The sequence below is a fragment of the Leptodactylus fuscus genome, chromosome 5, assembly GCF_031893055.1.
Source record: "Leptodactylus fuscus isolate aLepFus1 chromosome 5, aLepFus1.hap2, whole genome shotgun sequence".
Taxonomy (NCBI): Eukaryota; Metazoa; Chordata; class Amphibia; order Anura; family Leptodactylidae; genus Leptodactylus; species Leptodactylus fuscus.
In genome coordinates this window covers 4,214,587-4,286,675 of record NC_134269.1, presented here as the reverse complement: position 1 = coordinate 4,286,675, position 72,089 = coordinate 4,214,587, and the positions used below count along the sequence as shown (strand labels likewise).

The 72,089-nt window shown below is 43.3% G+C and overlaps 3 protein-coding genes across 3 annotated transcripts; all 3 read right to left on the bottom strand.

Moving 5' to 3' along the window:
- Positions 1-15,990: 15,990 nt before the first annotated feature.
- LOC142202277 (olfactory receptor 5G9-like) lies at positions 15,991-16,993 on the bottom strand. The gene is made up of 2 exons (XM_075272337.1): positions 16,183-16,993; positions 15,991-16,013 (listed from the first exon to the last, which is right to left on the bottom strand). Exons 1-2 carry the CDS (start codon positions 16,991-16,993, stop codon positions 15,991-15,993), a joined length of 834 nt encoding a protein of 277 aa, XP_075128438.1.
- Positions 16,994-33,164: 16,171 nt separating this feature from the next.
- On the bottom strand, positions 33,165-34,100 carry LOC142202276 (olfactory receptor 11L1-like). The gene has a single exon (XM_075272335.1). The coding sequence runs from the start codon at positions 34,098-34,100 to the stop codon at positions 33,165-33,167; it is 936 nt and encodes a 311-aa protein (XP_075128436.1).
- Positions 34,101-45,316: 11,216 nt separating this feature from the next.
- On the bottom strand, positions 45,317-46,252 carry LOC142202275 (olfactory receptor 11L1-like). The gene has a single exon (XM_075272334.1). It carries the CDS (start codon positions 46,250-46,252, stop codon positions 45,317-45,319), a length of 936 nt encoding a protein of 311 aa, XP_075128435.1.
- Positions 46,253-72,089: the final 25,837 nt, after the last annotated feature.

Genomic DNA, 72,089 nt, shown 5'->3' with positions numbered 1-72,089 from the left:
GATCTTGGCAGAAATATCAGTGTAAAAAAAAAGTTAAATATATATTATTGTCAAATTCATTGTAAGTGATCTCCGTTATTAGACAGAAATTTTCTGTTATTGCTTTTTATTGCTTAATCCATATTTTCTTGTTATAGATATTCATTATGTAAAGAAAAGTCCCGAAAGCAAAAGCAGCCGGCAGCCGAGATGTTGTGCAGTGATAAGATCCATGAATCTAGATCTTTATATACTAAATAATAGAGCAGGTGGAAGGTAAATGAGTCCTGGGAGATTTATACTCAAGAGACTTTACTTCATGGAATTGCTGATTATTAATGTAAAATTATAATTAACATTTTGTTGTGAAGAAAATCTAAATCAAATATATATATTAAATTGGATGAATTTAGTATTAGTTGGGAGATTTAAAGGAATATTTGGGAAAAAGGAGAGATGTATAAACTTCTCAAGATTAATTTTCTGTTGGGTTCAGGTGACTCGGGTCGCAGATTTGTTTTGGGTCAAACTATATTGGTACATCTAAAATTGTTTTAAAACAATTCTATCTATAAAACATAGTGTAGATCACTCTTAGGACTCCTAGGAACCTATCTATAATACATAGTGTAGAATACTCTTAGGGCTCCTAGGAACCTATCTATAAAACATAGTGTAGATCACTCTTAGGACTCCTAGGAACCTATCTATAATACATAGTGTAGAATACTCTTAGGGCTCCTAGGAACCTATCTATATAACATAGTGTAGAATACTCTTAGGCCTCCTAGGAACCTATCTATAATACATAGTGTAGAATACTCTTAGGACTCCTAGGAACCTATCTATAAAACATAGTGTAGAATACTCTTAGGGCTCCTAGGAACCTATCTATATAACATAGTGTAGAATACTCTTAGGCCTCCTAGGAACCTATCTATATAACATAGTGTAGAATACTCTTAGGGCTCCTAGGAACCTATCTATAAAACATAGTGTAGAATACTCTTAGGGCTCCTAGGAACCTATCTATAAAACATAGTGTAGAACACTCTTAGGACTCCTAGGAACCTATCTATAATGCATAGTGTAGAATACTCTTAGGGCTTCTAGGAACATATCTATAAAACATAGTGTAGAACACTCTTAGGGCTCCTAGGAATCTATCTATAATACATAGTGTAGAATACTCTTAGAACTCCTAGGAACCTATCTATAATACATAGTGTAGAATACTCTTAGGACTCCTAGGAACCTATCTATAAAACATAGTGTAGAATACTCTTAGGGCTCCTAGGAACCTATCTATAATACATAGTGTAGAATACTCTTAGGACTCCTAGGAACCTATCTATAAAACATAGTGTAGAATACTCTTAGGGCTCCTAGGAACATATCTATAAAACATAGTGTAGAATACTCTTAGGGCTCCTAGAAATCTATCTATAATACATAGTGTAGAATACTCTTAGGGCTCCTAGGAACCTATCTATAAAACATAGTGTAGAACACTCTTAGGGCTCCCAGGAACCTATCTATATAACATAGTGTAGAATACTCTCAGGGCTCCTAGGATCCTATCTATAAAACATAGTGTAGAATACTCTTAGGGCTCCTAGGAACCTATCTATAAAACATAGTGTAGAATACTCTTAGGACTCTTAGGAACCTATCTATAATACATAGTGTAGATTACTACTGCTCAGTGGCTGGCACAGACCGGAGGCATCGCTGTAGCGTCTAGCCTGATAGATGAGCCTGGCTGCTGCATTCAGAATATATTTTAGAGAGGAGAGTTTAGTGAGGGGAAGAACCATTAGTAAGGAGTTACATCAGTCAAGTCAAGAGTGAATCAGGGCGACAATAAGAGTTTTAACTGTTTCCGTGGTAAGAAAAGGCCAGATTCTGGAGATATTTTTGAGTTTGAAATTATATAACAGTATGAATGATTTGATATGGATGTTGAAGGATAGGTCTTGGTCAAGCATAGCCCTAAGGTAGCGTGCATGCTGCCTAGGAGTTATAGTAAGGCCAGAGACTGCAATGGAAATATCAGGGACAGATCTATTAGATGGTGGAAACAGTAGTCGTTCAGTCTTAGAGAGATTTATTTTCAGATAGAGCGAGGACATGATATTTCAGACAGCAAAAAGACTATCACTGGTGTTCTGTATTAGTGCAGGGGTGATTTCACTGGATGAGGTATATAGTTAGGTGTCATCAGCATAAACATGGTACAGAAAGCCAAATCTGGTAATGCTTCATCCATCCAATAGAGACTGTGTACAGAGAAAAGAGGATTAGGCCTAGGACCGAGCCCTGAGGAACCCCAACAGCAAGGGAAAGAGGGGCAGACACAGCCTGCAAGTGATACACTGAAAGTGCAATTTGAGAGATAGGAGGAGAACCAGGAGAGCGCAGTGTCCTTGAGGCCGACTGAGCGGAGCATAGTGAGGAGGAGTTGATGGTCAACAGTGTCAAATGCTGCAGAGAGGTCCAGAAGAATAAGAAGAGAGAAGTCACGAGAAGATCATTGGAGACCGTAAGGGCCTTTTTAGTAGAGTACAGAACCCAGATTTTAATGAGGTAAGAAGAGAGCGGAAATATAGCGCATTATAGTGCAAGAGAATAGACAAAGATTTCCAAGATTTTGGAGATGAAGTAAAACAGCACAGGACAATTTCTTCAGAAAAATTCCATAAGATAGAGGTTAAATATTTTAGTACTATAAGTAGTGATATCATGCAATGGAGACTGGAGAAGGTGTGAGGGGAAAGGGTGACTACTGCAGGTTGCAGGATGAGAAGAGCTGGGACATGTCTTCTGTAACTTTCTCAAATCATGAGAAAGAACTGGATGATGTGTGCTAGGTGAGAGGATCAGTACTATGGTAGGTGAGGGGCTCAATGCCTCCTGGGGATTGGGCATTTATTTCCTGGTGGGTCTTATCAATTTTGTCATGAAAATACGTGGCCAGGTCCTCTGCACAGAGGTCTGGGAAAGGTGCCTGCACCTTGGGAGGATAGTCCAAATGATGGATAGGCAGTCAAAAACCAAGTTCCAAAGAAATTTAAGCTGTCATTCAGGCTCAGGGTGCATGTGTCAGCGCCAACTATTCATCTACATTTGAATGAAATGCAACACTATGGCAGGAGACCCAGAAGGACCCCAGTGCTGACGCAGAGACATAAAAAAGCTAGACTAAAGTTTGCCAGAATGTACCTAAGTAAGCCAAAATCTTTTTGGGAAAATGTCTTGTGGACAGAGGAGATCAGGACAGAGCTTTTTGGTAAAGCCCATCATTCTACTGTTTAACAAAAACAGAACAAGGCCTCCAAAGAAAAGAACACAGGACCGACTGTCAAATATGGTGGAGGTTCAAAGATGTTTGAGGTTGTTTTTCTGTCTCTGGCACTTGGTGCCATGACTGAATGCAAGGCAACATGAAATATGAAGATCATCAAAGGATTTGGGGTCACAATGTAGCAATATAGGGCTCACTGTGAGAAAGTTGGGATTAGGTCTGAGGTCACGGGTCTTCCAGCAGGAAAATGACCCCAAACATACTTCAAAAAGCCCCCATAAATGGATGGAAACAAAGCCCTGAAGAGTTCTGATGTGGCCAACAATGACTCTGGATCTAAATCCCATTGAGCACCTGTGTAGAGATCTTAAATTTACTTTTGGGAGAAGAGAAAGCAGGTCCCAAATATGAGCGACCTGGAGCAGTATGCAAAAGAACAGGGGTCCAAAATCCCAGTTGAGAAGTGTAAGAAGCTTGTGGATAGTGATAAGAAGTGATTGATTTCAGTTTTTTTTTTCCCCAAAGCATATGTAGCCAAATATTGCACAGTGCACATACACATGCACAGTAGACAGTAGTGCAGCCTATGTTAATCTAAAACAAAGACTCCATTATTTCAGTGATTTTTCTGGTTCATAATTAAGCACTGAGCAATGTAAAAAATTGACTGAAAGAGAAACAGGATGGATGACAGACAAAAGAAAGGGGAGCAGAAAACACTTCAGGAAGTATTAACAATAAGAATGTGGGTGGCAACAGCAACACTACTTATGGTTTTGGTGGCAAAACCAGGAGATCCAAAATTTTTGTACTTTTTTTTTTACTCCAAACATTTATATTGGTTTTAAAATACAGATGGGTACAACAATAGCAATATAGACGTTGTACAGCATAACATTCATACATCAATACCTATTAGAAAATACAATGATATTTTAAGCTCAGTCCCTTAAATTCTATATAGGGATTGTCATGCACCTAGTAAGGTGAGCAGAGAAATCAGAGAAACGCCTGCCACACCAGAGGAATTCATAAAAAGAATACGCAAATAAAAAGACTCATTAGGGGGGTAAGATGATAGTAATGGGAAGAAGAAGGGAGCAGGGAGAATGAATCAGCGAGTCAGCTTCAGCCAGTGGGACCAGAACTTCAGGAAGCGGGAATGTGTTCAGTTTTTCAAAGCAATCAATTTAATTGACTTTTGTTACCCAAATTGTGTGGATGGAGTGACAGCTCGGAGCTAACATTGTGGAATCACTGGCTGCTGCTAGCATATGTCATATTAGAGGGTCTTGTAATGGTAAAGAGAGGAAGATCATCGCAGGTGTCAAGGTGAGGGTAGACAGAGTGGATTTTCTTATGAATTCTGGAACTTACGACCAGAATGATGTGATGGCTTGGTGATTCCACCAGATGTAGAGATAGGATTCTTCATGAGTCTGGCATCTCCAATGTGAGGAATTCTGGTTTGACTGTCATGCAATGGTGAATATATCTCAAATGCAATCACCGAACCTCACATCAACACCAAGCCTTGTATCTGCTTCATAGAGAAAGACATAGGAAGGAATTGGCCAAACCTGCCCATGAAACAGCCACAGAGTCAATTGTACAATTAGTTTTTGTCCCTTTAAAAGCAGATTAGAATATGTAAGGAATTGAAACTCCTAAACCATGAATGTGAATACCCTCGAATGAAAGCTGAAATCTGCACATTATATAACTATAGCCTGAATATGTTTCAGGAAGCAAGTGAAAAAAAAAAAAAAAATGTGTCAGTGTCCAAATATATATGGACCGAACTGTCTATAACACTAATGTCATTTAAACCTCATATACTGATGCTATACAAATGTCATATTGGGACAGATGGGCTCCCACTAGTTTATCTAATAATGTGCTAAGAACCTCCAATTATATCTAAATATACTGACTATAGCAATAGGGCAATATAATTTATTACATTCTACTCAGTGCTGCTGTATTTTTATGTCTATTTATCTTCTATCTATCTATCTATCTATCTATCTATCTATCTATCTATGTATCTCCTATCTATCTATCTATCTATCTATCTATCTATCTATCTATCTATCTATGTATCTCCTATCTATCTCCTATCTATCTATCTATCTATCTATCTATCTATCTATCTATCTATCTATCTGCCTATCTATCTATCTATCTATCTATCTATCTATCTACCTATTATCTATCTATCTATCTATCTATCTATCTATCTATCTATCTATCTATCTATCTATCTATCTTATATATCTTTGTCTTCCTTCTAATGTTCCAAATACAGATAATTCCAGAACACTCACTTACAAGTAATTGTAATAATTGTAAAATATTTGGATCCAACTCTGAGCACATTATCATTTTTCCGTTCTAGTAATGGACTACTGGACAGAATCCAAGACATCCTATCTCAGAAATAGAACAGAAATTTCAATTGATCAATATGCAAACAATACATCAGATAATGCCGAAATGTCCTATATCCCCCTTACTAGGCTGAGATTAGACCCACTCTAATAAGAATGATCCTACTAATATTATAAATGTGAAAGTTTGTATGTTTGTGTGTTTGTTACTAGAGATGAGCGAACACTAAAATGTTTGAGGTTCGAAATTCGAATCGAACAGCCGCTCACTGTTCGTGTGTTCGAAAGGGTTTCGAACCCCATTATAGTCTATGGGGAACATATACTCGTTAAGGGGGAAACCCAAATCCGTGTCTGGAGGGTCACCAAGTCCACTATGACACCCCAGGAAATGATGCCAACACCTCTGGAATGACACTGGGACAGCAGGGGAAGCATGTCTGGGGGCATCTAACACACCAAAGACCCTCTAGTACCCCAACATCACAGCCTAACAACTACACACTTTACACATTTCAAAAAACCTCTATCAAAGTGGGAAAATACCTGGAAACCTTCTTTACTCCCCAAATGGATGGACACAAACCCCAATTTAAGCTCAACAAACAGTAACAACCACCCCTTTAAATCACGTTCCCCATGACAACCACGGATGGAATAGACAATGGGAAATCCAAAAGCCCTCACCCTTAACTGTCATTTTGAGTGTGTGTGTGTGTGTGTGTGTGTGTGTGTGTGTGTGTGTGTGTGTGTGATGTGGTAAGACCTTCCAAAATTCACTTTTCTAGCCCTTAACATGAGCCCTTCCAAACAAAGTTGCAGGACCTTAAGCTGAGCTACCAGCAGAGATTGAGGCCCTTGGCATGAGTAGAGCCTTGCACCAGCAGTGTTTTTGGCCCTTAGGGTGAGTTGAGCCTTGTACCAGCGTGTGTCCCTTAACATCAGGCGGGCCCTAAGTTCTGCACTTTGCACAAAAGTTCAACATTAACCTTAGTAGCCTTAGTAGGCCCGAGAACCAGGAACAGGTCTTGCAATGGCTGTCGGATAACGCTTAAAGCACATTGTCCATCAGCCAGTCAGCCTCTACCTCCTCTTACCCAACAGTCTTGTCCTCCATCCACCCAAAATTCCCAATCTTCCCAGAACAATAACCCCAACTGTCCCTGCTCCCCAGAGCTGTTCTCCCTTCCTTTGACTGTACCGCAACCTTCCCCTCCATTTCGCGATTCCACGGACCTAACAGACGAGTATCTGTGTCCAGATGCTCAAACACTAGAGTCTCCTCCATCTCCGGTCGATTTGGTGGCGGATGACCAGCAACCCACCCTCATCGACGACGATGAGATGCAGTTGCTGTCAGGGCAGCCAGTTGACATGCGCATTGTGCAGGAGGAGGAGGCGAGACAGACGTTGGAAGAGGAGGTGGTGGACGACGAGGACACCGACCCCACCTGGACAAGGCGGATGTCAAGCTGGGAAAGTAGTGTGGATGTTGAGGCAGGTGCAGCACCAAAAAGGGTAGCTAGAGGCAGAGACATGTCCAGAGGCAGAGGTCAGCTGCTTTGCCGAAGCCAGGCCAGACTCGGAATGTCCGAAGATGTTGCCTTTTGTACCCAGCCCAGAAAAACTCCCCCATTGAGGGCACGTTTCTCGAAGGTGTAGAGTTTTTTCAAGGAATGCGCCGAGGACAGATATAGTGTCGTCTACACAATTTGCCTCTCGAAATCGAGTAGGGGCCCTGAGAAGAGCAACCTGTCCACCACTTCAATGCACCGTCATTTGGAATCCAAGCAATGGAATCAGTGGCAGGCAGCAACGGCAGGACAAACGTCGCCCGCCGTTCATGCCACTGCCTCTGCTCACAGTGCTGGCGATGCACTCCAGAGGACGAGCCAGGACACCACTTCATCTGCCTCCGCCACTTTGTTGACTTCTCCCTCATCCTCCCCTGTTTCTGTCTTATCTCCTTCTCCTGTACCATCAAAGGCACCATCAGGCGCTTCTTTACAACAACCCACCATCTCTCAGACATTGGAGCGCCGGCAGAAATACACCGCTAACCCCCCACCCACGCAAGCCTAGAACGCCAGCATCGCTAAACTACTGGCCCAGGAGATGTTGGCGTTCCGGCTTGTTGAAACTCCCGCCTTCCCGGACCTGATGGCAACTGTGGCTCCTCACTATGCCGTCCCTAGCCGTCACAACTTCTCCCGGTGTGGCGTCCCCGCCTTGCACCAGCACGTGTCACTCAACATCAGGTGGGCCCTTAGTTCCGCGCTTTGCTGCAAGGTCCACTTGACCACCGACACTTGGACAAGCGCCTGTGGTCAGGGATGCTGCTTATCTTTAAGGACAGGCAGGGTGAATGTGGTGGAGTCTGGTCCCGGGGTGCAAACTGAGGTACCCTATCTCCTCTCCCAGGCCAAAATTCATGGCAGGAGTAGACTGAAACCCTACGATGCTGCAACCTCCACCCCAGCTACTAGTGGCAAACGCTAAAACACTGGTGTGGGGAGACGTCAGCAGGCGGTGCTGAAGCTCATCAGCTTGGGGGACAGACAGCACAGTGCCTCCGAGGTCAGGGATGCCATCCTGGCTGAGATGGCATTTTTTTTCCCTGCTACACCTGGGGCCTGGCATTTTTACGCCTGTGATAATGGCTGGAACCTGGTAGCGGCTCTGGAGCTTGCCAGCCTCCAACACGTTCCATGTTTGGCCCACGTCTAACCTAGTGGTGCAACGTTTTTTGAAAACATACCCCAATATACCGAAGCTACCGTTGAAAATGCGGCGCTTGTGCGCCCACTTTTGCAAGTGTACAGGAGTCGCTGCTAGCCTAAAAACACTCTAGCAAGGCCTACATCTGTCCAAACACAGGCTGTTGTCCGTCATTCACACACGCTGAAACCCTACAATACCATATCTTGAGCAGGGTGTGTGAGCTGCACAGACCTTTGATGGAGTTCCATCTACAAAACCCAAGGGTTCCTCAAAGTCAGCTCCCAAAGTTTCTGCACCATGAGTTTCCAGGGGTGGCAGAGTTATGGCTAGGGGAAGAGGCATGGATAGGGATGATGTCTAGGGGCAAAAGCAGTGTGGATGTGGAGGCAAACTAAGCAGCAAAAACTGGGGGTACAAGCTAAGGCATGGACTGGGGTGATGTCTAGGGGCAAAAGCAGTGTGGATGTGGAGGCAAGCTAAGTAGCAAAAACTGGGGGTACAAGCTAAGGCATGGACTGGGGTGATGTCTAGGGGCAAAAGCAGTGTGGATGTGGAGGCAAGCTAAGCAACAAAAACTGGGGGTACAATCTAAGGCATGGACTGGGGTGATGTCTAGGGGCAAATGCAGTGTGGATGTGGAGGCAGGCTAAGCAGCAAAAACTGGGGGTACAAGCTAAGGCATGGACTGGGGTGATGTCTGGGGCAAAAGCATTGTGGATGTGGAGGCAAGCTAAGCAGGGAAAAAGGTGGCTAGAGGCAAAGGGATGTCCAGAGGCAGAAGACAGCTGCATGACAGAAGCTAGACCTGAGCCAGCAAGGCCCAAGATGCCCTCTTTTCTAGCTTCCTTAGAAAAATTCCCCCATCGAGGCCACATTCCTCGCTGGGGGAGATAATTTCTAAATGTATAGGTCGAGGACAAACTGAGTGTGGTTTACACACTTTGCAATGCGACTCCCCATCTCCCAGGCCTTTCATTCCAGGCTAAAGTACAGCACAACCCACCCACATGCCCAAGGCTTCAACGGCCTCATCTCAAAAATTTTTGGCCCAGGAGATGTTGGGGTCCCGGCTTGTGGACACTCTGCCCTTTTTGGGCCTGCTGGCTACTGCGCCACCTCACTGTGCCGTCCACACCAGCACTTTTCCCCAAACATGAGGCGGTCCCTAAGTTCAGCGCTTTGCCCAAAAGTTCCACGTGACTAGCTATGAATGGACAAGTGCATGCGGACAGGGACGCTAACTTTTAATCTTGGCACAGTGGTTGAATGTACTTGAGGCATGGACCGGGTCGCAAAATGTGGTAGACTGACTTGTCTCCCCACACAACATTCCTGGGAGGAGGGCTGAAACACCACCCTCCTCCTCCGCTGTTAGATTGACCACAGCTACGAGCTGGAAACGCTGCAACACTGGTGTGGGGAGACGTCAGCAGGCCGGGCTGAAGCTCATCAGCTTGGGGGACGGACAGCACACTGCCTCTGAGGTCAGGGATGCCATCCTGGATGAGATAGCAATTTGTTTATCCCTGCTGCCCCTGGGGCCAGGCATTTTTGTCTTGTTGGAGGGCTCTGGAGCTTGCCAGCCTCAAACACGTTCCATGCCTGGCCCACGTGTTCAATCTAGTGGTGCAACGATTTTTAAAAACATACCCCAAATTAGCAGAGATAAGGGTGAAAGTGGGGCATTTGGACACCCACTTTCCCAAGTCTACAGTACCTGGAGCTAGCCGCAATACACTCCAGCAAGGCCTACATCTGCCTGAAGCACCTACTGTTGTGCGAGGTCACCACACGCTCAAACCCTAGATACCGTATGTTGAGCAGGGTGTGTGAGCAGCAGAGACCTTTGATGGAGTACCAGCTACAAAACCCAAGGGTTCCTCAGAGTCAGCTCCCTGCACTTTCTGCAACTTTCTGCACCATGAGTTTCCATGGGTGGCAGATTTATGGCTAGAGGCACAGGCATGGATAGGGGTAATGTGTAGGGGCAAAAGCAGTGTGGATGTGGAGGGAAGCTAAGCATAAAAACTGGGGGTAAAAGCAGAGGCATGGACTGGGGTGATGTCTAGGGGCAAAAGCAGTGTGGATGTGGAGGCAAGCAAAGCAGGAAAAATGGTGGCTAGAGGCAAAGGGATGTCCATAGGCAGCAAGGGCAAAGATGCAAAACTCTCCCCTGTTTCAAGAATTTTCCTGACTTGTCTCCCCACAAAACATTCCTGGGAGGAGGGCTGAAACACCACCCTCCTCCTCCTCCGCTGTTAGATTCCAGCTACGAGCTGGAAACGCTGCAACACTGGTGTGGGGAGACGTCAGCGGGCCGTGCTGAAGCTCATCAGCTTGGGGGCCAGACAGCACACTGCCTACAAAGTGAGTCATGCCATCCTCGATGAGACGGCAATGTGGTTTTTGCCACTGCACCTGGGCCCAGGCATGTTGTCATGTGTGATAATGGCCGTAACCTGGGATTGGCTCTGTAGCTTGGCAGCCTGCAACATATTCCATGCATGGGCCACGTTTTTAACTCATTGCTGCTAATCTTTTTAAAAAGGTACCCCAATGTTCCTGAGCTACTGGTGAAAGTGTGGCGCTTGTGCGGATAGTTTTTAAAGTCTATAGTTGCCGCTGCTAGCCTCTATGCACTCCTACAACGCCTGTACCTGCTGGAACAACGGCTGTTGTGCGACGTCTCCACACTGCTGGCACTAAACATATCATGTGTTGAGCAGAGTGTGTGAGCAGCACAGACCTTTGATGTAGTTCCAACTGCAAAGCCCTCGGGTTCGTCAAAGTCAACTCCCTCAGTTGCTCAACCATGAGTGGCCATGGGTGGCAGACTTATGTGAAATCCCATCCCATCCATTGCACTGGACACGAAACATTAGCATGCGCTCAGCACAACTTCGGATATGGCAGCTGCGTTAAGCAGGGTGCAGGGTACAACACAGACCAGGCCCGAGCACCAGGAACAGGTGTCAGAAATACTGCAGCATCCGCCATTTCCTTCCAATTTTGGGGTTTTGGACCCGCCACCGACTTGTCTGGACCTCAGTGGGGATCATGAGACACAGTTGCCATCAGGGCAAGCTGTGGTCATGTGCGGTTTGCAATAAGGGGGCAGTGTGCAATTGGAAGAGGAGTTGATGGATGACGAGGCCACCGACCCCACATGGACAGGGGTGATGTTTAGGGGCTAAAGCAGTGTAGATGTAGAGGGAAGCTAAATCAACAAAAAACCTGGGTAGAAGCAAAGGCATAAACTGGGGTGATGTTTAGGGGCTAAAGCAGTGTAGATGTAGAGGGAAGCTAAATCAACAAAAAACCTGGGTAGAAGCAAAGGCATAAACTGGGGTGATGTTTAGGGGCTAAAGCAGTGTAGATGTGGAGGGAAGCTAATTCAACAAAAAAAACAGGGTAGAAGCAAAGGCATAAACTGGGGTGATGTTTAGGGGCTAAAGCAGTGTAGATGTGGAGGGAAGCTAATTCAACAAAAAAAAACAGGGTAGAAGCAAAGGCATAAACTGGGGTGATGTTTAGGGGTGAAAGCAGTGTAGATGTGGAGGGAAGCTAATTCAACAAAAAAAACAGGGTAGAAGCAAAGGCATAAACTGGGGTGATGTTTAGGGGTGAAAGCAGTGTAGATGTGGAGGGAAGCTAAGCAGCAAAAACAGTGGGTAGAAGCAAAGGCATGCAAAACTCTACCCTGTTGGAAGACTTATTCCTAGGTCTAGAACACGTTAATGGCCCCCCCTGGACAAATTACTGCCACTCAGGGGCCTAGTGTCACCAGGAGGGACAAGTATAGGCGCATGTTGTGGGAATACCTGGCCGACACCAGCTCTGTCCTCTCTGATCCCTCTGTGCTCTACTGCCTACACTTATTTTTTCATCTTTTTTTCTGCACTGCACATCTCTTGCCTACTTCCTTTGGGATCTTAGAAGTGGTGGTCCACTTCCAAAGGTGGTAATTTCAGGGCTGGAGTTGTCAATAGACAGTGGAACGGGAGTAGCTGAGGTATTGCTGTCTTAACCACTTTTTGGCACAAAATTAACTTCCAAAGCCAAATATGGTGCAAGTATATGATGCAAGGACACCTACACACCTATCTCTGACACACTGGGGAGTTCACCCTCATGCGCCCTTTTGGCCTGCACCATCATGCGCCTCTTCCCAGCCACTCCACATCTCCCAAGCTTTTCATTGCAGGCAGAAGTACAACACAACCCACCCCCATGCCCAAGCCTTTAACAGCCTCATCGATAAACTGCTGGCCCTGGAGATGTTGGTGTTTGTTTATGCTTCTGGATACCCAGGCCTTCCGTCAGCAGATGGCAGCTGGGGCACCTCCCTATGCTGGGCCTAGCCGTTACTACTTCTCTTGGTGTGCTGTCCCTGCCTTGCGCCTGCATGTGTCCCATAACATCAGTCGGGCCCAGAGCTCTGCGCTTTGCTGCAAGGTCCACTTGACCACCGACACATGGACAAGTGCCTGTGGTCAGGGATGCTGCAGTGCTTATCTTTAATGACAGGCAGGGTGAATGTGGTGGAGTCTGGTCCCCGGGTGCAAACTGGGGTGGCCTATCTCCTCTCCCAGGCCAAAATTCATGGCAGGAGTAGACTGAAACCCTACGATGCTGCAACCTCCACCCCAGCTACTAGCGGCAAACGCTGTAACACTGGCGTGGGGAGATGTCAGCAGGCCGTGCTGAAACTGATCAGCTTGGGGGACAGACAGCACAGTGCCTCCGAGGTCAGGGATGCCATCCTGGCTGAGATGGCATTTTTTTTCCCTGCTACACCTGGGGCCTGGCATTTTTGCGCCTGTGATAATGGCTGGAACCTGGTAGCAGATCTGGAGCTTGCCAGACTCAAACACGGTCCACGCATGGCCCACGTTTTCAACTTGTTGGTGCCATGTTTCTTTGAAACCTACACCATTGTGCCTGATATACAGGTCAAAGTGGGGCCATTTTCGTAAGTGAGAACTAGCCTCTGCTAGGCAGAAAACATTCAGAGCACACTCCTCTCATCTTCGCACCGTTGGCTGGCGGAGGAAGACGAGGGGGTTGGAGTGGCATCTGATGTCCCTGTCCCACACGAGGCTAGAGGGTGCACTTCAGTGCATCCCATTGCTTCACCACAAATGGTGTGAAGGGGAGTGGAAAATGGAGGAAATGGAGAGTGACCCTTACAGTTGGGGCCAGCAAAGGCATGCCAAGTAACACACTGGCACACATGGCTGACTTCATCTTGGGTTGCTTTTCAACACATATTTCACATCATGAAGAACAAATAATACTGGATTTTTACAAGCCTCGAACCCCGGTCTAGGTCTAATGTCTGTTCCTTTCTTATATTAGGGGAGAGGGAAAAAAAATTACTTCAGTGATGCGTTTAGCGTACATAGACTGACTATTAATGTGTATCCCACTTAGTGTTGTTAGGGTTACACACCGTCACAACCTGGCTAAAGCTTCTATAGCTGTTAATAAAGTCAACATAACTTTACGGTATCCAAAAAGACAGCTGGTACCGACAGAGAGCAAGACAAATGTCAACCAAAGCTGTGAGCTCTGAACACCCACAGTGACTTTGGCGTCATCATCATTATAAGGGAGCGGGTGGTAATAAATATCTTGGCAGTGCCTAAAACCCAAAAAGCTTATACAACTATATTTACATTAAGATACACAAATGACACTTTTCAGTAGCATGTCATGAGACAAGCTGATAAGCTCTTCCTTTGTGCGGTGCTATTTGAAAGTTAAACGCTGCCTTTATTTTAATTCTGGAGAAGGTGCAGACATTAGATTTAGAACATGTTGTCTTCATTGTCCAAATCCTCTATATAGGTAACGTGTTTTTCGGGCCGAGCTGTCTGGGAACGAGCTGGTGCAGCACTGACAACCTGGGTGAATATGGCAAGAGCCTGAGATGTAGGGTGAATTAATCCCCAAATTATTTGGGGAATTTCCACTCAGAAACTGGCACTATATACCAGTAGCAAAAATTGTGGGTGCACGTAACCCCAATATATTCTTTGAATTCCCAGTCAGACAATGGCACTATATGGCAGTAGCAAAAATAGTGGGTGTATATAGCCCCAATTCTATTGCTAGGGGACTTGCAGGGTATTTATGAGGTGAAGGTGGGGGGGCACACCGTTGGAACGGGGATTTGGGGTGTATATATGGGGTATACGGGAATACACTGTCAGTGTATTCCATTCAGGATCCTGGGAAAGCTGGGTTGCGGCGATTGAGCCCGTCAGTGCCACGTTACACTGACAAGCTTCTCCCTGGAATTGAAGTTATATGTAACCCCAATATATTCCTGGAATTCCCAGTCAGACAATGGCACTATATGGCAGTAGCAAAAATAGTGGGTGTATATAGCCCCAATTCTATTGCTAGGGGACTTGCAGGGTATTTCTGGGGTGAAGGTGGGGGGGCACACCATTGGAACGGGGATTTGGGGTGTATATATAGGGTATACGGGAATACACTGTCAGTGTATTCCATTCAGGATGCTGGGAAAGCTGGGTTGCGGCGATTGAGCCCATCAGTGCCACGTTACACTGACAAGCTTCTCCCTGGAATTTAGCTCTTATAAGAGCTGTTGGTTGTCTTCTCCTTCCTATCCTAGCCTGTCCCTGCCTACCCAGAATCTAAGCCCTAGCTAACTGGACGGAAACCTCCGTCCCCGGTGAATTGCAAGCTCAGAATGACGCGAACCTGGGCGGCGCTGTTCTTTTAAATTAGAGGTCACATGTTTTCGGCAGCCAATGGGTTTTTCCTACTTTTTTCAACGTCACCGGTGTCGTAGTTCCTGTCCCACCTACCCTGCGCTGTTATTGGAGCAGAAAAGGCGCCAGGGAAGGTGGGAGGGGAATCGAGTAATGGCGCACTTTACCACGCGGTGTTCGATTCGATTCGAACATGCCGAACAGCCTAATATCCGATCGAACATGAGTTCGATAGAACACTGTTCGCTCATCTCTATTTGTTACTCAATCACACAAAATCGGCTGAACGGATGTGGATGAAATTTGGTTCACAGATAGTTTGCAACCTCGATTAACACATCGGCTATTTTTTATCCCAGTAAATGACATGGCTTCATGACTGTTATAAATTTATCTTACTATACCTTATTAAACTGCTCTTGCCAGCAGGACTCTCTCAGCTAATTACTGATAAAGCCAGGTCTGTTACCTCTCAATGTGAACGCACAGATAACACTGAGTCCATTGTGTACAAGCATCTGCATATTATCTGACCTACTCCAGTGCTGGGACTCTGACAGAACACCTTTAATCTAAATTGGCAGTTTACCAATTTTAAACATGCCGGGAAAAACAAAATCTAATTTGTCACAAAATTCTAAAACAACAAGAGCTTTGAAGACAACCAGAAGTCACAGAGTTCTCCTCAAGTGGAGCTCAGGAGGATTGAGAAAGCTAGGCGTCAAGCGGCTCTTAGAGCAGCCGAAACACCAGCGCAGGAAGATCATCAACAACAACAATACGCTCATTATATGGCATTCCAGTCAGCTGCTGAGATGCCGGAACAATCACAGGCACTACGTGAGGAGCAAATTCAGCAGCATGACAGCTTAAGAACTGCTGAAGTGAAGACCCTGAGTGAAGACCATGTTATTGATAATTTACCAGCTCACACGCTTAGACAATATTTCCTGTACGGCTTTCCTAATATCTTTTTTCCTCAGACTGTATATAATGGGGTTGACCAACGGAGTAAACACAGTATATAGCAGGGAGAGGATCTTACTCATGGTGATGGTGAGATCTTTTGGTGGGACAACATAAACACTGAATATGGTCCAGTAGAATATGGAGACCACAATGAGATGGGAGCTACAGGTGGAGAAGGCTTTCTGTCTACCAGTACTGGATGGGATCCTTAAGACTGCCCGAATAATATGAGTATAAGACACTACAATGATGGTGGTTGGGATGACAACAACTATAATCACCAAGGTATAAATCTCCACATGGATAATAAAGGTGTCAGAACAGGCAAGTTCTAATAAGGGGACAGGGTCACAGAATAAATGGTCAATGACATTGCGCCCACAAAATGTAATCTTTGCAATTTTTATGATATGAATCAGAATGACAAAAAACCCAAGCAACCAACAAGTAATAGACAATATCACACAATGTCTACTTGTCATGATGGAGGAGTAACGGAGAGGATTACAGATGGCCACATATCTGTCATAAGACATCAAAGAGAGAAAAAGACACTCACAGGCTTCAGAGCCACAAAAAAAATAAAACTGAATGATACAATCAATGACAGTAATGGCGGCCCCATTATTCAGGAGGATGTAGAGCAGGTTGGGGACAATATCTGTGGTCACCAAGATGTCACTGATGGAGAGTTGTGAGATGAAGAAGTACATTGGGGTGTGGAGGATCTTACTGGTGGACACCAGGGTGATGATCAGGAGGTTCCCACGTATTGTCCCCCAGTAAACCAGCAGGAGGAGACAGAAGAGGAACATTCTTAGATCTTGGCTGGTTTGAAATCCTAAAATATAAAATTCAGTGATGGCTGTCAGATTCTTCTCCTGCATGTAAACAAAATATAATTTATGGAGTAATAAACCGAAACAGGAAGATTCAGTAGATAGAGGGTTAAACTGGCATGATGATCTTGGCACACATATATCAGTGTAATATATGATTATTATTCAATTCATTGTAGGCAATTTAAGAAGACTCTTAAGCAATCTGTGTTATAAATTGTTACACAGAAATTTTCTGTAAATCTTTTTTAGGCTTAATCCAAATTTTCTTTGTTGAATCCTAAAAGCAAAACCCGGCAGCTGAGATGTTGTGAGGCCATAAGATCCATGAATGTGACCAGAATGCGGCTAAGTCTAATTCTTTATATACTAAATAATAGAGCAGGTGGCAGGAAAATGAGTCCTGGGAGATTTATACTCAAGAGACTTTACTTCATGGAATTGCAGATTATTAAGGTCAAATTATGATTAATAGTTTGTTGTCAAGAAAATCCAAATCAAATAATTTGTTTTTTAAAAAATATATGAATTTAGCATTGTTGGGAGATTTAAAGGGGCATTTGTCAATAGTAGAGTTTTGTGTCCAGTTTGGGTCCCAAACTGGTTCTGGTTGAATAAGTTGAAGTTATATTGGCTTAAACCATAGTTTAGAATACTCTTAGGCAGTGGTGTAAGTACCGGGGTGGCAGCCGTAGCATCTGCCACGTGGCGCAGGACATTAGGGGGCCCAGTGCGTCTTCGATGTTTTATTTTTATTATTATTATTTTTTTAATATGCCGTTACTTGTTGGATTGACTGCAGCAGGTAGGGTCCCTATTTACTCCTACATAACACATATTTTGTCACAGGACCTTTTTGGACTTTCAACCTTGTCTGTCTCACTCATATTCTTCATTGACACGGATCCCTGTTATTGACGCCACCTATTTCTCCTAGTCAGAGCAGTCTTCCTCCTCTTTTTGTTGAACAAGATGACAACAGTAGAGATGAGAGAATAGTATTCGAAACTATAGTTTCGAATACCTAGCTCCATAGGAATGAATGGAAGCAGCCGGCGCTTAACCCCTTGCTGTTCGCCCACTCCCATTCATTCCTATGGGAGCAAGGTATTTGAAACTGTGTTTCAAATACTATTCAAATCAACTGTAGACAAACGTTAGCATTCAAGATGAGTAGGAAGACATGATGACTGTTGGAGGTAGAGATGGTAGTGGCAGAGATGGTAGTTCGGTGATTCAACTCATCCCAGAGGTGCTCGATAGGGTTCAAGTCTGGGCTCTGGGCAGGCCAGCCCAGTCCGTTAACCTGATTGTCACTGTACCAAGCCATGGTAGATCTCTCTACATGACAGCTGGCGTTGTCATCCTGGAAGTAACATTGGTCCGACCCATAGAAGCGCCATAGTGTAGGAAGCACACTGTTATCTAATATAGTGCAATAAGCGTTGTCATTGAGTTTACCATGCACTGGGACCAAGGGTTCCCGTCCATACCAGGATAAACACCCTCAGACCATATCTCCACCTCCGCAGAACTCTACTGGGTGTCCAAATACTTATTGATAGATAGTGTTTTGGTAACATTGTTTTGGTAAGAGAGCTAGAGGGACATGTTGAGGTGGAATTATGAGGGTGTGCATGGACATGAGGATGTGATAGAAAAAAGCAAGGATGTTATGATATTGTTGCTGATAATCATTTTACTGTGAATAGAATCATTCTACCAAAGTGACATTAGATGAAGAGGCTTGTGTTAGTGGTTATAGCAATGATTCCAGACATTGCATAGGCCCAAGATTCAAAAAGACTGTCGAGGGCAGACCTATGGGTACCATGCAGGATGGGGGATGGGGGTGTAAATGAGTAAATGTAGTACTTCCTCATCCAAGCTAATATCAGTCATACATAAGGGAATGTGTGGCCAAAAGACATCGCTATGTACCGAGTCTTCCAGCAATTGTACAACTTATCTCGCATCTGACTAGGCTGCTGGTGGCGCAGTCACTGACATACTACTTAGTGGACTCCCACGAGCTTCACCAATTGATTGCATGTGTGCAGCCTGGATGAAGGATAACTAGCCACCATTATTTCTCTAGGAAAGCTGTTCCTACTTATATCCCCATGTATTGGAGAGCATGGACTTTACTGGGGAAAGGTGCACACCACCATCAACACGTGGACCAGAAAATATAGACAAAGACAATACATGGCTTTCATGAACCATTTGGTCAATATTTTGAGCAGCAGTAGCCACAATCCAAAAAAGCAGGAAGACAAGGCACTAGTTTCATCCCAATTGTGCAGGTCCATTTCTAACATGATGCCGTGCCCATGTACCTCCTCTAGATTCTTCTCTTTGGACTGTTTCTTGTCACCATCTTCATTAGGGAAAGCCATCACTTTTACTCCTCTGCCCCCTCTTCCACCATTGCTTTAGGGGTGTAAAGTAAAGAACCGCCATGCAATTTTGCAATTAATAAGATATGAGATAAGATAATCCTTTAATAGTCCCACAGTGGGGATACTCAGTATGTTACAGCAGCCTAGTAATACAGATACATTATAATACACAGTAATATAATACAGAAGTAGACACACATAAGCTGAGAAGAGAAGATATACTAGGAGTCCATAGGAGCTAAGGAAGAGAAGAAAGGAAGAGAAGAAAGAAAGAAAGAAAGAAAGAAAGAAAGAAAGAAAGAAAGAAAGAAAGAAAGAAAGAAAGAAAAAGAAAGAAAGAGAAAGAAAGAAAGAAAGAAAGAAAGAGAAAGAAAGAAAGAAAGAAAGAAAGAAAGAAAGAAAGAAAGAAAGAAAGAAAGAGAAAGAGAGAAAGAAAGAAAGAAAGAAAGAAAGAGAGAAAGAGAGAAAGAAAGAAAGAAAGAAAGAAAGAAAGAAAGAAAGAAAGAAAGAAAGAAAGAAAGAAAGAAAGAAAGAAAGAAAGAAACTTCATAATCATTAGTTCTCTGTGCGGAGTGTCTTCGCTTGGTCTGATGTAGATTATACAGCCTGGTCGCAGTTGGAAGGAAGGACCTGCGATAGCTCCTTCTCACACTTGGAGTGAAGCAGACGGTCACTTACAGTGCTGCCAAGTCCCATCAAGGTTTCATACATGGGGTGGGATTTGTTCTCCCGCATGGAGGTCACCACAGACAGTATCTTTCTGTCACCCACCACCTGTACTGGGTCCAGGGGGCTCCCCAGGACAGAGCTGGACCTACTAAACTGAATGTTAAGTCTATTTCTGTCCCTGGTTGATATACTGCTCCCCCAGCATGCTACACTGAAAAAATATCTGAATCAACCCTTAGGAGTGGCCCCTGGACTCCAAAGGCCCTCAGCCTCCTTAGCAGGTAGAGCCTGCTGGATAGCTCCTCACCAACTCCAACTGGGCAGTGATACTACTGACACTGGGATCACACCAGCGTTTGGGTCTCCATATCAGGTTTCCGTCTTCTGCCGGCAGAAGACAGAAACGTGTAAGACCGTGTCCGGCTGTGAGCGCTGTTGAGCATCTTATGCTCTCTGCGGCGAAACCGTTTTTTTTTGTTGTTTTTTTTTTACATTTTTTTTATACCGGACACAAAGTTCTGCATGTCTGACTCTGTGTCCGGTTAAAAAAACAAAAAAACAAAACAGTTTCACCGCAGAGATCATAAAACGCTCACCGCGCTCAGGGACAGACTTTTCAAACCCATGAATGGGTTTGAAACATGCCTGCAGGTTTCCGTCTCCTGCCCAGTTTCGTGCAGGAAACAGAAACCTGCATAACGGAGACCTCGGGCGCAGATGTGAATAAGCCCTGACAATGGGGTTAATAAATTTTCTGCACTGAAGTTAGGACACTTAAAACATTGTCCCCTTATGGCACATGTCCTTATTCTGATGGTTTGCCACTTTATTAACCTAGGGATTAAAAGAGGCGCTCCTCATGTTCAGAAAGTTCTCTGCACATTTCAGGTGTTCTGACAAACAAAAAAATACAAAGTAGTCAACCGTGACACTGCCTTATCTGTGCTGTTCCAACTCAGTGGACCTGCACCTGGATGCTGGAGCATCTGTATGAGCAGCAGAAAGCATGAATGAATATTGCATATAGAAGATGACAGAGACAACCTTTTCTCATGAGATATGTCATTAAAATCTCATCAGGGAAGTGTGCCAGATTCTCAATTACTTTGAAGAAGCCACCAAAATTTGCAACGGGGACAACTGCAGCATTAGTGATGTGATCCATTTTACAAGAAACCCCTACACTCATGGGAATGGAAGCAGAGGAACATTTTATTCCTCTTAGTCAAAATTATGGCCTTGAGTTAATGGTGGAGGATTAGAATTTGGGTCTGGGTCATTACGGTAAAGGAAGAGGGACTCTTAGACTTAAAGAGGAGGAAGTGAAGGGAGACTCTGCTTTGGTTGCACAGGGTACTCTTGATATGTCACAGGCTCAGCCTAGGGAGGTAGCCGACTTTTATCTGTTTCAAGATGCTGATGACCAAAATGGCCAAGAGCACCCACCATTGCAGGCCCCTGGGTCTTTACATATGTTGGCAAACATTTCAGTCTGTATGTTCCACTGCTTACACAGAATCAAGCGTATTATCAGCATCATGCAGAGGGATGAGTACTGGATGGCAGAGCTCTTAGACCCTCACCATAAAGACAAAATGGGGGAATTATTCTTTGCTTTACAAAGGGAGGACAAAATTGAATATTATCAGGATAGGCCATATACCCAGTTTGTCACAGTGTTTTATGGAAATCACTACAATTACCTGTCACATTCATATCGAGGTGCCCTCTTCCCGCTCCCAGTCCTCATCACTCAGCCAACACTCCACTTCCTCTGCCAGTACCACAAGCATCAGGAGTAAATCAGCAGCCAGCAGCAGCCAGGCCCACTACAGTACATGGAAGATGATGAACCAGAAATGTTTAAGCTCGCAGCTTGAACTCAATAAAAGAAAGAAGAAATGCAAGTCACATTTATGTATGCGATAGCCAAGACAATTGTCTATAACATGATGGGAGTCTCACGTTCCAAGCTGTAGTGGATGGAGAGATATGGAGCCTGAAAGTCACAAGGTGAGAACATTGTTACCCTTTTGCTCATAAGTGTATTATATATAAATACACTTTGGATCAGACTGGACGTCAGTCCCTTCCTATAATGTAAGTGAGAACACAGAACCCAGACAAGACAAACAGACAGATACGGATAATCAGGAAATCCAGGGGTCAGATTCAGTCGAGCAGCGAAGTACAGAATCAGAATCCAGAAGAGTAGACACAGAGAATAGCCAAAGTCTGAAATATGTATATAAATAGCATAGCAGTATATAGCCAGCATACACAAGGCAATAGCAAGTATTTGGGAGTGGGCTCGAAAAGTATATAAAGGAATCCACGCTAGACTTGATTGGCCAGGAGGAATGTCCATAAAAAGCAATAACTTAACTCCCTAGTAGCCAAAGGAATGAAAACACTGGCTGGAATGGCACACAGCAAAGGATCCTCAGCTGTGCTAAAACAACAAGTAGAAGGGATCACAACTGAACACGTCTCCTGTGCTGCAACATGCAACAGGAGGATGCCCCGGGGTTCCGAACAGGCAAAGATGTTGTAATTAGAGATGAGGGAGTACTGTTCGGATCAGCCGATCCGAACAGCACGCTCGCATATAAATGAATGGACGTAGTCGGCACGCGGGGGGTTAAGCGGCCGGCCGCCGTCAAAGCAGAAGTACCAGGTGCATCCATTCATTTCTATGGAGCGTGCTGTTCGGATCGGCTGATCCGAACAGTACTCGCTCATCTCTAGTTGTAATATCTCATTATATTTTGCATTTTAATGAATTGTAATAAAATTATGTTTTATTTCAGTTATATTTCAATTATAAAAACCCTCAGTGAAGACCATGTTATTGATAATTTACCAGGTCTCACGCTTACACAATATTTCCTGTACGGTTTTCCTAATGTCTTTATTCCTCAGACTGTATATAATGGGGTTGATCAGTGGAGTAAACACAGTATATAGCAGGGAGAGGATCTTACTTGTGGAAATTGTGAGATCTTTTGGTGGGACAACATAAACACTGAACATGGTCCAGTAGAATATGGAGACCACAATGAGGTGGGAGCTACAGGTGGAGAAGACTTTCTGTCTACCAGTACTGGATGGGATCCTTAAGACTGCCCGGACAATAGAAGTATAAGACACTACAATGATTAGGGTTGGGATGAAGACAACTACCATTGCCAACGTATAGATCTCCATATGGACAATAAAGGTGTCTGAACAGGCAAGTTCTAGTAAGGGGACAGGGTCACAGAATAAATGGTCAATGACATTGGGGCCACAAAATTCAAGCTTGGTAGTTTTTATGACGTGAATCAGAACAACAAAAAATCCAAGAAACCAACAAGTAATAGACAATATCACACAATGTCCACTTGTCATGATGGTGGAGTAACGGAGAGGATTACAGATGGCCACATATCTGTCATAAGACATCAAAGAGAGAAAAAGACACTGAAATGATTCAGAGCCACAAAAAAAAATAAAACTGAATGACACACCCAATAAAAGTAATGGCTGCCCCATTATTCAGTAGGGTGTGGAGCACATTAGGGGCGATGTCTGTGCTGATCACCATGTCACTGATGGAGAGTTGTGAGATGAAGAAGTACATTGGAGTGTGGAGGATCTTACTGGTGGACACCAGGGTGATGATCAGGAGGTTACCACATATTGTTCCACAGTAAACCACCAGGAGAACACAGAAGAGGAACATTCTTAATTTATGGCTGTATTGAAATCCTACAAGGAAAAACTCAGTGCCGGCCGTCAGATTCTTCTCCTCCATGTAATACAAATTATATTTTAGTGTCATAAACTAAAACAAGAAGATTCAATAGCTTAAGGGCGACACGGGAATGATCTTAGAAGAAATATCAGTGTAAAAACATGTGAAACATATAATATTATTAAATTCGTTTCAGACAATTTTAGAAGAATCTCAAACAATCTACATTATGTGTTAGAAAGTTTCCATTAATGCTTAATCCATATTTTCTTCATTGATATTGACATTTTTTGTAAAGAAAAATCCCTAAAGCAAAACCCGGCAGCCGAGATGTTGTGTGGCCATAAGATCCATGAATGTGACCAGGATGCGGCTAAGTCTAGATCTTTATATACTAAATAATAGAGCAGGTGGCAGGTAAATGAGTCCTGGGAGATTTATACTCAAGAGGCTTTACTTCATGGAATTGCTGATTATAAACAATTTGTTATGAAGAAAATCTGTATCAAATAATTCATTTTTAAAATATTGTCTGAATTTAGCATTGGTTGAGAGATTTAAAGGGGCATTTGAAATTCTGAAATTTTCCCACTGTGGGACTGATAAAGAGTTGGGCAAACTTCTCAAGATTCATGTTGTGTCTGGTCTAGATGCCGCGGTTCCCAGGTTTGTTTTGGTTGATTACATTTTTTGTCACAGGGCCTTTCTGGACGGCCAACCATGTCTCACTCATATTCTTCACCCACATGGATCCCTGTTAGTGACGTGCCACCTATTTCTCCTAGTCAGAACAATCTTCCTCCTCTTTTTGATGAACAAGATGAGACCAGTTAGCATTGTATTCAAGATGAGGAGGAAGACATGATGATTGTTGGTGGGGATGGCAGTGACAGTGGGTGTAGCACTAATACTACTACACATCGTTGTTTTGGTAAGAGAGCTATGGTTGGGGGGACAGCTGGAAGTGGAATTGTGAGGGAGTGCATGGACATGATGTTGTGTTAGAAAAAAAGCAAAGCAGCTGTGATAGCATTGCTGATAATGATTCTACTGTGAATAGGACCATTGTACCAAAGTGACATTAGAGGAAGAGGCTGGTGGTACTGGTGATAACAATGACTCCAGACATTGCATAGGCCTAACATCCAAAAAGACTGTCCAGGGTAGACCTATGGGAACCACACAGCATGGAGGTGGTGGTCCATGTGGTGGCAGTCTCAGATATATTTGCACTGCTGATGATGCTGGTGGAAGCAACTACATGTGGTCATCTCCCATGTGATAATTTTTTTGTGCATTGCCAATCAATAAATCTATTGCAGTGTGCAAGATCTGCAAGAGTAATAATCTTAGTTGTGGCCATGTATAAGGACATGTAGTACCTCCTCATCCAAGCCAACATCAGTCATACATATAGGAGTGTGTGGCCAAGGCCAAGAGACAGAAATACCATCCAACACTCACAGTTAACAGTTGCTGATATACTACTTAGTGGACTCCCATGAATTTCAACAACTGATGTCATGTGTGCAACCTGGATGGAGGATACCTAGCCATCATTATTTCTCTTGGAAAGCTGTTCCTACTTCATATCCCTGTGTGTTGGAGAACATGGCCCTTTCCTTGGATATGTCTGGGGAAAGGTGCACACCACCATCGACACATCGACCAGAAATTATTGACAAAGACAATACATGGGTTTCATGAACCACTTGGTCAACTATTTAAGCGGCAGCAGCCACAATCCAAAGAAGCGGCAAGTTAAAGCACTACTTTCATCCCAATTGTGGAGACCCAGTTCAAACACCATGCAGTGCCCATGTACCTCCTCTGGATCCTTATCTTTGGATTGTTTCTTGTCACCATCTTCATTAGGGCAAGCCATCACATCTACTCCTCTTATTTCTCCTCCACCCTTGCTTCACCATTGTAAAGTAAAGCACCATCATGTGATTTTGCAATTACTAAGTGTAGATCAGAGGAGCCACACAGTGGAGGAGCTGCTTCATTGTATCCTACAGTAGATGTCCTCCTGGATAGCTCCTCACCAACTCCAACTGGGCAGTGGGTCATTTCGGTAGAGGAAGTGGGACACTTAGGCTGCATTCACACAGAGTAACGCCAGGCGTCATTTGTGTGTAATTTGTGTGTCTTTTACGGCCGTCATAAAACGTTTACATAGAGTTCTATAGGAAAAGACGTCCGTAATTTACTGCCGTCATTTACGGCCGTCATTACAATGACGGCCGTAAATGACAGCCGTAAATGACGGCCGTCTTTTCCTATAGAACTCTATGTAAACGTTTTATGACGGCCGTAAAAGACACACAAATTACACACAAATGACGCCTAGCGTTACTCTGTGTGAATGCAGCCTTAGACTTAAAGAGGAGGAAAAGGAGGGACACCCTGCAATGGTTGCACAGGGTACACTTAATATATTACAGGCACAGCCAAGGGAGTGAGACAACCTTTATCTGTTTCAAGATGATAATGACCAAATTGGCCAAGAGCACCTACCATTGCAGGCCCTAGGTCTGCACATAAGTTGGCGAGCATTGCAGGCTCTATGTTCCACTAGTTACACAGCAGCAACGTATTATCAGCATCATGCAGAGGGACGAGTACTGGATGGCAGACCTCTTAGACCCTCACCATAAAGACAAAATGGGGGAATTATGGGAGAAAAAAAATGAATATTTTAAGGATAGGCTGTATAACCAGTTTGCCACAGTGTTTTATGGAGATCTCTATAACTGCCTGTCATATGCATAACTTGGTAACCCCTTCATGCTCCCAGTCCATCTCACTCAACAAATACTCGCCTTTCTCTGCCAGTATCACAAGCATCAGGACTAAATTAGGAACAGCAGCATCCAGGCCCAGTACAGTATCTGGAAGATGATGAACCAGAAATGCTTAAGGTTACAGCACCAACCGGAGCCACAACAGGCAGGGGCGTAACGATCGTGATCACAGGGAGTGCGACCAAGCCCGGCAAGGTACAGGGCATGCGATCAGCTGGAGATGGATGGGGCTGGTACCACTATGACAGCGGTCGTGGAAAGCATGGTTCCAGGCCTGATCAGGCCCCAGCAGTCACATGGGGTGCAGCAACGTAATGACATCACTACGCCCCCAAGTGACCACTGAGGACCAATCCCAGGCCTCAGCAGAGACGTCAGGAAGATGACCAGAGATGCTGAATATGTTGCAGTTAGCCGGAGACAGGTTGCCTAGGAAAGATAAGGCAAGGTGAGTATCAGTGTTTATTTTTATTCCCCTTCCCTGGTCCTCTGATTATTACACTCCGGGGTCTGAGGAGAGTGTAATAATAGCACTGGAGCGTAGGGGGGCACTGATGAGTATATATTACTGGGTTGGGGGCCACCGCTGGGTAGAGTGGGTGAGGTGGTGGGAAGGGGTGATGCTGTGGGGGGAAAGGGAAGCTGGGGAGGGCCCGTACAAAAGTTTGCACCCATGTTCACAAGACTTTTGTTATACCGCTGATAACAAGCAACTGACACTAGCAGGTATAGTAGTACCTAGAGTGCACATATATCATCATCTTCCATTTACTACAATTCTGCACAGTCACCATACATCAGACACGTGGTCTTGTCCACCATCTCATTCTATTATAGCGCACTGTTGGTGTCAGTATCACAGTGGTGGTGTAAAAAAAAAAAAACAATTTTGACTTCAGATTTTCTCTAAAGATGGGCGCATTGGTTGGCAATGATCCAGATTCTACCTGAAGATTTCAATTTCTTTATTAACAAAACCAAATAATTTGTGATTTTTTTTTTTTCTTGACAATCTAAAATGGCTGCCACTGGTAAACTATTAGGGTAAATACACACAGAGATTTTTGGTCAAGATTTTGAGGCCGTATCTGCCTCAAAATCCTGACCAAAAAGACGGCTCCCATTGAAATCAATGGGAACCCCTCAGGAGCGAGGTGCTCATTATTTAGGCCGTTTCGCCTCACGATTCGGCCTGAAGACATTCCCTCCTCCCGACTAGACCCCTTCAATGAGCCTAATCCGGGACGGAGTGCACGGCAGGAGGCCAGTAGAGTGCACCGGCTTTCAGTCGCAGCTACCCGGCTTTTGGTCCGGAACCTGAGGGGTTACAAAAGATCACCGGACACAGCGCGAAAGATATCGTGAGGAGGCCCAAAGGAGGGAACAGAAGGTAAGTATGAAATATTATTTATCCAGTATGTTTTTTGTCAAAAAGTTGTACTTACAAGAACATGGTATTAATTAAAAACACAACGAGCCCCACAAGAAAGAGCCCACAAATAAATCTGTTAACCGAAGAAGTCAAAATAAGTTTCGACCATAGACTGCAGAGACCCTGGTAAATGATTTATTTTTGTAAAATGGTTATTATTTAGTAACGATGGTAAAACATAATGAACTCGATATAAGTATGAAAAGCTGCAAATCAAGTATATGAGATTGACAAGAGGATAGTCTATAGAATGATAGGAGTCTCACGTTCCAAGTAGGGTTGAGCGATCGTTTTTGGAAAAGATCGGATTCCGCTCGGCGATCGAGAAAATTTAGGTGGGATTGAGATCGGTGATTATTCAATGGAAGCAGCCAGCACATAGCCTTAACCTCCTGAGCGCCGGCTGCGTTCATTCATTCTAATGGGAGACTAGCTAACATCTCTAGTAGCTACTTACCTGCAGAGATGGCTGGTCCGGTGCCCGGTGTTCTCGTTCTTCTTCACCTCGCTGCTCCCTGCCTCCCAGGTTAGTGTTTAAAGAACTAGGAAGAAGGCGGGGCTTGTGGCTTAGGAGAGTGTGGGCGGGTACAGGGCGGGGATACATGACGTCTCCTCTCCAAGTACCCGCCCACACTCTCCTAACCCGCCCACAATCTCCTAACCTGGGAGGCAGGAGGCAGCGAGGTAAAGACGAATGAGAACACCGGGCACCGGACCAGCCATCTCTGCAGGTAAGTGGACACCAGGGGGGACTAAGTAGCCAGAGGATAAAAAAAAAAATCACTACACAGCGTGGATTCTAACAATTAAAGCGTTCAATTGTTAGATTCCATGCTGTATAGTGAATAGGATTGTTTTTAAAATCCGATCTCCGATTAGTAAAATAATCCCATTGACTTGAATTGGGATCAGAATTGGGATCGAGATCGAATGAAAAATGATCGGAAATTGGATTTCAAAAATGATCCTGAAAAGTCAAGATCGGCTCAACCCTAGTTCCAAGCTGTAGTGGATGGTGAGATCTGGAGCCTGAAAGTCACAAGTGTAAAACAAGTCACAAGGTCAGAACATTGTTACCCTTTTGCTTGTCAGTGTATATATAAAACATAGATGCAATTTAAAGCTCATATACTGATTCTATACCTATGTCTATGGCTGTATGTATCTTTATTAGAGATGAGCGAACACTAAAATGTTCGAGGTTCGAAATTCGATTCGAACAGCCGCTCACTGTTCGAGTGTTCGAATGGGTTTCGAACCCCATTATAGTCTATGGGGAACATAAACTCGTTAAGGGGGAAACCCAAATCCGTGTCTGGAGGGTCACCAAGTCCACTATGACACCCCAGGAAATGATACCAACACCCTGTAATGACACTGGGACAGCAGGGGAAGCATGTCTGGGGGCATAAAAGTCACTTTATTTCATGGAAATCTCTGTCAGTTTGCGATTTTCGCAAGCTAACTTTTCCCCATAGAAATGCATTGGCCAGTGCTGATTGGCCAGAGTACGGAACTCGACCAATCAGCGCTGGCTCTGCTGGAGGAGGCGGAGTCTAAGATAGCTCCACACCAGTCTCCATTCAGGTCCGACCTTAGACTCCGCCTCCTCCGGCAGAGCCAGCGCTGATTGGCCGAAGGCTGGCCAATGCATTCCTATGCGAATGCAGACTTAGCAGTGCTGAGTCAGTTTTGCTCAACTACACATCTGATGCACACTCGGCACTGCTACATCAGATGTAGCAATCTGATGTAGCAGAGCCGAGGGTGCACTAGAACCCCTGTGCAAACTCAGTTCACGCTAATAGAATGCATTGGCCAGCGCTGATTGGCCAATGCATTCTATTAGCCCGATGAAGTAGAGCTGAATGTGTGTGCTAAGCACACACATTCAGCACTGCTTCATCAAGCCAATACAATGCATTAGCCAGTGCTGATTGGCCAGAGTACGGAATTCGGCCAATCAGCGCTGGCCAATGCATTCTATTAGCCCGATGAAGTAGAGCTGAATGTGTGTGCTAAGCACACACATTCAGCACTGCTTCATCAAGCCAATACAATGCATTAGCCAGTGCTGATTGGCCAGAGTACGGAATTCGGCCAATCAGCGCTGGCTCTGCTGGAGGAGGCGGAGTCTAAGGTCGGACCTGAATGGAGACTGGGGTGGAGCGATCTTAGACTCCGCCTCCTCCAGCAGAGCCAGCGCTGATTGGCCGAATTCCGTACTCTGGCCAATCAGCACTGGCTAATGCATTGTATTGGCGTGATGAAGCAGTGCTGAATGTGTGTGCTTAGCACACACATTCAGCTCTACTTCATCGGGCTAATAGAATGCATTGGCCAGCGCTGATTGGCCGAATTCCGTACTCTGGCCAATCAGTGCTGGCCAATGCATTCTATTAGCTTGATGAAGCAGAGTGTGCACAAGGGTTCAAGCGCACCCTCGGCTCTGATGTAGCAGAGCCGAGGCTGCACAAGGGTTCAAGCGCACCCTCGGCTCTGATGTAGGAGAGCCGAGGGTGCACTTGAACCCTTGTGCACCCTCAGCTCTGCTACATCAGAGCCGAGGGTGCGCTTGAACCCTTGTGCACACTCTGCTTCATCAAGCTAATAGAATGCATTGGCCAGCGCTGATTGGCCAATGTATTCTATTAGCCTGATGAAGTAGAGCTGAATGTGTGTGCTAAGCACACACATTCAGCTCTACTTCATCGGGCTAATAGAATGCATTGGCCAGCGCTGATTGGCCAGAGTACGGAACTCGACCAATCAGCGCTGGCTCTGCTGGAGGAGGCGGAGTCTAAGATCGCTCCACACCAGTCTCCATTCAGGTCCGACCTTAGACTCCGCCTCCTCCAGCAGAGCCAGCGCTGATTGGCCGAATTCCGTACTCTGGCCAATCAGCACTGGCTAATGCATTGTATTGGCGTGATGAAGCAGTGCTGAATGTGTGTGCTTAGCACACACATTCAGCTCTACTTCATCGGGCTAATAGAATGCATTGGCCAATCAGCGCTGGCCAATGCATTCTATTAGCGTGAACTGAGTTTGCACAGGGGTTCTAGTGCACCCTCGGCTCTGCTACATCAGATTGCTACATCTGATGTAGCAGTGCCGAGTGTGCATCAGATGTGTAGTTGAGCAAAACTGACTCAGCACTGCTAAGTCTCTGCATTCGCATAGGAATGCATTGGCCAGCCTTCGGCCAATCAGCGCTGGCTCTGCCGGAGGAGGCGGAGTCTAAGGTCGGACCTGAATGGAGACTGGTGTGGAGCGATCTTAGACTCCGCCTCCTCCAGCAGAGCCAGCGCTGATTGGTCGAGTTCCGTACTCTGGCCAATCAGCGCTGGCCAATGCATTCTATTAGCCCGATGAAGTAGAGCTGAATGTGTGTGCTTAGCACACACATTCAGCTCTACTTCATCAGGCTAATAGAATACATTGGCCAATCAGCGCTGGCCAATGCATTCTATTAGCTTGATGAAGCAGAGTGTGCACAAGGGTTCAAGCGCACCCTCGGCTCTGATGTAGCAGAGCTGAGGGTGCACAAGGGTTCAAGTGCACCCTCGGCTCTCCTACATCAGAGCCGAGGGTGCGCTTGAACCCTTGTGCACACTCTGCTTCATCAAGCTAATAGAATGCATTGGCCAGCACTGATTGGCCAGAGTACGGAATTCGGCCAATCAGCGCTGGCCAATGCATCCCTATGGGAAAAAGTTTATCTCACAAAAATCACAATTACACACCCGATAGAGCCCCAAAAAGTTATTTTTAATAACATTCCCCCCTAAATAAAGGTTATCCCTAGCTATCCCTGCCTGTACAGCTATCCCTGTCTCAGTCACAAAGTTCACATTCTCATATGACCCGGATTTGAAATCCACTATTCGTCTAAAATGGAGGTCACCTGATTTCGGCAGCCAATGACTTTTTCCAATTTTTTTCAATGCCCCCAGTGTCGTAGTTCCTGTCCCACCTCCCCTGCGCTGTTATTGGTGCAAAAAAGGCGCCAGGGAAGGTGGGAGGGGAATCGAATTTTGGCGCACTTTACCACGTGGTGTTCGATTCGATTCGAACATGGCGAACACCCTGATATCCGATCGAACATGTGTTCGATAGAACACTGTTCGCTCATCTCTAATCTTTATATCTATCTAAAATCCAAAGGAAAGTCAGCGCTCCGCTACACAACCCTTGGAAGGCTTGACAAAGTCTCTATGGAAGAGCTAAGATGTTTTATACATGGATGAAGTTCTGCTGTCTAATCTTTTCTCCCGTCTATTGTTCTAAATTCAGATTTCTCAGATTATATCCACTTACTAATATTTTTTCCTGTATCATTTTATAAAACCAGTGAATCCAGCTATGAGGTCATTCTCACTGCTCCATCCTAGTGATAGACAACCTGATGACATAGGGCCAATGTGCTCTTGTTTTCCATAGATATACACAATATGTTGTAGCCAATGAGTGTAAAAAGAAAACTCAACAGAGATTAGAGATGAGCGAACACTATTTGAGACAGACGTTTTGAATAGCACACTCCAAGAGAAATGAATGGAAGCGGCCGGCACGCTGACTTTGCCGGGAGTCGGCCGCTTAACCCCTCACGTGCCGGCTACGTCCCTTCATTTATATGGGAGCATGTGATCCGAAACGGCAGATTCGAATAGTGTTCGCTCATCTCTAATCTCTATCACTGCCATCAAACAGACCGAGATTTGTAATGTACTAAATACAGATAATTCTGGAATACTCAATTGCTAATAATTGTTCACTATGAATAGATAACATCTTTAGGTCCAACTTTGAGAAGTTTCTAATTTCTCCATTCTACTAATGGACCACTGGCCCGAATCAGAGACATCTTAGAAATAGAAATGAGCCTAAACATAACTTTCAATATTTTTGATCAAAATGCAAACAATACAGAGGGAAATACAGAGATATCCTATATCAGCCCCCTACTAGGCTGAGATTAGACCCATCTAATGAGTATGATACAGACATATGATATATGATATACAGTATATACAGTATATTTGGATATATGATATACAGTATATTTTGTATTTTAATGGATTGTATTGAAATTATGTCTTATTTCAGTTTCATTTCAATTCTGAAAAAAATCTCACCGAAAAATCTCAATGAAGACCATGTTATTCTTAATTTACCAGATCACACGCTTAGCAAATATTTCCTGTACACCTTTCCTAATATCTTTATTCCTCAGACTGTATATAATGGGGTTGATCAGAGGGGTAAACACAGTATATAGCAGGGAGAGGATCTTACTTGTGGAAATTGTGAGATCTTTTGGTGGGACGATATAAACACTGAATATAGTCCCATAGAATATGGAGACCACAATGAGGTGGGAGCTACAGGTGGAGAAGGCTTTCTGTCTACCAGTACTCGATGGGATCCTTAAGACTGCCCGGACAATAGAAGTATAAGACACTACAATGATGGTGGTTGGGATTAATAAAACTACAATCCCTACAAAGTAAATCCGTATATGGATAATAAAGGTGTCTGAACAGGAAAGTTCTAGTAAGGGCATAAGGTCACAGAATAAATGGTCAATGACATTGGAGCCACAAAATGTAATTTTTGCAGTTTCTATGACGTGAATCATAATAATAATAAATCCAACCAACCAACAAGTAATAGACAATATCACACAATGTCCACTGGTCATGATGGTGGAGTAACGGAGAGGATTACAGATGGCCACATATCGGTCATAGGACATCACAACCAAGAGGAAACACTCAAAGGCTTCAGAGCCACAAAAAAAATAAAGCCGAGTGATACAACCAATAAAAGTAATGGCCGCCCCATTATTCAGTAGGATGTGAAGCAGGTTGGGGACAATATCTGTGATGACCACAATATCACTGATGGAGAGTTGTGAGATGAAGAAGTACATTGGGGTGTGGAGGATCTTACTGGAGGACACCAGGGTGATGATCAGGAGGTTCCCACATATTGTCCCACAGTAAACCACCAGGAGAAGACAGAACAGGAGAATTCTTACATTTTGGCTGCACTGAAATCCTACAAGGAAAAACTCAGTAACAGCCGTCAGATTCTTCTCCTCCATGTAATCATATTATGATTGTACTAAACTAATATAAGAAGAGTCAATAGATAGAGGGTGACACGGTCATGGTCTTGGCAGAAATATCAGTGTAAAAACATGTGAAATAAATAAAAGTATCAAATTCATTTTAGACAATTTGAGAGGAATCTTAAGAAATCTGTGTTTTGTATTACTAGACAGAAATTTTCTGTTAATGCTTTTAGTGCTTAATCCAAATTTTCTTCATTGACATTTTTGAGAAGAAAATGTCGAAAGCAAAATCCGGCAGCCGAGATGTTGTGAGGCCATAAGATCCATGAATGTGACCAGAATGCGGCTAAGTCTAGATCTTTATATACTAAATAATAGAGCAGGCGGAAGGTAAATGAGTCCTGAGAGATTTATACTCAAGAGGCTTTGCCTGATTATTAATGTAATTGCTGATCATAAACAATTTGTTATGAAGAAAATCTGTATCAAATAATTCATTTTTAAAATATTGTCTGAATTTAGCATTGGTTGAGAGATTTAAAGGGGCATTCATCAAAATTAGAGCTGGGCAAACTTCTGAAGATTCATGTTGTGTCTGGTCTAGATGCCGCGGTTCCCAGGTTTGTTTTGGTTGATTAAATTTTTTGTCACAGGGCCTTTCTGGACGGCCAACCATGTCTCACTCATATTCTTCACTGACCCGGATCCCTGTTAGTGACGTGCCACCTATTTCTCCTAGTCAGAGCAGTCTTTCTCCTCTTTTTGATGAACAAGATGAGACCAGTTAGCATTGTATTCAAGATGAGGAGGAAGACATGATGATTGTTGGTGGGGATGGCAGTGACAGTGGGTGTAGCACTAATACTACTACTAGAGATGAGCGAACAGTGTTCTATCGAACACATGTTCGATCGGATATCAGGGTGTTCGCCATGTTCGAATCGAATCGAACACCGCGTGGTAAAGTGCGCCAAAATTCGATTCCCCTCCCACCTTCCCTGGCGCCTTTTTTGCACCAATAACAGCGCAGGGGAGGTGGGACAGGAACTACGACACCGGGGGCATTGAAAAAAATTGGAAAAAGTCATTGGCTGCCGAAATCAGGTGACCTCCATTTTAGACGAATAGTGGATTTCAAATCCGGGTCATATGAGAATGTGAACTTTGTGACTATGAGACAGGGATAGCTGTACAGGCAGGGATAGCTAGGGAGAACCTTTATTTAGGGGGGAATGTTATTAAAAATAACTTTTTGGGGCTCTATCGGGTGTGTAATTGTGATTTTTGTGAGATAAACTTTTTCCCATAGGGATGCATTGGCCAGCGCTGATTGGCCGAATTCCGTACTCTGGCCAATCAGTGCTGGCCAATGCATTCTATTAGCTTGATGAAGAGAAGTGTGCACAAGGGTTCAAGCGCACCCTCGGCTCTGATGTAGCAGAGCCGAGGCTGCACAAGGGTTCAAGCGCACCCTCGGCTCTGATGTAGGAGAGCCGAGGGTGCGCTTGAACCCTTGTGCACACTCTGCTTCATCAAGCTAATAGAATGCATTGGCCAGCGCTGATTGGCCAATGTATTCTATTAGCCTGATGAAGTAGAGCTGAATGTGTGTGCTAAGCACACACATTCAGCTCTACTTCATCGGGCTAATAGAATGCATTGGCCAGCGCTGATTGGCCGAATTCCGTACTCTGGCCAATCAGCACTGGCTAATGCATTGTATTGGCGTGATGAAGCAGTGCTGAATGTGTGTGCTTAGCACACACATTCAGCTCTACTTCATCGGGCTAATAGAATGCATTGGCCAATCAGCGCAGGCCAATGCATTCTATTAGCGTGAACTGAGTTTGCACAGGGGTTCTAGTGCACCCTCGGCTCTGCTACATGAGATTGCTACATCTGATGTAGCAGTGCCGAGTGTGCATCAGATGTGTAGTTGAGCAAAACTGACTCAGCACTGCTAAGTCTCTGCATTCGCATAGGAATGCATTGGCCAGCCTTCGGCCAATCAGCGCTGGCTCTGCCGGAGGAGGCGGAGTCTAAGGTCGGACCTGAATGGAGACTGGTGTGGAGCGATCTTAGACTCCGCCTCCTCCAGCAGAGCCAGCGCTGATTGGTCGAGTTCCGTACTCTGGCCAATCAGCACTGGCCAATGCATTTCTATGGGGAAAAGTTAGCTTGCGAAAATCGCAAACTGACAGGGATTTCCATGAAATAAAGTGACTTTTATGCCCCCAGACATGCTTCCCCTGCTGTCCCAGTGTCATTCCAGGGTGTTGGTATCATTTCCTGGGGTGTCATAGTGGACTTGGTGACCCTCCAGACACGAATTTGGGTTTCCCCCTTAACGAGTTTATGTTCCCCATAGACTATAATGGGGTTCGAAACCCATTCGAACACTCGAACAGTGAGCGGCTGTTCGAATCGAATTTCGAACCTCGAACATTTTAGTGTTCGCTCATCTCTAACTACTACACATCATTGTTTTGGTAAGAGAGCTATGGCTGGGGGGACATCTTGAAGTGGAATTGTGAGGGAGTGCATGGACATGATATTGTGTTAGAAAACAAGCAAAGCAGCTGTGATAGCATTGCTGATAATGATTCTACTGTGAATAGGACCATTGTACCAAAGTGACTTTAAAGGAAGAATCTTGTGGTACTGGTGATAACAATGACTCCAGACATTGCATAGGCCTAACTTCCAAAAAGACTGTCCAGGGTAGACCTATGAGAACCACACAGCATGGAGGTGGTGGTCCATGTGGTGGCAGTCTCAGATATATTTGCACTGCTGATGATGCTGGTGGAAGCAACTACATGTGGTCATCTCCCATGTGATAATTTTTTTGTGCATTGCCAATCAATAAATCTATGGCAATGTGCAAGATCTGCAAGAATAATAATCTTAGTTGTAGCCATGTATAAGGACATGTAGTACCTCCTCATCAAAGCCAACATCAGTCATACATATAGGAGTGCGTGGCCAAGGCCAAGAGACAGAAATACCATCCAACACTCACAGTTAACAGTTGCTGATATACTACTTAGTGGACTCCCATGAGTTTCAACAACTGATGTCATGTGTGCAACCTGGATGGAGGATACCTAGCCATGATTAATTCTCTAGGAAAGCTGTTCCTACTTCATATCCCTGTGTGTTGGAGAACATGGCCCTTTCCTTGAATATGTCTGAGGAAAGGTGCACACCACCATCGACACATCGACCAGAAATTATTGACAAAGACAATACATGGTTTTCATGAACCACTTGGTCAACTATTTAAGCGGCAGCAGCCACAATCCAAAGAAGCGGCAAGATAAAGCACTACTTTCATCCCAAATGTGGAGACCCAGTTCAAACACCATGCAGTGCCCATGTACCTCCTCTGGATCCTTATCTTTGGATTGTTTCTTGTCACCATCTTCATTAGGGCAAGCCATCACGTCTACTCCTCTTATTTCTCCTCCACCCTTGCTTCACAGGTGTAAAGTAAAGCACCATCATGTGATTTTGCCATTAATAAGCCTAGATCAGAGGAGCCACACAGTGGAGGAGCTGCTTCGTTGTATCCTACAGTAGATGTCCTCCTGGATAGCTCCTCACCAACTCCAACTGGGCAGTGATACTACTGAAAATACCATTAATATATTTGCTGCACTGAAGTTAGGACACATAAAACATTGTCCTCTTATGGCACATGTCCTTAATCTGATGGTTTTCCACTTTATTAACCTATAGAATGGATTATAAGAGGTTCTCCTCATGTTCAGAAAAATCTCTGCACATATCAAGTGTTCTGACGTAACATAAAAAAAAGCAAACTTGATTTGCAGTCCCAAATAGTCAACCATGACACTGCCTTATCTTTTTTTTTTTTTTTTTTTTTTTCTTTTTTCTTTTTGGTAGAGTTGGAAGGGACCTCAAGGGCCATCGGGTCCAACCCCCTGCGAGTGCAGGTTTTCCTAAATCATCCCAGCTATATGTTTATCCAGATTCCGCTTGAAGATTTCCATTGATGGAGCGCCCACCACCTCCCGTGGCAGCCTATTCCACTCTCTCACTCCCCTCACTGTCAGAAAGTTTTTCCTAATGTCTAATCTGTATCTCTTTCCCTTTAGTTTCATCCCATTGCTTCTTGTACTTCCTTGTGCTAATGAGAATAGGGGAGATCCCTCTGCACTGTGACTACCTTTCAGATATTTGTAGACTGCTATTAAATCTCCCCTCAGCCTTCTCTTCTGCAAACTAAACAATCCCAGTTCTTTTAGCCGCTCCTCATAGGACATGGTTTGCAGACCTTCCACCATTTTGGTTGCTCTTCTCTGGACTTGCTCCAATATATCAATGTCTTTCTTGAATTGAGGCGCCCAGAACTGTACACAGTATTGCAGGTGTGGTCTGACCAGGGAAGAGTACAGCGGAATAATGACCTCTCTTCATCTAGATTCAATGCTTGTCTTAATACATCCCAGAATTTTATTCGCCTTTTTTGCAGCAGCACCGCACTGTTGGCTCATGTTGAATTTGTGATCTACTATTATGCCCAAGTCCTTTTCCCCTCTGCTATCACTTAGTTCTATTCCTCCCATACTATATATGTTTTTTACATTTCTGTTACCCAGTTGTAGAACTTTGCATTTGTCCCTGTTAAATCCCATTTTGTTGGCCTCAGCCCATTGTTCCAGTGTGTCTAAGTCCTTTTGAATACACTCTCTCTCCTCTCTAGTGTTGGCTATTCCTCCTATCTTCGTATCATCTGCAAATTTTATGAGTTCCCCAATAATTCCATCGTCCAGATCATTTATAAAGATATTAAAAAGTACTGGGCCCAGAACAGAGCCCTGCGGCACCCCGCTTTTGACTTTCTTCCAGTTGGATGTGTAGCCATTTAGTATTACTCGTTGTGCCCGATCATTAAGCCAGTTGTGAATCCACCTAACTAATATTTTGTCAAAGCCATACTTAATCATTTTTTCAATAAGAAGGTTATGTGATACTTTATCAAATGCCTTACTGAAGTCAAGATATACTATGTCCACGGCATTCCCTTGGTCCAACCATTCAGTGATTTTGTTGTAGAAGGAAATCAGGTTAGTCTGACAAGATTTATTGGTCATAAAGCCGTGCTGGCTCTGGTTAATTAATGCCTTCCCATCCAGGTACTGAAGTAAATGTTCCTTGACAATTTGCTCAAAGATTTTTCCTGCTATCGAGGTCAGACTTACCGGCCTGTAATTTCCTGGATCGTCCCTTTTCCCCTTTTTGTAGATGGGGACAACATTTGCCCTTTTCCAATCTAAAGGGACTACTCCTGTTTCCCATGACTTACCGAAGATTATAGCAAGGGGTTCTGTTATTTCCTCTGCTATCTCTTTCAGGACTCTAGGGTGTAAATCATCTGGTCCTGGGGACTTGGTTTCTTGTAACTTGGCTAAGTGCTCTCTTACAAGACCTTCGCTTATAGTCAGCTTGGAGTCCTCCTTCCCCTCATCTCCATCACCATTAATGTCGATATTTCCATTAGTTTCTTGGGAGAAGACGGATACAAAATATGAATTTAGTAGCTCCACCTGCTGTTCCACCATGTTAACTGTTTCTCCTTTGTCATTCTTCAGGACTCCAATGGTCTCCTTCACTTTTCTTTTGCTTTTAACATATCCCCAAAATCCTTTTACCTTACTCTTTGCCTCTTTTGCAAGCTTCAATTCGTGTTCAGCCTTAGCTCCTTTGATGCTTGTCTTGCAGAGTCTGCAGACTGCTGTGTACTCTTCCTTAGGTATAGTTCCCATCTTCCACTTTTTGTATGCTTCCTTTTTCCTTTTTAGCAGGTTATGTAATTTTTTGGTCATCCATCCTGATATTTTTAGGTGCTTCCCATTTTTCTTCCTTCTAGGTATTGTTAGTTCCTGTGCTTTAATGATTTCCCTACGGAAGATTTCCCACCCTTCATATGCATTTTTGTGCTTAAGAATTTTGCACCATGGAATTCTGCTAACCCTTGCCTTCAGGATCTTGAAGTCTGCCCTGCTAAAGTCGAGCCTTGAAGTCTGTGTCTTCTCAGGTCGTCTTCTTCTTGCAACCCCAAACTCAAGTATAGCATGATCGCTGAATCCCAGTGTCCCTGCTACCCGTAGTCCCTCAACCATGTGCTCTTTGTTGGTTAGGACTAGGTCCAAAATGGATGTTCCTCTCATGTTTTCTTCTACTAGCTGGGCAATGAAGTTGTCTGCTAGAGAGGATAAAAATGTGATGGAGCCTTTACTCTTGGCTGTATGGGTTTCCCAATGAATGTCAGGGTAATTGAAGTCTCCCATGATCACTATTTCATGTTTCTTTGAGAGCGTGGTCATTTGCTGTGAAAAAATCTCATCCATGTCTTCTGTCTGTCCTGGTGGTCTGTAATAAACGCCTAGTATGATGTCCTTATCATTGTTTTTCCCTTGAATTACTACCCAAATAATTTCCAGTAGATTATCATTCTGTAAAACTGTAATTTCTGTGGAGATGTGTTCTTTTTTAACATACAATGCAACTCCACCCCCTCTTTTATTAGTTCTATTCTTTTTGAATAAGTTGTATCCTTCCATCTGTATGTTCCAATCATGCATGTCGTTCCAACAGGTTTCTGTGATGCCGATGACGTCATAGTTTTCCTTGTGTATCATCAGCTCTAGTTCTCCTTGTTTATTTCCCATGCTTTGTGCGTTTGTGTAAAAACATTTCAGATTGTGCTCTGTTGTATCCTTTTTCGTAATTTCCTTCTGAGTGTCCTGTCTTGGGTCCTCTTTACCACATCTAGTAACCTTGTTTAGTATGTCTTTTAGCTGCATGTTCTTGTCTTTCTTTTTTCTTCCCATCCCCTCTTCTTCTAGTTTAAAGCCCTTCTGATGAGTGTGGCAAGTCTTCTGGCAAATATGTTTTTCCCAGGTTTTGTGAGATGTATCCCGTCTCTAGCAAGGAGTCCATCGTAGAGGTAATTCACGCCATGGTCCAAAAATCCAAATCCTTGCTCTCGGCACCACTGTCGAAGCCAGGTTTTACCTCTAGTATTCTATTCCATCTCCTGATGCCATGACCATCAACTGGGAGGATTGATGAGAATACTACCTGCGCATCACTGAGTTGGAACATCTGTGATGTTCCAACTCAGTGAACCTGCACCTTACACATCCTGGAGCACCTGTATGAGCAGCATGAATGATTGTTGCATACAGCAGATGACAGGAACAATTTTTCTACTTGAGATGTCAATCACTTTGAAGAAGCCACCAATGGGGACAACTGCAAAATGAGCGATTTGATCCCTCTATTGTGTCTCTTACAAGAAACCTTTACACTCATGCAACGGGGAATGAAAGTGGAGGAACATTTTATTCCTCTTTGTCAAAATGATGGCCTTGAGTTAATGGAGGAGGATTAGAATTCAGGTCTGGGTCATTACGGTAGAGGAAGTGGGACTCTTAGACTTAAAGAGGAGGAAAAGGAGGGAGACTCTGCAATGGTTGCACAGGGTACTCTTGATATATTACAGGCAATGCCAAGGGAGGTAGACGACCTTTATCTGTTTCAAGATGATGATTATGATGATGACCAAATTGGCCAAGAGCACCTACCATTGCAGGCCCCTAGGTCTGCACATATGTTGGCGAGCATTGCAGGCTCTATGTTCCACTACTTACACAGCAGCAAATGTATTATCAGCATCATGCAGAGGGATGAGTACTGGATGGCAGAGCTCTTAGACCCTCACCATAAAGACAAAATGGGGGATCACAAGCATCAGGACTAAATTAGGAACAGCAGCATCCAGGCCCAGTACAGTATCTGGAAGATGATGAACCAGAAATGCTTAAGCTTGCAGCACCAACCGGAGCCACAACAGGCAGGGGCGTAACGACGCTGGGAGTGCGTCCAAGCCCAGCAAGGTACAGGGCATGCGGTCAACTGGAGATGGACGGGGCCTGGTACCACTATGACAGCGGTTGTGGAAAGCATGGTTCCAGGCCTGATCAGGCCCCAGCGGTCACATGGGGTGCAGCGACGTAATGACATCACTACACCCCCAAGTGACCACTGAGGACCAATCCCAGGCCTCAGCAGAGACGTCGGGAAGATGACCAGAGATGCTGAATATTCAGCAGATAGCCGGAGACAGGTTGCCCAGGAAAGATAAGGCAAGGTGAGTATCAGTGTCTATTTTTATTCACCTTCCCTGGCCCTCTGATTATTATACTCTGGGGTCTGAGGAGAGTGTAATAATAGCACTGGAGCATAGGGGGCACTTCTAGGCATATAATACTGTGTGGGGGGCACTGATGGGTAGAGGGGGTGCAGTGCCCCCACAAGAAAGAGCACAGAAATAAATCTGTTAACTGAAGAAGTAAAAAAAAAGTTTCAACCATAGACTGCAGAGAACCAGGTAAATGATTTATTTTTGTAAAATAGCTATTATTTAGTAACAATGGTAAAACATAATGAACCCGATATAAGTATGAAAAGCTGCAAATCAAGTATATGAGACTGACAAGAGGATTGTCTATAGAATGATGGGAGTCTCACGTTCCAAGCTGTAATAGATGGTGAAATCTGGAGCCTGAAAGTCACAAGTGCAAGACAAGTCACAAGGTCAGAACATTGTTACCCTTTTGCTTGTCAGTGTATATATAAAACATAAATGTAATTTAAATCTCATATACTGATTCTACACCTATGCCTTTATCTACAGAGCGATGCTTTATGTATCTTTATATCTATCTAAAATCCAAAGGAAAGTCAGCGCTCCGCTACACAGCCCTTGGAAGGCTTGACAAAGTCTCTATGGAAGAGCTAAGATGTTTTATAGATGGATGAGGTTCTGCTTTCTGTCTAATCTTTTCTCCAATCTATTGTTCTAAATTCAGATAACTCAGATAATATCCACTTACTAATATTTTTTCCTGTATCGTTTTATAAAACCAGTGAATCCAGCTAATAGTACGGAAGGGTTTACATTAGGACATGTGATCGGCCTGTCTGATAAGATGCGTCTTTAGTTTGCGTTTGAAACTGTAGGAATTGGGAGTTAATCTGATTGTCCGGGGTAGAGCATTCCAGAGAAGTGGTGCAGCTCGGGAGAAGTCTTGTATACAAGCATGGGAGTTTCTGATAATAGAGGATGTAATCTCTATCACTGCCATCAAACAGACCGAGATTTGTAATGTACTAAATACAGATAATTCTGGAATACTCAATTGCTAATAATTGTTCTCCAGGAATAGATAACATCTTTGGGTCCAACTTTGAGAAGTTTCTAATTTCTCCATTCTACTAATGGACCACTGGCCCGAATCAGAGACATCTTAGAAATAGAAATGAGCCTAAACATAACTTTCAATATTTTTGCATCAAAATGCAAACAATACAGAGGGAAATACAGAGATATCCTACAGTGTTGGCCAAAAGTATTGGCACCCCTGCAATTCTGTCAGATCATACTTGTGTTCTTCCAGATAATGATTGCAATCACAAATTCTTTGGTATTATCTTTATTTAATTTGTCTTCAATGGAAAACCACAAAAAGAATTGTCAAAAAGCCAAATTGAATAAAATTCCACACCAAACATTAAAAGGGGGTGGACAAAAGTATTGTCACTATATGAAAAATCATGTGATGCTTCTCTAATTTGTGTAATTAACAGCACCTGTTACTTACCTGAGGCATCTGACAGGTGGTGGCAATAAGTAAATCACACTTGCAGCCAGTTGAAATGGATTAAAGTTGACTCCACCTCTGTCCTGTGTCCTTGTGTGACCACATTGAGCATGGAGAAAAGAAAGAAGACCAAAGAACTGTCTGAGGACTTGAGAAGCAAAATTGTGAGGAAGCATGAGCAATCTCAAGGCTACAAGTCCATCTCCAAAGACCTGAATGTTCCTGTGTCTACCGTGTGCAGTGTCATCAAGAAGTGTAAAGCCCATGGCACTGTGGCTAACCTCCCTAGATGTGGACGCAAAAGAAACATTGACGAGAGATTTCACCGCAAGATTGTGCGGATGGTGGATAAAGAACCTCGACTAACATCCAAACAAGTCCAAGCTGCCCTGCAGTCCGAGGGTACAACAATGTCACCCCGTACTATCCAGCGTCAGCGTCTGAATGAGAAGGGACTGTATGGTAGGAGACCCAGGAAGACCCCACTTCTTACCCACAGACAGAAGCCAGGCTGGAGTTTGCCAAAACTTACCTGAGAAAGCCAAAAACGTTTTGGAAGAATGTTCTCTGGTCAGATGAGACAAAAGTAGGAAAAGGCATCAACATAGAGATTACAGGAAAAAAAGAGGCCTTCAAAGAGAAGACGACGCCCCCTACAGTCAGACATGGCGGAGGGTCCCTGATGTTTTGGGGTTGCTTTGCTGCCTCTGGCACTGGACTGCTTGACCTTGTGCATGGCATTATGAAGTCTGAAGACGACCAACACATTGTGCAGCATCATGTAGGGCCCAGTGTGAGAAAGCTGGGTCTCCCTCAGAGGTCAGGGCTCTTCCAGCAGGACAAGGACCCAAAACACACTTCAGGTCAGCACTAGAAAATGGTGGTGAGAGAAAGCCCTGGAAACTTGTAAAGTGGCAGCAATGAGTCCAGCCCTGGATCCCATAGAACACCTGTGGGGGAGGAGGAGAGATCTCTTGGTGGCAGTTTGGAGAAGGCCCCCTTCACATCTCAGGGGGGACCGCGAGCAGTTTGCCAAAGAAGAAGGGTCTAAGATTCCAGCAGAGCCTTGTAAGAAACTCATTGCTGGTTAGCGGAAGCGGTTGTGCGCAGTTATTGTGTCTAAAGGTTGTGCTACCAAGTATTAGGCTGAGGGCGCCAATACTTCTGTCCGCACCAGTTCTGGAGTTTTGTGTAAAATGATCAATGATGTGACTTTTTTTTTCATTCTCTTTTGTGTTTTTTCATTGCAAGTGAAATAAATGAAGATATTACCAAAGAGTTTGTGCTTGTAATCATTATCTGGGGGACAGCGAGGATTATCTGACAGAATTGCAGGGGGGGGCAATACTTTTGGCCAACACTGTATATCCCCCCTACTAGGCTGAGATTAGACCCATCTAATGAGTAGGATACAGACATATGATATGGGATATCTCAGTATAATTTGTATTTTAATGGATTGTATTGAAATTATGTCTTATTTCAGTTTCATTTCAATCCTAAAAAAAATTCTCACCAAAAAATCTCAATGAAGACCATGTTATTGTTAATTTATAAGATCTCACGCTTAGCAAATATTTCCTGTACGGCTTTCCTAATATCTTTATTCCTCAGACTGTATATAATGGGGTTGATCAGTGGGGTAAACACAGTATATAGCAGGGAGAGGATCTTACTCATGGAGATTGTGAGATCTTTTGGTGGGACAATATAAACACTGAACATAGACCCATAGAATATGGAGACCACAATGAGGTGGGAGCTACAGGTGGAGAAGGCTTTCTGTCTACCAGTACTGGATGGGATCCTTAAGACTGCCCGAGCAATAGAAGCATAAGACGTTACAATGATTAAGGCTGGGATTAATAAAACTACAATCCCTACAATGTAAATCTGTATATGGATGATAAAGGTGTCCGAACAGGCAAGTTCTAGTAAGGGCATAAGGTCACAGAATAAATGGTCAATGACATTGGAGCCACAAAATGTAATTCTTGCAGTTTCTATGACGTGAATCAGAATAATAGAAAATCCAAGCAACCAACAAGTAATAGACAATATCACACAATGTCCACTGGTCATGATGGTGGAGTAACGGAGAGGATTACAGATGGCCACATATCTGTCATAGGACATTACAGCCAAGAGGAAACACTCAAAGGCTTCAGAGCCACAAAAAAAATAAAGTTGAGTAATGCAACCAATGACAGTAATGGCCGCCCCATTATTCAGTAGGATGTGGAACAAGTTGGGGACAATTTCTGTAGTCAATAAGATGTCACTGATGGAGAGTTGTGAGATGAAGAAGTACATTGGAGTGTGGAGGATCTTACTGGAGGACACCAGGGTGATGATCAGGAGGTTCCCACATATTGTCCCACAGTAAACCACCAGGAGAAGACAGAACAGGAACATTCTTACATTTTGGCTGCACTGAAATCCTACAAGGAAAAACTCAATGCCGTCCGTCAGATTCTTCTCCTCCATGTAAAGCAAATCATATCATGTTGTACTAAACTAACATAAGAAGAGTCAATAGATAGAGGGTGACACGGTCATGGTCTTGGCAGAAATATCAGTGTAAAAACATGTGAAATAAATAAAATTATTAAATTCATTTTAGACAATTTGAGAGGAATCTTAAGAAATCTGTGTTTTGTATTACTAGACAGAAATTTTCTGTTAATGCTTTTAGTGCTTAATCCAAATTTTCTTCGTTGACATTTTTGAGAAGAAAATCCCGAAAGCAAAATCCGGCAGCCGAGATGTTGTGAGGCCATAAGATCCATGAATGTGACCAGAATGCGGCTAAGTCTAGATCTTTATATACTAAATAATAGAGCAGGTGGCAGGTAAATGAGTCCTGAAAGATTTATACTCAAGAGGTTTTACTTCATGGAATTGCGGATTATTATTGTAAAATTATAATTATCAAATTATTGTGAAGAAAATCCAAATCAAATAATATGTTTAAAAACAATGGCATGAAATATATCATTGGTTAGGAAATGTATACGAGCACTTGTCAAAAGATTTATGAGATTTGTAACAGATGTGCACCCTCGGCTCTGCTACATCAGAGCCGAGTGTGCGCTTGAACCCTTGTGCACACTCTGCTTCATCACGCTAATAGAATGCATTGGCCAGCGCTGATTGAAGCAGAGCTGAATGTGTGTGCTTAGCTCAACTACTCCACCGGCGTAGTTGAGCTAAGCACACACATTCAGCACTGCTTCATCACACCAATAGAATGCATTGGCCAGCGCTGATTGGCCAGAGTACGGAATTTGTTCAATCAGCGCTGGCTCGGCTGGAGGAGGCGGAGTCTAAGGTCGGACCAGAATGGAGACTGGTGTGCAGCGATCTTAGACTCCGCCTCCTCCAGCAGAGCCAGCGCTGATTGGCCGAATTCCGTACTCTGGCCAATCAGCGCTGGCCAATGCATTCCTATGGGAAAAAGTTTATCTCACAAAAAACACAATTACACACCCGATAGAGCCCCAAAAAGTTATTTTTAATAACATTCCCCCCTAAATAAAGGTTATCCCTAGCTATCCCTGCCTGTACAGCTATCCCTGTCTCATAGTCACAAAGTTCACATTCTCATATGACCCGGATTTGAAATCCACTATTCGTCTAAAATGGAGGTCACCTGATTTCGGCAGCCAATGACTTTTTCCGATTTTTTTCAATGCCCCCGTTGTCGTAGTTCCTGTCCCAGGGGAATTGAGTTTTGGCACACTTTACTACACGGTGTTCGATTCGATTCGAACATGGCGAACAGCGTGATATCCGATCGAACATGTGTTCGATAGAACACTGTTCGCTCATCTCTAGTGTTAACCCTTGGCAGCCATTTGTGTTCCACTTGTACTGGTGCACCTGGCCAGTGAGCTAAACTGGCAGGATTTTAGTTGCACCTTGTTCACATGGAGTGTTGCACAGTACACACTGTTCACATTGAGTTCAGGCTGCAGTGTCTTGCAGTAGTTCACATTGAGTCAGGCTGCAGTGTTCTGTAGTAGTTCACATTGATTTTCACGCTGCAGAGTCTTCGCAGTAGTTCACATTGCGTTCAGACATACAGCCTCCCACCATTGGGCCTGTGGACCTCGCTGTAGTGTTCTACAGCTAAGAGGTTCTGTAGTTTTATATATATATGTATATATATATATATATATATATATATATATATATATATATATATATATATATACAGAACCGTAACAGTAATCTACTTGTATTCTCTGAAATGGATACAGGGATTTTGGTGTGCATGTGGTAGGTATTTTAACTACCTGTTCTGGATTGTGTAGAGCACATATGTGACATGCTTTTACGTGATTCCCTGCAGCCCTTCCAAACCCTGGGGCAAACCATAATTTACTTACTAGTGACTCCATGGCATTTTGAGAGGCATGCACCTTACCATGGGCCAAACCAGCCATTTGGGGGTATGCTGCTGCGGGCAGACACAGTCTATGCCCCATTTTCCACATTCCTTCACATTCTCTGGCACCAGCCTTTGTCCATGTCTCAATTGCCTCACCAGTCACCTTAGAATACAGCCCCTTGGGGTCTGCTAGGTAAATATCCATTTTTCTCACCTGGTTGAGACCCTTCCATGGCAGCAGTGCCGCTGCTTTGGCTGCTCGATCATCCTTTTCATTTCCAATATTCTCAGGGTCTCTTCCCCTTGTGTGAGCTCTGACTTTCACAATTGCCAACAGCTTAGGGAGCAATATGGCCTCCATCAACTTACTTACTAAGTTTCCATTCTTAATTGGCTTACCCGGTGCCATCAGGAAGTTCCTGGACCTCCATTTAGGGCCATAATAATGTGCAATGCCAAAAGCATACCTGGAGTCAGTGTAAATGTTTGCTGTGCTATCCTTAGCTACTTCGCTGCTTCTATAAGGGCTTTCAGTTCAGCCTTTTGTGCTGACATGTGTGGTGGAAGGGCTTCTTGTACTATGATGTCATGTATGGTGATTATAGCATACCCTGTAACAAATTTGCCTTTTTCTGTTAAGTACCCGGAACTGTCCACAAACACCTCATAGTCAGGATTCTGACTATGACTGAAGCCGACTGTCTCTTGAGACATCAGGTCAACACAGTCATGCTGATGTTGGCTATCAAATGAGTCATCTCTGAGAGGGAGTTTAAAAATATCTCATTCTCATCTACTCCCCCTTTGAATCATGAACTCCTACTGGTAAAAGAGTTGCAGGATTCAGAGTCAAAACAACGCTGAAATGAAATGTGGGCGGAGGATTGTAGAGCAAATTCCATTTTGCTCTGTCTTGCCAAGTAACAATGACATCTGTCTACCTGTGTGAAGATTGCATGGATGTCATGTGGTGTGTATACCACCAGGGGGTGGTCTAGTAAAATGTCTGAGCTTTTCTCAGGCAGGGCCTGTACGGAGTACAACCCTTACACAAGAGAGCGTTCCCCATGCAACAGCATCCAAACGTGCACTATAATATGCCACGGGACGCTTTCTATCTCCATGTTGTTGTGTGAGAACTGCAGTAGCATGTCCCATCATTTCAGTGACATAGACTTGAAAGGGCTTCTGATAGTCAGGCAAGCCTAGGGCAGGTGCACAATAGTTCAAGTGACGATAACAGACAAAACAATAAATTCACATAATATCGTACAAAACATAATAATATTTCCATGGCAAACCCCACTCTTCTAATTACCACAGATGTTCAGAACCTCTTAAACTATATTTGAGGTTGCCTTAAGGGCCAACTGCCAGACTTTTAACATTTTCTTTACGAGATTCCAATAAAAGTTTTTACCACTGTAAAACATCACCATATTCTTACACAAGGCTTAAAAGTCAAATACTGGCATTGCTAAAAACAGCTTACACTATACAATTACAAATTGAACCATATATTCATAATTTTCCATACATTATACTAGTGGTGTTACAATCTATCACTTATAGCTGACATCTTAGTTACCTGCCTTGTCTCATCCTCTCCTCCTCCCGCTTCTTGCTAAGCTCTACCAAAGTATGTATACCTCTGCTGTAGATAAGAGGGACACTGGAGCTGGAGAGCCTGATCTTCATTGTGAATTGTCCTGACCCTGATTAGGGGCAGGTTTTCCACAATTGTCACTTTGTTTTGGGCACCAACAATCCCTGGCCAGATGTCCCCGCTTTCCACAATTAAAACACTTTCGAGTTCCCCTCCGCCCTTGTGGCCTAGGCGGGTGCCCTGTCGGCCTTGATCACTCGGATTACCTGGGTTTAGGGTGCCCGAATTGGTGTAATTTTTTACTGGAGCGGCTGCCTTTTTCTCTCTCTCATCTACAGCAAACCCAACAGCCTTGGCATACAAGTCATCTGGGTTTGTATGTTTCCAATCTGGGGTGCAGCCTCTGATCATTTTGGCCATATTTGGTCTGATTCCTTGAGCAATCATGGTGTTTTTCAAAGCATCAGGGGCCTGATCCCGCCCAGAGTCTACTACCTTGGTGAGTAGTCTGCCATAATATGCTTCAACAGACTCTCCCTTCTCCCTTTTACAGGTAGTCAAAGCGGTGCATCTGGTTTCTACTTGTTTGTCACACCATAATTGTAAGCTACCTAAGGACTCTTCCCCGCTCCTAGTGGTTTCTGTACTTCTGGGCTGATGTCTACTAAACTGGGCAGTAAGATTGATGGTTCCCATCAGTCCCTCGGTACATTTGACCTGTAGAAGGGAGAAAGGAGAGGGTGGACAAGCCTCATCATCGGATGGTGGCAGCATTTTTACTTGTTGTACGTGGGACGATGAGCTCCATACGCCAGACAAGTTTCTCTGTAGTAAGGATTTTGTTGATCACAAACCCTACAAGTCCATCCCTCTGGACCTCCATATGGTGGGGGTGCAGAGGGTGGATTCTGCCGTCCTTTTTGACGTAAAGTCACGGTGGAGGGTAAAGCATATAGTACAACCTTCTTATCACCTGATTTTTTAGGCCAATACTCCTTCGCTGCTCTGTTACTACCTTCAATCAGAGCATATATTCCCATTTGTAACTTATGCTCCCGTATCTGTCCTGCATGATCTAATCTCCATTGGTTCCAAAATTTACTATCAAATAGTCCTGTCTTAGGAACTCCTGCTCTCTTAAGGATCGTTTTTACTTGGGCAGCAACTTCTCCTTCTCCCATCCCTATTAGTTCATATGGGGTGTACCATTTCTTATAGGGTCCCTTCCCCATACTAGCTGATGGACAGTCAGCCGTGAGCTTCTCCTAGCTAGCACTCCTCTAGGGCAATTAAGACAATAGAGGGTCACTTTGACTTCTCAAGGGGGAATTCCCGAACAGTCACTCTGTTTTGCTGAACTAAAATCTGATGTGCAAGTTTCTGGTGTAGTGCTCAGGGCAAAACCTCCTTCGGTTTCCAGAGACTCAACTTTCTGTCTGCGTCCCTTTACCGAAACACCCCTGAATCTTTGCACGTACTTGTGCGGATTCTACTCAGTCCTTAGTGCTACTACTTGGGTCTCATTCGACCCTGATCATCCAGGCACGGCTGGAAGGTAGTGTTCCAAAACAAGGACTTTTCAATCACTCACTACTTTTACTCTCGCAACTCTAGGGATTAAGGATGGAGAATGACTCTCCCTTCTGTGCCGCCCTATACACTTTATAACATGTGTAGCAACCAAATGACAGCATGAACAGTAGACAAAGAATGAGGTATAACATTTCCCACCCCCTACAGACAACATACTCTTTAGGTTCTTCCGTACTATATAATATGGCACCAATTGTTAAAAATATGCAGCAACTTACCTCACACAGGATCCGGGACACGTAGGAACTCAGATTAGTTGTTTGGCAAGACAAGGGCTTACCTTACAGCGCTGATGTATTCATCTGAGGTCCTCCCGGCCCATCTCCAAATTCGGTTGGTGAGTGGATTGGTACACTATCGGCTGCACATTGAAGGATTGTCGGTGCCTTCACGTTGAGCACCAATTTCTGTTAGGGGCACAAGACCCCTGAGTTATGTTGTCGTAGTTCTAATTCATCTGGAAGAAGGGTACGAGCTCGGGAGACATACAGACAGACAACAGTGTATCATATCCAGTATATTTCAGTTTATTAAAACAGAAGGGCAGGTTTATATAGCATTAAAGTCACAGCCAAGCTGCAAAGGTATTTGTCCTTATGTGGTCATGTTCTTAGTTTCTTACAGTTTGAAACCCATTTTAACCAGCTTGACTAGCTTGAACTAGTAGTGCTTATCTCTTTAAAGCTGATTGATCTTTGTATACAGCTTCAGTACGTACACATTTCTTCACAGCACATAGTTTCTTAGTTTAACCAGTTTAACCAGTTACTTGTGTAACAAACTGCTTATTTGTGTGTGTGCGTGAGAGAGAGAGAGAGAGAGAGAGAGAGAGAGAGAGAGAGAGAGAGAGAGAGAGAGAGAGAGAGAGAAGTGAAGTCTCGGCCCCCACCTTTGTTCATACATAATTTTCAAAATATATTTTAACCCTTCACATATCTATCTATCTATCTATCTATCTATCTATCTATCTATCTATCTTTATCTCCCTTCTAATGTTTTAAACACAAATAATTCCAGAATACTCACAAATATTTGTTCTCTATTAATCGATAAAATGTTTGGATCCAACTCTGAGCACATTCTACTACTAATCCGAATCAGGGACATTGTATTGCAGAAACAGAAACAAACTAAAACAGAACTTTCAACAGGCAAAAAAGTAAAAGATCCAGCATCCCAGGTCTTGTAAATGAAACTTAGCTTTTATTCCATCTTGTGTCTGAACAACAAGAATGCCATTAAAATAATAAAATGAAGGGTATTTTCCCTTGCAGTACGAGAGGGAGTAGAACAGCTTACTGGTTTCGAGGAACTTGTCCTCTTAGTCTTACTAAAATGGGTCAAAATGCAATACATCAGGTAATGCCGAAATATCCTATATGCCCCCTTACTAGTTTGAGAGTAGACCCAACTAATGAGTGTGATATAGATATATGATATAGGATATCTCAGTATATTTTGCATTTAACTGAATTGTGATGAAATTATGTTTTAATTCGGTTCTATTTCAATTCTGAAAAACTACTGAAGACCATGTTATTGTTAATTTACCAGATCTCACGCTTATGAATTATTTCCTGTATGGCTTTCCTAATATCTTTATTCCTCAGACTGTATATAATGGGGTTAATAAATGGAGTAAACACAGTATATAGCATGGAGAGGATCTTACTCATGAATAGTGTTCGGCCTTTTGTTGGGACGACATAAACAGTGAATATAGTCCCAAAGAATATGGAGACCACAATGAGGTGGGAGCTACAGGTGGAGAAGGCTTTCTGTCTACCAGTACTGGATGGGATCCTTAAGACTGCTTGAACAATAGAAGTATAAGACACTACAATGATGGTGGTTGGGACAAAGACTATAGGAATCCCTATTACATAAATCTGTATATGGATAATAAAGGTGTCAGAACAGGCGAGTTCTAGTAATGGGACAAGGTCACAGAATAAATGGTCAATGACATTGTGCCCACAAAATGTAAGCTTTACAATCTTTATGATTTGAGCCAGAATGCTAGAAAATCCAAGCAACCAACAAGTAATAGACAATATCACACAATGTCCACTTGTCATGATGGAGGAGTAACGGAGAGGATTACAGATGGCCACATATCTGTCATAAGACATCACAGCCAGAAGAAGACATTCAAATGTTTCAGAGCCACAAAAAAAATAAAGCTGAATGATACAATCAATAAAAGTCATGGCTGCCCCATTATTCAGTAGGATATGGAGCAAGTTGGGGACAACTTCTGTGATGACCATAATGTCACTGATGGAGAGTTGTGAGATGAAGAAGTACATTGGAGTCTGGAGGATCTTACTGGTGGACACCAGGGTGATGATCAGGAGGTTCCCACATATCGTCCCACAGTAAACCACCAGGAGAAGACAGAAGAGGAATATTCTTAAATCTTGGCTTATTTGAAATCCTAAAAGGAAAAACTCAGTGACCTCAGTCAGATTCTTCTCCTGCATGTAATACAGATTATATTTAATGTTCTAATAAACTGGGATATGAAGTTTCAGTAGCTAAAGAGTTACATACAGTATATAGATATTCATTTTGCAAAGAAAATTCCCGAAAGCAGAAGCCGGCAGCAGCCGAGATGTTGTGAGGTGATAAAATCCATGAATGTGACCAGAATGCGGCTAAGTCTAGATCGTTATATACTGAATAATAGAGCAGGTGGCAGGAAAATGAGTCCTGTGAGATTTATAGCTAGAGAGTCTTTGCTTAATGTAATTGCTAATTGTTAATCTAAAATTACTATTAACAGTTTGTTGTGAAGAAAATCTATATAAAGTAATAACTTTTTAGAAATCGGATGAATTTAGCACTGGTTAGAAGATTTCAAGGAGCAGTTAGCAAAAGTGAAGATGATGAACCTCTTAAGATATGTTTTTTGTTTAATTTAAAACTCTCGTCCTAGATTTTTAAGCCCCAATTTAACCCCTTAACGCTAAATCACGTACAATGTCCGTCAGGGAATGTGGTTAGTTCCCGCATTCCCACGTACCTGTACGTGATGGAGATTGCACGGGTTCAGAAGCAGAGCCCTTGCGATCTCCACGGGAGGCCGGCTGTATCTGACAGCCAGGCTTCCCCTGTAGCAGCAGGGACGGTGATTGCACCGACCCCCCCCCTTTTTAACCCTTAAGCTGCCCTGATCCATAGTGATCATGGCACCCTAGGGGTTTGGCCGGCCATAAAGCATGCTGCCGGCTGCATAAGGAGTCTGTGTGAGCTGTAATTTACAGCTATATGCTGCTCCTTAATCCCTCCCCCCATCGGAGCAAGCTCCGATGGGGGGAGGGTTAACTCCTTGGATGCTGGGACGAGAGAAAGCTAGTCTATGCATCTGCATAGCTAGCTTCCTCTATAGACTGCAATACACGTGTATTGCAAGTCTATAGTTAGTATAGAACCAGCGATCCTCTCTGATCGCTGGTTCTAGTGTGCTTACAGCACAAATGTAAAAAAGTTTTTTTTTTAAATAAAGTGTGTAAAACAAACAAAAAAACAAACATAGTTACATTTCTTGTAAATCTGGAAAATCGCTGTTACACTTGTAAGCCTTGTAACGTCCAAAATAAATTAAAATACAATCAAAAGATGATGCCGATATAAAGCAGAGATATGGTAGATAATATTTATTACTATATTTGGGTGGTATGACTATCTGCCTGAAAAGCAGAGAATTGCACATTTTTTTTTCCAAATTTCCATCAAATTTCCTATTTTTTTAAATAAATAAATACAAAAATATTGATTAGTGTTTATCACTAACATGAAGTATAATGTGTTACGAGAAAACAGTCTCAAAATCACTTGTGTAAGTTAAAGCGTCTCAAAGTTATTGCCATTTAAAGTGACACATGTCAATTTTGAAAAAATAGGCCTGGTCCTTAACATACTTTTGGGCTGTGTCCTTAAGGGGTTAAGTTAGCTTCAAACATAGTGTTGAATACTCTTAGGGCTTTTGAGAACCTATCTATAAGATAAGATAATCCTTTAATAGTCCCACAGTGGGGAAATTTCAGCATGTTACAGCAGCCTAGTAATACAGATACAGGATAATACACAGTAATATATTACAGGACACACATAAGCTGAGAAGAGAAGATATACTAGGAGACCATAGCAGCTAAGGAAGAGAAGAAAGAAGGAAGACTTCAGAAACATTTAGTTTTCTGTGCGGAGTGATCTTCGCTGGGTCTGATGTAGATTATGTAGCCTGATCGCTGTTGGGAGGATGGATCTCTGGTAGTGCTAATTCTCACACTTGGGTTGAAGCAGTCGGGCACTTACAGTGCTGCCCAGTGCCATCAAGGTCTCATACATGGGATGAGATTTGTTCTCCTGCATGAAGCTCACCATGAACAGTATCCTTCTGTCACCCACCACCTGTACTGGGTCCAGGGGGCTCCCGAGGACAGAGCTGGCCCTTCTGATCAGCCTGTCAAGTCTATTTCTGTCCCTGGTACATATACTGCTCCCGCAGAAGGCCACACTGAAAAAGATGGCTGAAGTGACCCCTGGTCTCCAAAGGCCCTCAACCTTCTGAGCAGGTAGAGCCTGCTGTGACCCTTTCTGTGCAGCGCACCCAGGTGATCAGCCCAGTCCAATTTATTACTGAGGAGCACACTCAGGTACTTATAAGTCTTCACTATCTCAAAGCATGTCCCTTGGATCTCCACCGGGATTGGAGCACTTCTCCATTTACTAAAGTCCACCACCATCTCCTTGGTCTTCCCAGCATTAATCCTGAGGTGGTTCCACTGGAACCATTCAACAAAATTCCAGTTTACATCTCTGTACTCCCTATCACCACCATCAGTGGTGAGTCCTACTATTGTAGAGTCATCAGAGTACTTCTGTAAGTAACAGCTGGATGAGTTGTGCCTAAAGTCAGCAGTGTACAGTGTGAAGAGAAATGGGACAAGAACTGTACCTTGTGGTGCCCACGTACTACAGATCACCGTGTCAGACACACAGTCCTGGGCTCTCACATACTGAGGGCGGGTTGTCAGGTAGTCTAGTATCCAGTTGGACAGGTGTTGGTCCAATCCACCAAGGTTCAGCTTGTCCCTCAGTAGCCCTGGCTGAATGATGTTGATCGCACTAGAGAAATCAAAGAACATTATTCTCACAGTGTTCCCAGGTTTCTCCACGTAAGAGACAGCTCTGTGAAGAAGGTGGACAGAGGCAACATAATGCCCGGCCGGTAGGCAACTGGAAGGGGTCCAAAGTGGAACACACGAGAGGGTGTAGATGTGCAAAGACAAGTCTCTCTACAGTGTTGGCCAAAAGTATTGGCCCCCCTGCAATTCTGTCAGATAATACTCAGTTTCTTCCAGATAACGATTGCAATCACAAACTCTTTGGTATTATCTTCATTTAATTTGTCTTCAATGGAAAACCACAAAAAGAATTGTCAAAAAGCCAAATTGGATATAATTCCACACCAAACATAAAAAGGGGGTGGACAAAAGTATTGGCACTGTTTGAAAAATCATGTGATGCTTCTCTAATTTGTGTAATTAACAGCACCTGTTACTTACCTGAGGCACCTAACAGGTGGTGGCAATAACTAAATCACACTTGCAGCCAGTTTAAATGGATTAAAGTTGACTCAACCTCTGTCCTGTGTCCTTGTGTGTACCACATTGAGCATGGAGAAAAAAAAGAAGACCAAAGAACTGTCTGAGGACTTGAGAAGCAAAATTGTAAGGAAGCATGAGCAATCTCAAGGCTACAATTCCATCTCCAAAGACCTGAATGTTGCTGTGTCTACCGTGCGCAGTGTAATCAAGAAGTGTAAAGCCCATGGCACAGTGGCTAACCTCCCTAGATGTGGACGCAAAAGAAAAATTGACGAGAGATTTAAACGCAAGATTGTGCGGATGGTGGATAAAGAACCTCGACTAACATCCAAACAAGTCCAAGCTGCCCTGCAGTCCGAGGGTACAACAGTGTCACCACGTACTATCTGTTGGCATCTGAATGAAAAGGGACTGTATGGTAGGATACCCAGGAAGACCCCACGTCTCTGCCGCGGGCAAATCACAGCGTTTCCGGCCCATGGGGTCCTGGCCTGAAACCACTGACTCCAGCTATGAGGTCATTCTCACTACTCCATCCAAAGTGGCCCATCCATAAGTAGGTTTCCATGGTCTTGTATAAGGCTGGATGAATCTTTGAGATGAGATCTCAAATTGACAATATACACTGATAAAAAAAATAAAGGGCCCCCTCCAATAACACCTCCTAGGTCTGAATGAATGACATGTCATTGAATACTTTGTTCTGTACAAAGTTGAATGTGATGACAACAAAATCACACAAAATCATCAATAGAAATCACATTTGTTAACCAATGGAGGCCTGGATTTGGAGTCACCCCCAAAATTAAAGTGGGAAAAAACCCACTATAGGCTGATCCAACTTTGATGTAATGTCCTTAAAACACATCACAATGAGGCTGAGTAGTGTGTGCGGCCTCCACATGCCTGTATGACCTCCCTACAATGCCTGGGCATGCTCTCAATGAGGTTGTGGATGGTCTCCTGAGGGATCTCCTCCCAGACTTGGATTAAAGCATCTGCCAACTCCTGGACAGTCTGTGGTGCAATGTGACATTGGTGGATGGAGTGAGACATGATGTCCCAGATATGCTCAACCATTCAGGTCTGGGGAATGGGCGGGCCAGTCCATAGCTTCAATGCCTTCATCTTGCAGGAACTGCTGACACACTCCAGCCACATGAAGTCTGGCATTGTCCTGCATTAGGAGGAACCCAAGGTCAACTGCACCAGCATATGGTCTCACAAGGGGTCTGAGGATTTCATCTCAGTACCTATTGGTAGTCAGGATATCTCTGGTGAGCACATAGAGGGCCGTGCGGCCCTCCAAAGAAATGCCACCCCATATCATTACTGACCCACTGCCAAACCGGTCATGCTGAAGAATGTTGCAGACAGCAGATAGCTCTCCATGGCGTCTCCAGACTCTGTCACGTCTGTCACATGTGCTCAGTGTGAACCTGCTTTCATCTGTGAAGAGCACAGGGCACCAGCGGCGAAGTTGCCATTCTGGTGTTCTGTTGCAAATGTCATGCGTCCTGCACGGTGTTGGGCTGTGAGCACAACCCTCACTGATGTCGGGTCTGAATCCAATTTGGAGTAATAGTGCATATCAGTCAATTGTCTATGTGTTTGCTGTATGTAGTCTGATGTGTTCATCATGACTGTTGCACCAGCTTTGTCCGCTGGTTTAATGATGATGTCTTTGTTATTTCTCAGGTATTGTATGGCCATTCTTTCCTAGATACTGATGTTAGATAGCAGCTTTTCATCTATGTCCAATATAGTTGGTTTGACCATTTGTCAGACACAATTGAAAACCAAATCACCAGGGCCACCAGAACACCAAGATTGGATTTATTAAAATACAATACCAAGCAGGAAAGCGATCGGGTGCCCATGGTCGTCACATACAACCCACACCTGGAGATGCTGAGAGGTATCACACGCAAACTACATCCACTATTGCAAAAAGACGACTGTCTAAAATCCTTATTTCTAGACCTCCCTCTCCTGTGCTACAGACAGCCACCAAACCTCAAGAACATGGTGATTAGCAGCTCACTGTCACCTCCTACCACAACAGGAACATTTCCATTTGCACAGAAAAGGTGCAAAACCTGCCCTCACATCATGACCACCGACATGAGAAAGATCTCCAATTCTAATCAGGACTACAAGATCCCAGGTACCTTCACCTGCAGCACACCTAATGTGGTGTATGTAATATAATACACCAAATGCCCCATTGGGGGCCTGTATGTAAGGGAAACTGGTCAGAAACTTAGAATGTGGATTAATTCACACTGCCACAAGATTACAGAGCAGAGAATGGACCTCCCTGTGCTAAAACACTTTTGCAATCAAGATCATAATATCATCAATGGCATGAAAATTTTAGTTTTAAGGGGAAATTTCAAATCCAAAAAAGACAAGAAAGTGTGTGACTATAAACTTATGACTTTGTTTGACACACTCAAGGGGGGGTTGAATCTGTCACATGGGTTTATGTCCTACAGGAACAGGCTGTCACATCACTAATCACAGCAACCATAAAGGCCACCCTTTGAACTAATAAGCGACTTGTGAACTGATGAAAAAAAAATATATATATATATTATATATATATACAGTCCTATGAAAAAGTTTGGGCACCCCTATTAATCTTAATCATTTTTTGTTCTAAATATTTTGGTGTTTGCAACAGCCATTTCAGTTTGATATATCTAATAACTGATGGACACAGTAATATTTCAGGATTGAAATGAGGTTTATTGTACTAACAGAAAATGTGCAATATGCATTAAACCAAAATTTGACCGGTGCAAAAGTATGGGCACCCTTGTCATTTTATAGATTTGAATTCCCCTAACTACTTTTTACTGACTTACTGAAGCACAAAATTGGTTTTGTAACCTCAGTGAGCTTTGAACTTCATAGCCAGATGTATCCAATCATGAGAAAAGGTATTTAAGGTGGCCAATTGCAAGTTGATCTCCTATTTGAATCTCCTCTGAAGAGTGGCATCATGGGCTACTCAAAACAACTCTCAAATGATCTGAAAACAAAGATTGTTCAACATAGTTGTTCAGGGGAAGGATACAAAAAGTTGTCTCAGAGATTTAACCTGTCAGTTTCCACTGTGAGGAACATAGTAAGGAAATGGAAGACCACAGGGACAGTTCTTGTTAAGCCCAGAAGTGGCAGGCCAAGAAAAATATCAGAAAGGCAGAGAAGAAGAATGGTGAGAACAGTCAAGGACAATCCACAGACCACCTCCAAAGAGCTGCAGCATCATCTTGCTGCAGATGGTGTCACTGTGCATTGGTCAACTATACAGCGCACTTTGCACAAATAGAAGCTGTATGGGAGAGTGATGAGAAAGAAGCCGTTTCTGCACGTACGCCACAAATAGAGTTGCCTGAGGTATGAAAAAGCACATTTGGACAAGGCAGCTTCATTTTGGAAACAAAAATTGAGTTGTTTGGTTATAAAAAAAGGCGTTATGCATGGCGTCCAAAAAGAAACAGCATTCCAAGAAAAACACATGCTACCCACTGTAAAATTTGGTGGAGGTTCCATCATGCTTTGGGGCTGTGTGGCCAATGCCGGCACCGGGAATCTTGTTAAAGTTGAGGGTCGCATGGATTCCACTCAGTATCAGCAGATTCTTGAGAATAATGTTCAAGAATCAGTGATGAAGTTGAAATTACGCCGGGGATGGATATTTCAGCAAGACAATGATCCAAAACACCGCCCCAAATCCTCAGGCATTCATGCAGAGGAACAATTACAATGTTCTGGAATGGCCATCCCAGTCCCCAGACCTGAATATCATTGAACATCTGTGGGATGATTGGAAGCGGGCTGTCCATGCTCGGCGACCATCTAACTTAACTGAACTTGAATTGTTTGTCCAAAATACCTTTATCCAGGATCCAGGAACTGATTAAAAGCTACAGGAAGCGACTAGAGGCTGTTATCTTTGCAAAAGGAGGATCTACTAAATATTAATGTCACTTTTCTGTTGAGGTGCCCATACTTTTGCACCGGTCAAATTTTGGTTTAATGCATATTGCACATTTTCTGTTAGTACAATAAACCTCATTTCAATCCTGAAATATTACTGTGTCCATCAGTTATTAGATAGATCAAACTGAAATGGCTGTTATAAACACCAAAATATTTAGAACTAAAAATGATTAAGATTAATAGGGGTGCCCAAACTTTTTCATAGGACTGTATATATATATGTATGTATATATATATATATATATATATATATATATATATATATATTTATTTATTTTTTTTTTTTTCCTTATAAAAAATGTCTGGAACATAGTATAAGCAATGCTACCTCCTATGTCACCCCTTATCTCTACTACCTCCTGTTTGCCCCTGATACCTCCTATGTCACCCCTGATATCTCTTTTGTCACCTCCTGCTACTTCATAGATTGTAAGCTCTTGTGAGCAGGGCCATCAGTCCCATTGTGTGATGTGACTATTGCCTTGTAATGTATCTTTTTGTCTGTACTTGAACCCTACAAATTGTAAAGTGCTGCATAATATGTTGGTACTATATAAATAAAAATTATTTATTATTATTATTATTATTATTATTATTATTATTATTATTATTATTATCATCATCATCATCATCATCATCATCATCATCATCATCATCATAATAATAATAATAATAATAATAATAATAATAATAATAATAATAATAATCTTAACAAGGAGGTCACCTTTTCGGGATAGATGGGCTCTCACAAGTTGCTAAGTACCTCCATTTATATCCATATAAAATGACTGTAGCTGTAATAAGGTTTACACTTCACATACTTAGTGTTACATACTGTATATCATGTCGAGCAAACAAATAACAATGTTTATAACTTGTGACTTTCGGGCTCCATATTTCACCATCCACTACAGCTTGGGACATGAGACTCCCATCATTGTATAGACATCATCTTGGCTATCTCATATATAAATATGACTTGTAACTATTTGGCCTATGATCAGTTCTGCAGATTCTTATCATGTAGCTGTATTGTTACTGTTTTGGTACTGGTGAAATCTTTTTCTTCTTGTCTAATACAAATTACCCACTGTTCTCCCATCCCCCAATAGCTCAGGGTGATATTAGGCGATTCTCAAGTGAAAGGTCACTGGTTCATATCAAGGATCGGCCATGAAGTAATTCCCAAGTAAAGAGAAACAGCCTCATCCAACTCATTGATAGCGGTATCGCTTGGCCAAGAAAATTGCCAAACTGTATCATATGGCTGCCATGACAGTTGGGAGAGTACAAAATGAAGTCTATCCATCCATTCCAAAGCCAAGAGGTGGACATCCAGGCAAAATATCGGAGTCACCAAGTCGGCTCATCGCAAGGTCTGTCAGTTCCGGGGTGACAAACATGGTAGTGGAGCATAGGAGGTGGCTCATAAGCTGCAGAATAGTGAGATCACAGATCTCCAAGTCTGGGATGGTAGCCCTAAAAAAACTTGCAGATGCCTCAACTACAATATCATCATAAGAAGTGTTGACAAAGAAAGTACAAAACATGGCCAGTAGAAGACTGGAAACAAGTAATTTGGAGCAGTGAGACGAAAGACAGTAGTAACCTGAAACTGGGGAACATGGGCTAACATATCAGGAAACTGTCAAGTTTGGTGGAGGAAGCCTGATGTCATGAGATTGTCTCATAGTCAATGTTCTTGGACATTTGACTAGGATTGACGGTGGTCCCAATATTGAACTATATGTGAGTATCCCACAAGACGGGCTACTTCGTACACTTAAAGGAGTTGTCCCATCACAAGGATCCTGTCTATACTGCTTGTTAATGTGGATGTAAGACTTTACCTAAATACATTGCTTCAGCAAAACTGCTTTGTTTGTCCACTATATTACTTTATTCATTTTTTTTTTTTTTTTTTTTTACATCCCTTGACTTATCTGGTCATAAGTCAAGTGATGTATCTGCTGCTCTGGGAGGGGAGGGAGGAGGGGCTAAGTGCACGGGAGTGAGCCTGGAAGGGGGGGGGGGGTAGTTTACCCTTTGGGGGGAAGGGGCCGCCAATACAGACCCGGCATCCGCTGCAATAGAGAGGAGGATGCCGGGGAGGGCTAGACGCCGGCACAGATGCCTGCAACATCGCTATGCTCCTGCCCTGCATGAAGCCAGCAGCGGCAGGAGGGATGCTGCTATTCCGGGGGGGGGGGGGGGCGGAGGAGCGGAACAGCAGCATTGCTCCTGCCGCTGCTGGCTTTATGCAGGGCATTAGCATAGCGATGTTGCAGGAACCTGTGCCGGCGTCTAGCCCTCCCCAGCATCTGCCTCTCTATTACAACAGATGCCAGGTCTGTATTCGAATTGTGAAGGCTAGACTGGTCTCACCATCTATGAGCGTGCACGCAGGGCCAGCGGCATCTTGCCGCTGGCTTTGCATATGTAACCCCACCCACCAATGACGCAACAAAGCAGGAAGACAGAAGATTTTACAGCAACGAAGTCTGGTGAGTGTGCGACGTGGGAATACCCCTTTAAGTACTATACTTATGTAAAGGATGACAAAGCGTTCAAGCAGGACAACAACGTGAATCATCAAAATTAGAAAGCAAATGGTTCAATGACAATGACGTAGAGGTGCTGGATTGGTCCTCACAGTCTCCTGACCTCAACCCAATCCAACACTTGTGGGTAGAGGTGAAGAAAAAGTTGTATTTATACCGAAGTGAGTCACCAGTATGCACCAACACTGGCAACAAGGGGAACGTCTAAAAGAGACTTGGCATTTGGTTTGACACATGCTTGAATTTGATAAAGAGTAGAGATGAGCGAGTAGTATTCGATCGAGTAGGTGTTCGATCGAATACTACGGTATTCAAAATACTCGTACTCGATCGAACACTACTAGCTGTTCGAAGTTTAAGGTTCGATGCATAACCAGCGTTGATTGGCAGAATGCTATACATTACCAATCAACGCTGGTTCTTCACTTACCTTTCCAAAGTCTTCTCCACGCTGTGTCCCCGCATCTTCTTCCGGGTGGAATTCACTCTGCCTAGGCATCCGGCCTAGGCAGAGCCGACTGCGCATGCGTGGGCATGCATGCGGATACACGCGCATGCGCAGTTGGCTCTGCCTAGGCCGGATGCCTAGGCAGAGTGAATTCCACCCAGAAGAGGACTCGGCGACCCTGCGCCGGGAGAAGACTTCAAGCAGAATCCAGCCCGACCGTCACTCGTAGACTTGGTAAGTATGATTTTATCAAATGTTGCGTACCCCTGAAACGAGCATTTCCCCCCATAAACTATAATGGGGTTCGAAATCTGTTTGAACAGTCGAACAGTGTGCGGCTGTTTGAATCAGATTTTGAACCTTGGACATTTTAGTGTTGGCTCATCTCTAATAAAGAGCATGCCCAGAAGAATTTTGGCAGTGTTTTTTTTATATTTTGGAACTCTCAGGAATTCTCATCATCTCCTGAATCTCTACAGTTTTGGAGCATATGACCGGCCATACACTGGTTGAACGAGACCCTTTATCTTGGTTTATTCCCGTCATCGCCAGCGCGACTCGACCAACCCTTCTAATGTTCTAAACACAAATCTTTGGATCCAATTCTGAGCACATTGTCATGTTTCCAGTCTAGTAATACACTACTGGAGCAAATGGAGAAAACCTATTACAGAAATAGAAATAAACTAAAATATAACTTTTAACAAAATTAGTCAAAATACAAACAATACACCTGGTAATAGCGAGATATTCTATATCCCTCCTTACTAGGCTGAGATTAGACTAATGAGTATGATATAGATTAGAGATGAGTGAGTACTGTTTGTATCAGCCGATCCGAACAGCACGCTCCATAGAAATGAATGGATGCACCTGGTACTTCCGCTTTGACGGCGGCCGGCCGCTTAACCCCCCGCGTGCCGGCTACGTCCATTCATTTCTATGCGAGCGTGCTGTTCGGATCGGCTGATCCGAACAGTACTCGCTCATCTCTAATATAGATATATGATATAAGATATCTCTGTATATTGTTTTTTGCATTTTAATGAATTGTAGTGAAATTATGTTATATTTCAGTTCTATTTAAATTCTAAAAAAAACTTCAACTAAAAACCATGTTATTGTTAATTTACCAGATCTTACGTTTATGCATTATTTCCTGTACGGCTTTCCTAATATCTTTATTCCTCAGACTGTATATAATGGGGTTAATACATGGAATAAACACAGCATATAGCAGGGAGAGGATCTTACTCATGGAGGTTGTAATATCCTTTGTTGGGACCATATAAACACTGAACAGAGTCCCATAGAATATGGAGACCACAATGAGGTGGGAGCTACAGGTGGAGAAGGCTTTCTGTCTAGCAGTACTGGATGGGATCCTTAAGACTGCTCGGACTATATAAGTATAAGACGCTATAATGATGGTCTTTGGGATGAAGACAGATAGAATGCCTATTACATAAATCTGTATATGGATAATAGAAGTGTCAGAACAGGCGAGGTCTAGTAAGGGAACAAGGTCACAGAATAAATGGTCAATGACATTGGGGCCACAAAATATAAGCTTGACAGTTTTTATAATTTGAGCCAAAGTGCTAGAAAACCCAAGCAACCAACAAGTCATAGACAATATCACACAATGTCCACTTGTCATGATGGAGGAGTAACGGAGGGGATTACAGATGGCCACATATCTGTCATAAGACATCAGAGCGAGGAGGAAACATTCAGATACTTCAGAGCCAGCAAAAAAATATAGCTGAGTGATACAGTCAATGAAAGAGATGGTTCCCCCATTACTCAGTAGGATGCGGAGAAGGTTGGGGACAACTTCTGTGATGATCAAGATGTCACTGATGGAGAGCTGTGAGATGAAGAAGTACATTGGAGTGTGGAGGATCTTACTGGTGGACACCAGGGTGATGATCAGGAGGTTCCCACATATTGTCCCATAATAAACCACCAGGAGAAGACAGAACAGGAACATTCTTACATTTTGGCTGCACTGAAATCCTAAAAGGAAAAACTCAGTGCCGGCCGTCAGATTCTTCTCCATGTAATACAGATTATATTTTATGTAGCAATAAAGTAGAACAGGATTCAGTAGCTAAAGAGTTAAACAGTCATGTTCTTGGCACAAATATATCTGTAACTGATATACACTTTATTATTATTAAATTCAGTTTAGGCCATTTGTGTGGAATCTTCAGCAATCTGCTTTATGGATTATTAGATAGAAATGTTCTGTTATTAATCCAAATTTTCTTCTTATAGATATTCATTATGTGAAGAAAAGTCCCAAAAGCCAAAGATGTTGTGAGGCCAGGGCCGGCGTCAGCGCACGGCATCGTCGGGCAAGTGCCGGGGCCCACAAAGCCTCTGGGGCCCCCCCGGCACTTGCCTGTCACAATTTCAGCTCATCGGCGTCCGTCCGCCGATGAGCTGAAATACATACGCGATGCAGGAGCTGTGAGATCAGCTCCTGCTTTAAAGCTCCGGCCCGGCTTGCGTGTGTAGGCGCCATGACGTCATCACATCACGCTTACACACGCAAGCCGGGCCGGAGCTAAGCAGGAGCTGAGGTCACAGCTCCTGCATCGCGTATGTGACTGGAGTGAGAGAGGAGCGTCGGGGGAACGATGGAAGGTGAGTGATAGAAGGTGAGTGTAAGTGTTTGTTTTGTATTGTATATTAAGGTGGAACATAATGAAGGGGGCCCATGAAACTGGGGGGCAAATGAAGGGGAGGGGGGGGAACGGCATGACACTGGGGAAGATGAAGGGGGTGGGGAGAGAACGGCATGAAACTGGGGACAGAGATGGAGGGGGCCCAATGAAACTGAGGGGGCAAATGAAGGGGAGGGGTGGAACAGCATGACACTGGGGCAGATGGAGGGGTGAAGAACAGCATGACACTGGGGCAGAGACGGGGGACATTAAACTGTGGGCAGATGAAGGGGGAGAACGTGATAAAACTGGGGACAGAGATGGAGGGGGGGCATGAAACTGGGGACAGAGGAAGGGTGTATATGAAACTGGGGGAGAGATGGAGGGGGGGCATATAATTTACAGGTGACTGTAAGAGGACTATACTGTGTGGGAGCACATGATAAATGAATGAGAATGGGTGGAATCAACATAAAAGTGGGTGGAGCCAAATTTGCAGCGGTGCGCAGAGCGCCCCTCTTCCTACTCTTTAAAAGATTGGGAGGTATGGCGTTGGTGACACCATACTCCTGCATGACGTCACTCGCTTCATCTGCAACGCACAGTGTCTCGACTCCCGTGCCTCCTTTACAAGGGGGCCCACTGAGGCTCTGTCGCCCAAGGGCCCATAAAAACCTGGAGCCGGCCCTGTGTGAGGCCATAAGATCCATGAAAGTGACCAGAATGCGGTTAAGCCTAGATCTTTATATACTAAATAATAGAGCAGGTGGAAGGTAAATGAGTCCTGGGAGATTTATACTCAAGAGGCTTTACTTCATGGAATTGCGGATTATTAACGTAAAATTATAATTAGCAGTTTGTTGTGAAGAAAATCCAAATCAAATAATTTCTTTTTAAAGATAATATGAATTGAGAATTGGTTGGGATATTTCAAGGAGCATTTATCCAAAGGGGAAGATGGATGAACCTCTCAAGATTTGTTTTCTCCTTGGTTTAAGACTTTCGTCCCAGATTTTTTTAAAGTCAAACAAGTTTGGTAAAAACCCCAACTTAATTGGCTTAAAACTTAGTGTAGACTACTCTTAGGGCTCCTAGGAACCTATCCATAATACATAGTGTAGAATACTCTTAGGACTCCTAGGAACCTATCTATAAAACATAGTGTAGAATACTCTTAGGACTCCTAGGAACCTATCTATAAAACATAGTGTAGAATACTCTTAGGGCTCCTAGGAACCTATCTATAAAACATAGTGTAGAATACTCTTAGGGCTCCTAGGAACCTATCTATAATACATAGTGTAGAATACTCTTAGGGCTCCTAGGAACCTATCTATAAAACATAGTGTAGAATACTCTTAGGGCTCCTAGGAACCTATCTATAATACATAGTGTAGAATACTCTTAGTGCCCCTAGGAACCTATCCATAATACATAGTGTAGAATACTCTTAGGACTACTAGGAACCTATCCATAATACATAGTGTAGAATACTCTTAGGACTCCTAGGAACCTATCTATAAATATAGTGTAGAACACTCTTAGAGCTCCTAGGAACCTATCTATAAAACATAGTGTAGAATACTCTTAGGACTCCTAGGATCCTATCCATAATACATAGTGTAGAATACTCTTAGGACTCCTAGGAACCTATCTATAAATATAGTGTAGAACACTCTTAGAGCTCCTAGGAACCTATCTATAAAACATAGTGTAGAATACTCTTAGGACTCCTAGGATCCTATCTATAATACATAGTGTAGAATACTCTTAGGGCTCCTAGGGACCTATCTATAATACATAGCATAGATTACTCTTAGGACTCCTAGGAACCTATCTATAAAACATAGTGTAGAATACTCTTAGGGCTCCTAGGAACCTATCTATAAAACATAGTGTAGAATACTCTTAGGGCTCCTAGGAACCTATCTATAAAACATAGTGTAGAATACTCTTAGGGCTCCTAGGAACCTATCTATAAAACATAGTGTAGAATACTCTTAGGACTCCTAGGAACCGACCTATAAAATATAATATGTATAAAAAATTTCTGGAACATAGTATAAGCAATGCTACCTCCTATGCCACCCATTATCTCTACTACCTCATTTTTGCCCCTGATACCTTCTATGTCACCCCTGCTACCTCCGATTCTGCCCCTACTACGTCTTGTGTCACCTCCTGCTACTTCATAGATTGTAATCCTAATAGAGAGCTCTACTATTTACATCAAATTGACCAAATTAGACAAATCCTATCTGAAGGAGGTCACCTTTTCGGGACAGATGGGCACTCACAAGTTGCTAAGTACCTCCATTTATAGCCGTATATAATGACTGTAGCTGTAATAAGGTTTACACTTCACATACTTAGTGTTACATATATCATGTCGAGCAAAAATATAACAATGTTTATAACTTGTGACTTTCAGGCTCCAGATCTCTCCATCCACTACAGCTTGGGACATGAGACTCCCATCATTGTATAGACATCATCTTGGCTATCTCATATATAAATATGACTTGTAACTATTTGACCTATGATCAGTTCTAGAGATTGTTATCATGTAGCTGTATTGTTACTGTTTTGCTCCTGGTGATGTAAAATATTTTTCTTCTTGTCTAATACAAATTACCCACTGTTCTCCCATCCCCCAATAGCTCAGGGTGATATTAGGCGATCCTCAAGTGAAAGGTCACTGGTTCATATCAAGGATCGGCCATGAAGTAATTCCCAAGAAAAGAGAAACAGCCTCAACCAACTCACTGATAGCGGCTCGCTCAGCCAAGAAAATTGCCAAACTGTATCATATGGCTGCCATGACAGTTCAAAGAGTACAAAATGAAGTCCATCCATCCATTCCAAAGCCAAGAGGTGGACATCCAGGCAAAATATCGGAGTCACCAAGTCGGCTCATCACAAGGTCTGTCAGTTCCGGGGTGACAAACATGGCAGTGGAGCATAGGAGGTGGCTCATAAGCTGCAGAATAGTGAGATCACAGATCTCCAAGTCTGGGATGGTAGCCCTAAAAAAAGTTGCAGATGCCTCAACTACAATATCATCATAAGAAGTGTTGGCAAAGAAAGTACAAAACATGGACAGTAGAAGACTGAAAACAAGTAATTTGGAGCAGTGAGATGAAAGACAGTAGTAACCTGAAACTGGGGAACATGGGCTAACATATCAGGAAACTGTCAAGTTTGGTGGAGGAAGCCTGATGTCATGGGATTGTTTCATAGTCAATGGTGTTTGATATTTGACTAGGAATGATGGTGGTCCCAATATTGAACTATATTTGAGTATCCCACAAGATGGGCTACTTCGTACACTTGAGTACTATGCTTATGTAAGGGAACCTTCACACGATGTAACGCTGCGCTCATTCTGATCGTAAAAACACATTCAGAATGAGCGCGTAAAAAGCAGCTCCCATTGACTTGAATGGGAGCTGGCATACATGCGCTCCCCATTGAGATCAATGGGAATCTTTTTTCCCTATTGCTTTCAATGTATTACGCGCGTAAAACAAGTCAAGTCAATGGGAGCTGCTTTTAACACGCTCATTCTGAACGTGTTTTTACAATCAGAATGAGCGCAGTGTTACATTGTGTGAAGGTTCCCTAAAGGATGACAAAGTGTTCCAACAGGACAACAACATGAAGCATCAATATTAGCAAATAAATGGTTCAATGACAATGATGTAGAGGTGCTGGATTGGTCCTCACAGTCTCGAGACCTCAATCCAGTCAAACATTTGTGGGAAGAGGTGAAGAAAATGTGTATTTATACCCAAGTGAGTTGACCAATATATACCAACACTGGCAACAAGGGGAAGATCTAAAAGATACTTGGCATTTGGTTTGACACATCCTTGAATTTGATAAAGAGCATGCCCAGAAGAATTTTGGCAGTGTTTTTTTTTTTGGAACTCTCAGGAATTCCCATCATCTCCTGAACCTCTTTGGTTATGGAGTATCTGACCGGCCATACACTGGTTGAACATGACCCTTTAATCCCGTCATGGCCAGCACTACTCGAGCAAACCCTTCTAATGTTCTAAACAGAAATCTTTGCATCCAATTCTCAACACATTGTCATGTTTCCATTCTAGTAATGCATTACTGGACCAAATTGAGAAAACCTATTACAGAAATAGAAATAAACCAAAATATAACTTTTATTAAACTGAGTCAAAATGCAAACAATACACCTGGTAATATTGAGATATCCTATATCCCTCCTTACTATGCTGAGATTAGACTAATGAGTATATTATAGATATATGATATATCTCTGTATATTTTTGCATTTTAATGAAATTATATTTTATTTCAGTTCTATTCCAATTCTAAAAAAAAACTTCAACTAAAAACCATGTTATTGTTAATTTACCAGATCTCACACTTATGAATTATTTCCTGTATGGCTTTCCTAATATCCTTATTCCTCAGACTGTATATAATGGGGTTAATACATGGAGTAAACACAGTATATAGCAGGGAGAGGATCTTACTCATGGATAGTGTGAGATCTTTTGTTGGGACCATATAAACACTGCATATGGTCCAGTAGAATATGGAGACCACAATGAGGTGGGAGCTACAGGTGGAGAAGGCTTTCTGTCTACCAGTACTGGATGGGATCCTTAAGACTGCCCGAACAATAGAAGTATAAGACACTACAATGATGATGATTGGGATGAAATCAGTTGAAATACCTAATACATAAATCTGTATATGGATAATAGAAGTGTCAGAACAGGCGAGTTCTAGTAAGGGGACAAGGTCACAGAATAAATGGTCAATGACATTGGGGCCACAAAATATAAGTTTGGCAGTATTTATAATTTGAGCCAAAATGCTAGAAAACCCAAGCAACCAACAAATAATAGACAATATCACACAATGTCCACTTGTCATAATGGTGGAGTAACGGAGAGGATTACAGATGGCCACATATCGGTCATAGGACATCACAGCCAGAAGAAGACATTCAGATACTTCAGAGCCAGCAAACAAATATAGCTGAGTGATACAATCAATGAAAGAGATGGTTCCACCATTACTCAGTAGGACGTGGAGAAGGTTGGGGACAACTTCTGTGATGACCAAGATGTCACTGATGGAAAGTTGTGAGATGAAGAAGTACATTGGAGTGTGGAGGATCTTACTGGTGGACACCAGGGTGATGATCAGGAGGTTTCCACATATTGTCCCACAGTAAACCACCAGGAGAAGACAGAACAGGAACATTCTTACATTTTGGCTGCACTGAAATCCTAAAAGGAAAAACTCAGTGACGGTCGTCAGATTCTCATCCATGTAATTCTGTTATTTGTTTTTTTTGCTTAATCCAAAATTTCTTCTTATAGATATTCATTTTGTGAAGAAAAGTCCCAAAAGCAAAAGCCGGCAGCCGAGATGTTGT

What these genes read in the sequence shown, in the direction of transcription:
- LOC142202277 (XM_075272337.1), bottom strand. Translation starts at nt 16,993, where the DNA reads ATGCAGGAGAAGAATCTGACAGCCATCACTGAATTTTATATTTTAGGA. An exon ending in AGATCTCACCATCACCATGA is followed by an intron (nt 16,014 to 16,182) that starts GTAAGATCCTCT and finishes TCACTTCAGCAG; the next exon opens with TTCTTAAGCTGTCATGCTGC.
- LOC142202276 (XM_075272335.1), bottom strand. Translation starts at nt 34,100, where the DNA reads ATGGAGGAGAAGAATCTGACGGCTGTTACTGAGTTTTTCCTTGTAGGA.
- LOC142202275 (XM_075272334.1), bottom strand. Translation starts at nt 46,252, where the DNA reads ATGGAGGAGAAGAATCTGACGGACGGCATTGAGTTTTTCCTTGTAGGA.